This window comes from Ranitomeya variabilis, chromosome 3, assembly GCF_051348905.1.
Source record: "Ranitomeya variabilis isolate aRanVar5 chromosome 3, aRanVar5.hap1, whole genome shotgun sequence".
Classification (NCBI taxonomy): Eukaryota; Metazoa; Chordata; class Amphibia; order Anura; family Dendrobatidae; genus Ranitomeya; species Ranitomeya variabilis.
The window spans coordinates 206,533,902-206,605,990 of NC_135234.1; the positions used below are offsets into that span (position 1 = coordinate 206,533,902).

The 72,089-nt window shown below is 43.3% G+C and overlaps 1 protein-coding gene across 10 annotated transcripts; it reads left to right on the forward strand.

The window, feature by feature from the left end:
* Nucleotides 1–1,603: 1,603 nt before the first annotated feature.
* SOX13 (SRY-box transcription factor 13) lies at nucleotides 1,604–48,695 on the forward strand. 10 transcript variants are annotated; one of them, XM_077295037.1, is made up of 15 exons: nucleotides 1,604–1,885; nucleotides 20,800–20,872; nucleotides 28,933–29,056; nucleotides 32,342–32,432; nucleotides 33,804–33,890; nucleotides 34,378–34,550; nucleotides 34,642–34,710; nucleotides 34,809–34,914; nucleotides 35,889–35,953; nucleotides 36,045–36,207; nucleotides 37,128–37,234; nucleotides 37,708–37,804; nucleotides 41,299–41,439; nucleotides 42,361–42,577; nucleotides 47,409–48,695. In XM_077295037.1, the coding sequence occupies exons 2-15, from the start codon at nucleotides 20,811–20,813 to the stop codon at nucleotides 47,653–47,655; spliced, it is 1,749 nt and encodes a 582-aa protein (XP_077151152.1). In that variant the 5' UTR covers nucleotides 1,604–1,885; nucleotides 20,800–20,810; the 3' UTR covers nucleotides 47,656–48,695. The 10 variants fall into 10 exon arrangements, with proteins under 10 accessions (XP_077151152.1, XP_077151150.1, XP_077151155.1 ...); XM_077295035.1 differs by having other exon boundaries at nucleotides 1,627–1,885; nucleotides 41,287–41,439; XM_077295044.1 differs by having other exon boundaries at nucleotides 1,701–1,885; nucleotides 42,361–42,581.
* Nucleotides 48,696–72,089: the final 23,394 nt, after the last annotated feature.

Sequence of the window (72,089 nt, forward strand, 5' to 3'; positions counted from 1 at the left end):
ATGGACGTAAAATGCAGACATAGATGACACATGGACATAAATAACAGACACGGATGACACATGGATGTAAAAAATGGAGACAAGGATGACACATGGACGTAAAAAACAGAGACACAGATGACACATGGACGTAAAAAACGGAGACACGGATGGCACATGGACATAAAAAATGGAGACACGGATGACACATGGATGTAAATGACACGGATGACACATGGACGTAAAAAACAGTCAGATGACACATGGACGTAAAAAACGGAGACACAGATGACACATGGAAGTAAAAAACAGAGACACAGATGACACATGGATGTAAAAACAGAGACACAGATGACACATGGATGTAAAAACGGAGACACGGATGACACATGGACATAAAAAATGGAGACACGGATGACACATGGATGTAGAAACAGAGGCACGGATGACAAAACGGAGACACAGATGACACATGAATGTAAAAATGGAGACATGGATGACACATGGATGTAAAGAACGGAGACATGGATGACACATGGATGTAAAAAATGGAGACATGGAGGACACATGGATGTAAAGAACGGAGACACGGATGACACATAGATGTAAAAACAGACACAGATGACACATGGATGTAAAAACGGAGACACATGGACATAAAAAATGGAGACACAGATGACACATGGATGTAGAAACAGAGACACGGATGACAAAACGGAGACACAGATGACACATGAATGTAAAAATGGAGACATGGATGACACATGGAAGTAAAAACGGAGACACGGATGACACATGGATGTAAAGAATGGAGACATGGATGACACGTGTATGTAAAAATGGAGACATTGATGACACATGGATGTAAATAACAGACACGGATGACACATGGATGTAGAAACAGAGACACGGATGAAAAGTGAAAGAATATCAGAGAAAAATCATTGAGTTTTCTGGATGAAACGTGTCTGACTTCCCTTACGCTCGCCTGCAGACGTATAATACAGGGCACCCAGCTTTCCCCACAAATATAGTAAAGGACGAGCAGAAGAGAAGAAACACTATGGTGTGAGCCAACATTAGGCCATTATAGGAATAGGGGCCGACGGTTACTCCATGCTAATCCCAGCCTTCTTCTCCCAGGACCTTTGTGTTCCTCCTTAGCACAACAATCACCTCACACAAAGGTCACTGGTAATAAAAAAGATAAGCAGTGCTGACTCCACAATGGAGGGTTATTCGGGAGGCTCCGGCACCACGCGGGTTAATGCCATTTCCACAGTATAGGGGCCTCTCTCTCCCCCACTTCCCTTTGATGTGTCCCTCACGGGACAGGAATGTGCCCCCTCCCCCCCATTTCCTGCTGCTCCCAGTAATGGGGGTCTGTAAGCATCATATGGACACAGGAACAAAGGGCTTTTCTTCTGCTCCTGCTCACAAAGGGCCATTGTTCATTGTTTTCCTGCTGCTGCTCTGGGGCTTTTGTTAATTGTTCCGTGGACACACACCCAGACACATTCAGTCACACACGTGGATATACGTGGAGTGGGGTAATACTGCGCATAGAGCTGCACGGCGCTGCGGTATAGGAGCGCGCCACGTGATCCGCGCGACATAGTAAATAAGACACGCGTGGGCTCAGCCCCTGTCAGGAGAGAAGAACTCCGTCTGTGTGAGCGCGGCCGACTGCTGACTCCTCACACGCCCAGCAGGGGGCGGGCAGGAAGCGGCTATTGCATCCCTGGAGAGGCGCTCACACCCACTGGAGCCCGGAGGAGGCAGTGCACGGGCGGCGGCGGCGGCACCACACGGGCTATGACTCGGGCAGCGCTCATTCCGGGGACAGCAGCGGACGGACGCCTCACGGAGTAAGCAGCGGCGCAGGAAGGGTGGCCACGTCCAGGCAGTGAGTATGGGACATGCTCAGGACGTGTACTGCCTTCTTCCCATGTATTCTCCCTGGCACTGACATGTCAGGAATCCTGGCTGCACATACACTGACGCTCTTTTCTGTCACCACTGTCGCCTTCTTCATTTACATGGGACTGCCTAAAGCCAGAGAAGTTGCTGCTGTCACTGAGGAGACCGTTGTAGTGATGAGGGTAGTCGTATTTGTGGCAGACTGACAATGTTTACCTATGGCGACACGATAATTTGCATGAACGGCGCCACCTAGGCGCAAATAATTGGGATTTCCGAGGGGCCGCTAGGTTTACTGCCGCTGTCGCGCTGAGACTATACACGTCTCTCCGATTGTGGCCCAATCCTCACAATATTGTAATTATAATGGAATATTAGCCCACAGAGCATCATCGTGTATGAATAGCGGTCACCTATAAATCAGCCTGACGTTTAGTGTTCTTATTAAAGGGATTGTCCATCCGGAACAACCGGCGTGTGAACCCCAGCGGCTCGGCTATTGGAAGCCTTGGCCTGTAGCCACTATTGCTGGGGATGAGTCCGGTGGAGTCTTTTGGCCACTTTGTGCCCCTCTATCCTGCTCCGTCATATTGTCATCAGTGCCGGGTCCATTAAAGGTCGGACGCCAACTCACCCCCATTGACTATACTGGAGTCTAATAGAGGCTGCAAGATCTGTAAGCCTAGGTAATACTGATGGTTGCTTGGGGTCTTCTAGAGCAAGGGTCTCTACTCTGGCTAAGGCTACGTTCACATTTGCGTTGTGCGCCGCAGCGCACAACGCAAACAAAAACGCAGCAAAACGCATGCACAACGCTGCGTTTTGCGCCGCATGCGTCGTTTTTTTCATTGAATTTGGACGCAGCAAAAATGCAACTTGCTGCGTCCTCTGCGCCCTGACGCGGGCGCCGCAGCGACGCATGCGGCGCAAAACACAAGTGCGCCGCATGTCCATGCGCCCCCATGTTAAATATAGGGGCGCATGACGCATGCGGCGCCCGACGCTGCGGCGCTGGCCGCAAATGTGAACGTAGCCTAAGAGGGATTGGGGGTCCTGAACAGGTCTTCCCCATCTGTGTTGATCACAATATGGCATATGAGCAGGGGTTGTCCGGACGTTCTCTTTCTATGTCCTCCGATCTATGGTGGGAGCCAGTGGCCCCCATGGTCCTGCCCGTTATGGGACACTTGTGTGGTCAGATCCACATCCGATCACTATGATTAATGTTTACAGTATACTGACGCATCATGGCGGTGTTCTGGTTAGTAACACGTGACTGGTGTTTACTGTATATACCCGAGTGTAATAATTAGAAGTGCTGCCCATCCGTATAAGAATGCCATACCGGTTTGTATTATCGCATATATTGATTCTATGCACGCGGCTCATTCCGAAGCCGATGGCCACATACCTGCTTTATGTCCTCATAGGGAACATCATATATTTATACTTTCTTCACGTGCCGGCAATTGTCATCCGGAGTCATCTATAAAAGCAAAATCTCCATGAGGATTATAGATGTATTTACTGTATTTTATATGGTGCAGTGAGTCTATTGATCCCATCGGAGTTAATATTGATTTCCTATCCCAGACACATTCATGTTGAGTGATGTTATTGGGGTTTATTTACCCTAATACCAATGTCAGTTTTCTGAATTTGTGGGAATTTTCTACACAGTTTTGGGTGAATATTACAATTTGGAATTCTGCATGAAAATGCCCCCATTTGTTCACTCTATGATTATATGGCTGCTGCCACTTCACTGGGTAACGTGTCACTTACAGGGGTGATTCCACTGAGGAGTGGCCCTATTGTATGGGGGTCATACCGCGTGCGGACTCTCATGCTCAATGGGCAAACCTATGGCAGCATTCTGTATGCAGGTCGGCCTTGACACGGCCATGAACAGGGGGAATACAGACTGGACTGAACCCGACCAAAGTGAATATGTTGTCATCTCCAGTGCATTACTTTAATAAGACTTCTGGTAACTTTCTTTTCTACAACTTAATTTATTATTTCTGCAAAATAATGGTGATTTTTATTTTTAGGGGAGGTGGGGGGAGGCGATTTGAGACAGAATTTGGGTGTATTTTTCTTAGTACTAAAGAGCCCCCGATGATAAGAGGATACATGCTGGTGTTCCCTGAAACACCGTATTATTCAACATATTGTACCATTGTGCGCCATAATACATTATTTAATACTTTGACATTAGACTCAGTGCTGTGACATCAAAGGGCCGTGACAAAACTGCTGCAATATGGCCATGTATGCTTCAGCCCATTATGGCAGTGATGTACGCATACGACAGGATAGACTCGTTATACAGGGTTCCCCTCAATGGGGAAAATGTATAATATGCTGCACTTTTGTGAAACATGTCGCACACATTAATAAACCAGATGTATATAAAGGAATCTCTTGTCTATAGAAATCCTTGGTGAAGCGAGCTTTCTTTCTGAATGTATAATGAGTCTGGACGTGCGAGATTCAGTTCTTTCTGACGTGACAGATGTGGGAACCAGCTGCATCTACGGCTTTCTCTGTATACTGAGAGGTGAATGAAGACTTCTATAGAGTCTCCTAAGACCTTTCACCGCTGTTAGCAGCTGTCGGAGATGCTCACTGACAGATTATGGGCTGTGTTCTTCATTTGTGTCCTGATAGCAGGATGAGTAAAATGTATATTGTTCCCATATTGTTGCCATCTTTTCATGTATATCAGGGCTGGAAGAATATAGCTAATCCGTCTAGAAATATTCTACTAGCTCTGGAAATTAAACAAAAAAACAAAAATAAGCAATACGAACCTGTAATTCGGGCCAACATCAAAGCGCCAAGGACTCTATGCCCAATGCTACCGGGCTCATCACTTTGAGGTTCTTCACCAAAGACTGAAACAGACATTTTTTTTACAGTCATGTTAACAATGCTGAACCCAAGTGCTTGCGATTTTGTGGCCCCAAACCTGGTGACTGGTTCCCTTGTTCTAGATGGAAATGTGCCCACTGTAGAATAAAAAACATAGCTTTTAATTTTGCCTTACCAAAAACTCCTATCTACCCCAATGGAGAATGATTGACTATTCTTGCTTAATGGCTGACCAACCAACCAGTTTATTACTAGGGGTCCTGCTGTTTAGAGCCTTGTGGAATCAAAGGGACAATAACATTTCTTCTCCCCAGTGATGAAGTGCACCCTTCTATAAAACACATTATTGTCTGGCTATTTACTCCGCTGATTGTGGCTAGGTTGGAAAATCTGCATGTATTCGAATGCGGTTTGTCATAGTTGGGTTCTGTCAGTAACAGTGACCTATGGAAAGTCTTTCAATTCTTTCCTTTAAGAAACTGCAGCTGCTCCTTGTCAGCTGTCATCCCTGCCAAAGGGTTCACTGTGTATATCATAGAAGCAGAATAATATGGCTGTTATCCTGGGAGAGCAGCGACTTCAGAAGGGCTCTGAATCTGATGATATATTTTAGTTTATTCTGATATTTGGCAACAGTTACTGTATTGTCACATTAACTACAGATTAATTCCAACTGACAAAATCATATGGTCGACTTACATGAAGTCAGTTCTACAAGAATTTCTGTACTTTTTTTTTCTCAAACTGTATTTTTATTATGAGTTGCTGCAGTCAGGAAAATACACTTTTTTATTTATTTATTTTTATGGCCACCAGTTTTTATGTTTGTCATTGATGCTATGCATTTTTAATGTCAAAAGCTCTTCTACAAGTAGCAACCAGACCTGGCATATCATTGCTAGAGTTTTGTTTCAATGCTACATGAAATGTATCTAGAAAAATTGTAATATCCTTTACCCCAGTAGGTAAACTAGGTGTATTTTCCTGTAGAGGTAAAGGCCATGTTCACACATACCTGTCATGCATGTGTTTGATAGTTTTGCGTGTTACTTCGGCCCTTTGTTGTAGTTCTGTGTGCCTGGAACCTAAGTGATTGATTTTGGCAGGTGTTCTCCTATATATAATTCTTGTGCTTCATTCATGACCAGGAGACTGATTTCTATAACAGTTTTATTCTGGGATGAACTTGGCTCCAAATGGACTAATTGTGATGTATGGATCAAAAATGTTCGGAAAAGACAGCCGGTTTTACAAACCCATGGAAATGCATTAATGCTGTGTTTACAGGGGTCTGTTTAGGGACTCCTTCACACATCAATGATTTTTCTTGTATGCAAAAAATAAATAAATTAAATACTGTCAGTTTCATCAGTGTTTTTGATCAGAGTTTGGTTCATGTGTCCGTTTTTACTGTCTCACCAGGTTTCTCACATGGGGAAAAAAATAACAATGAATTTTTCTCTACCATCTCTTAAAAAACCAGTCTGCAAAAAAACTGACAGTATGCAGATGGCTTCTGAGTGCTAGCCATTTTTCTTATGGATGCATAGACTTCTGTCACTCTGATAAATATCGGACAATTTTCCATATTTTTATGTAGATCAATGGGTCCACGGAAAAGATTGGCTATGTGAGCTCCACCATAGACTATCATGGGTACGAGTGCTATCTGTGAGAAGCACAGCACTCATACGAGAACCCTACCTCTGTATTACTGTAACGGCACCATGTCCTTTATGATATCTCATCCACATGTTATAGAGACGATCTGTAGCATAAATTGATCCACGTGTCAAATTTGTCACTTGTAGTGTGTCGGTTTATGCTGCGTTTATACAACTTATATTCACCACTATCAAACATCTACACAAATTGGTTTTCTTGCACCTGGGACATTTCTACTGTGGACCGCCAGCATGGGAATCTGATTTGATTGCTTGAATGCTGCAGTTAAGAGTCATGATTTTGCATTGCAAGGTGTAAAATACTCCTTGACATCTGCATCATTAATTGACACGCTATGGGTTTCAAATCCACAGTGTTGGTCATCTTTCACTTTGAACATGACTTGCCGTGTAAGCATTCATCCTACATAACTCTGCTGCGTTTCATGTCTAGAAAGTTTGCTTCGTATATGCCCTGTGGATACATACCGTTAGTTTGGACTTTACCTTTACGGCATTTACTTTGCAGAAATTACGCAGCCCTTAGGGACAATGATGCTGATATACGGAGTGTATTTTCCATGTGTAAAATCTGCATATTCACTTCATGTGAACATAAACTTACTGTCCTACCTTAGCAACACATTTAGAAAAAAACCCTGGTTGTAAATGATTCTACGATTCTACACCAATGCTTTCATTGCTCCCTGGAATCTTTGCTGGGTATGGACCTGAACTTCTCAATCTCCTGAGGATGACGAGATAACGCTCTATGAATTTAAAGAAGGTTTATTCTGACCATAAGAGCCATTATCTTGAGTAGAGCAGAACGCCCCATTGTGGCAAGTGTATATTCTTATAGGAAAAAGGAACATAAAGATAGGACTATAGGTGGTCACTATTTAACAAGTCCAAATCAGACAAGTGGCACATCGCCAAATACAGAATAAAACAAGTGGTTACATGTTAGAGAACCGAATTTGCATTAAAAGGAATCTGTCACCAGGTTTTTGCTAATCTGAGATCAGCATAATCTAAAGATAGAGACCCTGATTTAAGTGACGTGTCACTTACTGGGCTTTGTAGTGCAGTTTGATAAAAAAAATCTAGCAGCTCTCTAATGTTAGGCTCTGTATAAACCCGCCCACACCACTGATTGGCAGCTTTCTGTTGACACTGTGCATAGGCAGAAAGCTGGAGGCAGGGTTATTACAGAGCTCCTGAATAAGGAGGACTAGATAGCCGTGGGTTTACTAGTCAACTCATAATAAAATCACTGTTTTTATTATCAAAACTACACTAAGCAGCCCAGTAAGTGACACATCGCTGGAGAGTTTTGGTCTCTACATTTTCCTGCTCTCTGATACTCAAACAAAGCATCATTAGGGGGCAGAAGCATCAGTCACTACCATAGCCTCTGTCCCCACTCTGAAACGGCATCATCTGTACTCTTGTTTCAGGGCTAGTCCCTGCACGATGTGCACAATGGAAACGCTCTCTGGCTCTGATCAGCAGTAAGAAGCCGGTAGGGGAAAGCATTGTCAGAATACCTGGCGTGCAGAGACTAGCTCTGGCCCCACAAGTGATGTCATTGGACCTTTAAGCCAGATATTCTGACCATGCATTCTCCTGCCGGCTCGTTACTGCCGATCTGAGTCAGCGAGAAGAGTGCGCTGTCATACATCACTCATGGACTAGCCCAGCTCCTGGAAACAAGTGCCGCTGATGACTCTGTTTTAGGGTGGGGGGGAAGCTGTGGCAGTGACCACAACCTCTGCCCCCCGATGACGCTTCGTTTACGAATCCCAACATACACTGGAATTCTCAAACAAAGCGCCATAAAAAAGGAGGTTAAAAAAAGGAGAAAAGTAGTTAGGGAAGTATAGGACATTTTTAATTCAAGTAAATTAGAAAATAGTTTAGATTATGACATCAAATAGAAAGGGCTTAAGGGTGAAAATTAATTTGGATTTCGGACCACCCCTTAAGGCAAATTGTTATTGGGGGAATGTTTATTCTCTGCACATTCAGCTGTGATAAACCATGGTCTCTACATAGTACGGTTAGGTCAGAACTGTGTTTCAAGCCAATTTTATTCATCAGACCATTCTTAGTGAGTGGGTAGAAGCAGCGGGGAGACTGCATCATTGCTGCTCTCTTTCTTACAAGGATCTGGACTGGCCATTGATTTTGCTATTGAAAATCAATGCCGTAGAGACACCATCCTCCTCCTGAGTGCTCAGTGCCAACTTCTGACATTACTGCAACATGCCTTCTACTTGTCGAAACAGACTCTGAAGTCCTAGTTATTGTCTGATCATCCGGATGTCGGACACATTGCTGTTCATCTTTAAACAATATATTGGATTTTTCAAGCTCTAAAACATATTTGTGTTAAGAAATAAAAGCCTTAATAAACACTGAACTTGTCTTCTGTGTGGCATGTGGACTATTAGCTGAGCCATATGTCACAGCTAATCAGCCTGAATACACCTCAGACAGTAAAGGGTGGGACTGATGTGCACATTCCCATTGTCCTTTTGTCACCTGCAGCTATAGGGTGTCAAAAGAATCCTTAACATGCAAAACAAAAAATCCCTTTTGTGTGCCTGCTGCTTTTGTTGTTTTTCAGAAGCTGTTGTAATACACAACAATAGTTTCAGGGGAAGAAAGGGTCTTTTGTGCAGTCCCTTCCTTTGTCACCTGCAGCAACTGAATGTCACAAGGACAATGAGATAATAGATGGTTCACCTTGCTTTGTATTTGTTCTGACCAGTCCCTTTCTATAAGGCCCTGGGCTAAATATAAGTAGGGCCCAGTGTTATTACACTATGCAAATAAATTAATTGTAACATTAAATTAGACCCACACAGTATTTGCAGTGGATCTGGATTTCCTTGCTCCTTTATCAGCAGCTGCTGTCAGTGTGGAGGTCTCCTTGCCTTGGTAGTTGCAGTATGCCAGATTAGCGTTAGGCGGCTAGCCCCACTGGGAATATGGCCAATTGTGTGAGCACACAGGATGGGGGCTAGAAACTGCTGAGTGGGTGACTACAGCTGAGGAAGCGATGCTGGCCATGTGGGGCACATTGACTAGCTGCAGGGTGCTGTAGTGCTGGTCTCTGTCAATCCTGCAAATGTAGATTACAATTTTAAGAGGGTGCTACTTTGGCAATGGTGGGGCCTTCCCCAGTTTCCCAATTTACCTTTGCAATGCCAGCCTTAAGTATTGACCCAAGAAGGGTTGACAGCAGAATTAGATGGCTAAGGTTCCTGGAACTGTTCTAGAATTGAATATGCCCACCACATCACCAATGATTCCTCTCCAGGCGTCAAATACTTTGCCACCCCATCACAGTTATCTTGTCACTTGGAGGGTATGCTATTAGTAGTACAGGTATATTTAATGTAAATGACTTTTTTCCCCCTTAATTTATACTGTGTGAACTTGGTGCAAAATCAGGTGTGTTTATAGTAAGAAAAACAAAACAAATGTGCCATTGAAAGTCTGCAAACAATTATTTGGGTAGTTCTGTAGATGAGGACAGTATATTTTAGACCAAGAATTGTCAGCTACAACAATTGCATGCATTTGCAGCCAAACATTTTTTGGTTCCTTTTCATTTACATAAAATAAAGGTCTCCTTGGTTACAGACTACAAATAAACTGTGTGTAGTCTGAGTCTGTGGTTAATTGGCGTTTTTCAGCTGACCCCTTTGCCTTGCTGACCTTGGAGACATTAGGAGATGGGCAGTTGGAAGGGAGTGACGGCGTTTTGATTCACAGGACTACACATAGAAAGTGTGATCTAAGCTCATGCAAAGCTGCTGCTTCTTAATGTAGTTCATTTTTGTCATTCTTGCAGCAATCAATAAAACGTTAGAAATGTGGTTATAGCCTGTAAAAGCCAAGCTGCTATCTTTCAGGACTCTTTCATACCTGAGATATTGTAGCGATCGTAAGGGTATTTTGTTTTTACAAAACTTTTTAGTAATTGCAATAAAGTGGTTTGCATCATCGTCCTCCACACAGAACAATGTGCTGTAAATAGAACTTGTGCTGCCGACCACCTTGGCAGCCTATGCACAGTGAACTAATGCAGATCATTCAGTGTAAATTAAACAGCTGCTGATCAGCATAAATACTACTAGTCAGAGACTGCGTAATGCTGCACATCCCACATCTGGGCTACCTTAACTATCCTATTTGGGGTCCCCCACCCACAAAAGAACCAGCTTAAAGGGACTCTGTCACCTGAATTTGGAGGGAACAATTTTCAGCCATAGGGGCGGGGTTTTCGGGTGTTTGATTCACCCTTTCCTTACCCGCTGGCTGCATGCTGGCTGCAATATTGGATTAAAGTTCATTCTCTGTCCTCCGTAGTACATGCCTGCACAAGGCAATCTTGCCTTACGCAGGCGTGTACTATGGAGGACAGAGAATGAACTTCAATCCAATATTGCAGCCAGCGGGTAAGGAAAGGGTGAATCAAACAACCGAAAACCCCGCCCCTATGGCTGAAAATTGTTCCCTCCAAATTCAGGTGACAGAGTCCCTTTAAAATGTGCTCCTGGTGGAGCCATATTGTTTAGGTCAGCAAACCGAGTGGACAGCATGCAATTTGAGTGGGGCCCAGGCGTGGTATTACCTGGCCTTGCTGATGGAAACAGAATTGTAAAAACATGATGGTTTTTTTTCAAATTAGCAAATTTGTCAATTGATTCATTTACATAAGATTTCTAGTTAGTAATATTGACCAACACATACAAACCTATATCAAAATTTACTTTTATATCCAATTTCTTTTTCTGGTCAAATGCACAATGATTTATGGAATCATTGAAATGAAATTTCAATCATATCATCAATCAAATCATATGAAATGGAATTTACAAGCTGTTTTCGTGTATGTTTGTTGATTTTTGTAGCTGAGACTGTAGACCAAAATGACTCAGGCAAGTAATAAATTAACAATAAGCCACAAAATCGATTAGGTGAAAGGTTTACAAATCATTCTCGCCTACCACCTTCTTTAGATTATCTGTACTTTAATCAGAATACAGTTTGAATTAGGCTCACTTCATATTATTTTAACATAAAAAGGATATAGCTAAAAATAATGGAAACTTTTAAGGTATTACGTGAAATCCAAATGTATGTCAAATTAACACGAAGGGTTTGCTTTAGAGAAATGTATATTCGATGTGTGCCCTGGATCTCATGTCCTCCTCCTAAACATGCACACTTTGCTCAGTTGAGCTTGCATGTTTATTCTCATACTAGATGGTGGCCTAATTCTAACGCATCGGGTATTCTAGAATATGTATGTAGTTTATTTATGAAGATTTTAGAATAATACAATGAACACACAGAATTCGGCTGGCCAGGCGCGACCAATTAGCGAAGCGTGGTTCAAATCCTGCACCAATTCGCGGCCGGAGTCCGCCTGTCGCTGATTGTTTGCGGCCGGCCACGTAGTATATAGCACAGCCACGTAGTATATAGCAGCCCACATAGTATATTGCACAGCCCACGTAGTATATTGCACAGCCCACGTAGTATATTGCACAGCCCACGTAGTATATAGCACAGCCATGTAGTATATAGCACAGCCCACACAGTATATAGCACAGCCCACGCAGCATATTACAGCCCACGTAGTATATAGCACAGCCCACGTAGTATATAGCACAGCCCACGTAGTATATAGCACAGCCCACGTAGTATATAGCACAGCCATGTAGTATATAGCACAGCCCACGTAGTATATTGCACAGCCATGTAGTATAACACAGCCCACGTAGTATATAGCACAGCCCACACAGTATATAGCACAGCCCACGCAGCATATTACAGCCAACGTAGTATATTGCACAGCCAATGTAGTATATTGCACAGCCACGTAATATATAGCACAGCCCACGCAGTGTATTAGCACAGCCACGTAGTATATAGCACAGCCATGTAGTATATAGCACAGCCCACACAGTATATAGCACAGCCCACGCAGCATATTACAGCCAACGTAGTATATTGCACAGCCACGTAATATATAGCACAGCCCACGCAGTATATAGCACAGCCCACGCAGTGTATTACACAGCCACGTAGTATACTACACAGCCCACGTATTATATTGCACAGCCAACGTAGTATATAACACTGCCCACGCAGTATATAACACAGGCCATGTAATATATAGCAATGTGGGTACCATATCCCTGTTAAAAAAAAAAAAAAAAGAATTAAAATAAAAAATAGTTGTATACTCACCCTCCGACGGCCCCCAGATCCATCCCAGGCCTTTCCCGCTCCTCAGGCGCCGCTCTGGTCCCAAGCGGCAATAACACGTGATGATGTAGCGGTCTCGCGAGACCGCTACGTCATCTCCGGTCATTGCCGCAATGCATTCTGGGGACCGGAGCGGCGCACGAGGAGCGGGAAAGGCCTGGGCTGGATCCGGGGGCCACCGGAGGGTGAGTAATATAATGATTTTTTTATTTTTTTTAAATTATTTTTAACATTAGATCTTTTTACTATTGATGCTGCATAGGCAGCATCAATAGTAAAAAGTTGGTCACGCAGAGGGTTAATGGCAGCGTTAACGGACTGACTTATGCCGCGGTGTAAGGCAGTCCGGTTAACGCTATGTGGATGCTGACTGGGGGGGGGGGAGTATGGAGCAGGCACTGACTGTAGGGGAGCATCCATTTCACGGCCGGACTGTGCCCGTCGCTGATTGGTCGCGGCCAGCTGGCCGCGACCAATCAGCGACGCGGGATTTCCGTGACAGACAGAAAGACGGAAGTGACCCTTAGACAACTATATAGTAGATTACGAGAGTGAGTTAAACTACTGCTAAACATCTTAGTGCTGTGATCCCCTAATCTTGTCATCATGAAATACACACAGTGCCACTTAACAGCATCTGATTGTTGGCAAATTAAAAATCGTCAGAATCGGAGCTATTTTCGATTTCAGTCATAGTTATGGTTTTCTCTCATGATGCATTGACTGTATTTCCAGTGTTTTTAAATAATGTAGATGTGGTGTTACTTTCTGTTTTTCTACAATACTGCACTGCAATATAAACGGCCAAGTAAAGTGTCAGTGAGGAGGCGTGTTACATTGTCCATCCACAATACGAATTGAGTGTTTGGCCAGCTGCTCAACACCCATTGGAAAGTCTTCATGTGATGGATCTCTTTATACACAGTGGGAGGTCGACAAATAGGTGATCTGTCTTAGGCTATGTCTCCACGGTACGGATGGCCGGCGGGATCGCCGCAGCGGCGAAGCCGCTCGGCGCTAAGCCCCGCCCCCTTTCTGGGACGCGATCATGCCGGATGTGTTAACTCTTCACATCCGGGATGATCGCTCTGTCCCATAGGGCCCTGTGATATGCCTTGCGGGGACGCTGCGTCCCCGCAAGGTGTACGGGCATGCTGCGATCTGAAAAGACGCGCAGCATGTCCGTAGTCGCAGGGCCGCCGCGTGCGGGTTTCCACGCATAGTGGAGACGGGATTTCATTAAATCCCCTCCACTATGCTGGAACATCTGGACGCTGCTTGTTTGATACTGCAGCGCTGCGCAGCGTCAAACAAGCAGCGTTTCCTGAACGTGGAAACATACCCTTATGATATCAGTAATACATCTCATCCACCATAGTCCTTTTGATAGGGTTGGAAACTTTTTTTCTTTATTCCAGGTTTGTTTTTTTGTTTATTTAACAAGAAATGTCATGTATGTGATTGAAAAATACTTTCTAGAAGACCAAGCCGGATTCAGGATTTGTGAGATCTTAACTGTAGTCAGTTTGTTGTACCCTGGTCCAATTTTGTTTGCGGGCACAGACTGTGTTGGAACCATATGGAATTAGAAGTTGAGGTGCCGAGAGATGAAAGAAGTTTGCAAGTTGTTGGATTGAAACCAAAACCTCACGCGTGGATGACCCTCAAAGGAGCAATCTCGTCTGCTGTGTAGATACAAAGCGGCCTAGTCTCCACAGGTCACAATGCGGGTAGAGTCTATGAGCAGTTATTATGTCGTTTTGCAGCTGCGTTACAAATGTGTGCTTCTGCTTGTTTTGCTCAGGCTAAACTTAAAATAATCCAGCCTGGAATTTATTACTATTGTTGCATAACTTTAGAACGTATACACAAGCTGCTTCAGGAGAACAAAGCAAAATAAATATCTGCACTAGCAGCAAACAGTTACAAAGATTGCAATATTTGCTTTAGTGTTGCTATTGGCAGTAATACATGCGCTGGACTGCAGTTTATGTAGAGGTGGGCCTGGTACTTTCTCCTTTTTGGTTATTCCGATGAAATTATTATGCTCTCTAACTGATCATTAATTTAAAGTTCAAACTTTTTGGCTCTCAAATAGTATATCCTTCTAATACAGTCCGATATCCGAACTAGGATATGCTCCCACAGAGTACTGTATGCAATATCCACCGTTGATATATAATTATTTGTGTGGCTGAAAGCTCTCTAGCCTGTATGGCTTCATGTAAATAGCATGTAAAATGGACAATCGTTTGCCGTTATAACTTGAAAGAACACAGTAATCCTTCTCATTGCCCTAAAAATAATAGCAAGGAATGCCGTTTCATTATCTTGCCCCACTTTATTTATTTATTTTTTTTTTAAGCACATACCGTAAGTCCAATTATTTACCTGTTTCTTACTCACATTAAGGCCATAAGGCCAGGGTCACACCACTGTGAAAAAATAAAATTCTCCATTCTGCCAGCCTGTGAAAAATCAAACTGCACTCAGATGCCAACCAAGTGCAGTTGCATTTGTGGGTTTTTTTGTTTGTTTTATTTCTGCCCCACGCACTCATTAGCTGGCATTGCCAGGTGCAATCTGAATATCAGATAGAAATTTTGCATGCTCCTATTTTTTTTTTTCCCTGTGACAGATTCTATCTGAGGCAAAAATAAGATATGTGCACGGCCCCATAAAATAACATATACATAACATAAAAACAAGTTTTTTCGATCCCAGTGCCATTTGACACCTTATTTTTAATGATGTTGATTGTTCATTCATAGAGTCTTTTGTAAATTCTCCCCATAATATTATCTGCATCCTCCTCGGTCATCTTTTAAAAGTTTAACATTCTAATTCTGATCGTTCTGTGCGCATGGAAGAGCGGATTGGCTTATCTAACAGCCTATGAAATGACTGCAGATCGGCTTCTAAGTAGCTAATTGGTGGTCGTTTAACAGCCGCAGGTCAGACAGTTCAAATGGGCTTTCGTTGTATGTTCTCAATTCTGAAAAACTCGCAGATAACATCGCGGGTTGGACAAATGCGCTTTAGAATAGGGTTAGAAAGCTGATAGAATTGCTGCTGAGCCCACTTCCTGCCCCCACATAGGTAGGGGCAGATGGATGGGATCATTGATGATAAGAATACATTTTCTAATACATTACTTGCGTGTCATATAAACAACTAGCTATGTGACCTACAGTTGCCTGGAGAGGAACAAATAAAGAACATTATTTGGATCAAGCTGTGTTATAAAGACAATAATTAAGTCCGCTACAAGGCATTGTAGGTAAGGAGCATTGTGCTGATAAATAAGCAAATTTGGGCTTGTTTTTTTTGTGTTAAGTTATGAGTTTTGCTTGATCTGTTACACCCTATTTTCATTGTAAATGATTGTTTTTCATATATAATGGCTTAGATCAGATTAGTTGATTATTATGTTATTTTTCTCAATTAATGGCTAAAATTAGAAGCGTTCTTGGTCATTGCTCTGCAAAGTTATTTCATTAACATTTACGGTACCCATCAATCAGCCTTCGGTATTCTACATAGCCAGATTATCATTTCCAGGACTCTGTTCTTCTTTACACTAAATGTAGTTCTTAATCATATTCGCAGTATGTTTGAGGTCTTTGTTCTGCTGCAGAATAAAGTTGAAGCCAATCAGATGCCTCCCTGTTGGTATTGCATGATGGATAAGTATCTGTGGTTCTCATCATTGAGGACACTATTAATCCTGCCCAAGTCAGCTTGCTGAAATGTAGCCCTAAACTTGCAAGGAACCTCCACCTGCTTTACCGTTGTCTACAGACACTCATTTTTGTACCGCTCTTCAGACCAAACTTCCTTCTTTTTTTCAGCCAAATATTACACATTTTAATCCATCAGTCCAGAGCACTTGCTGCCATTTTTCTCCACACCAGTGTCTTGGCTTTGTTTCCATGTTGAAAATATGGCTTTTTGCCCTCAATTCTTCTATGAAGTCTATTTCTGGCCAGACATCTCCAACAGTAGATGGGTCCCACTGGTTGCAGCCAGTTCTGAGCTGATGGCCTTCTGGCCACCTTCCAATTTCAAATGGAAAGAAGCATGAGGTGTCTTTTAATTTGCTGCAAAAAGTTTCCTTGGCTGACCACTGGTCCTAAAGTTGCCCATTTCTTGGTGCTTCTTCAAAAGAGCTTGATACCCCAGCCTTCTTTGAAAGATTTGCATGTGAGCGAATATGCTGATTCAGTATAACTTTGTTGTGTCTGGAGTCTTGCCGTACTGTATGTCTCCTGATCTGAAAAAGACCTCCACAGCGTCACCTAAAGGAGTTTGGCTGTTCCTCACCCAGTTTTAACCCCTTAATGACCGCCAATACATCTTTTTACTGACCTGATATCTAAGAGAATAGCCCTCCCCATACAGGTGACAATCCAGCAGCTGTCGGCTGTACACTATAGCTGACAACTTGCTGCATTAGCCGCGATCAGTGTTGGCACCGTCCATATCTGTTTAATCCCTTAGATGCTGCTCTCAAAAGTGACTACATCATATAAATGGTTAACAGAGTGTGGGGGGGGGCTTCCTATTTAACTTCATCGGAACTTGAGATCATGATTGTGTGGTCCTGATGTTTGTCATGGCAGTTCATGGACAAATGGCGGCTTTAGGGTCTCCCGGCTATTGCGGCCTGTTCAGAAGTTACCGACATTTAGGTGGTAGAAATACACTTTTTCATTTCTGTTATGCCACTTTACATTAATTTCTGAATATTACTTGAAGGGTTAATAAACTACCTGACTGCTGTTTTCAATATGTCCAAGTGTGCAGTTTTTAACATGGTATCCTTTTTGGGGGTTTCCAGAAAATAGGACCCTCAGTCATTTCAAACCAGGATAGGTCTGTAAAAAAATAAATATTGTAAATTTCCTAGAAAAATTACTTATTTTTAAACCTCCTAAAATGCTAACAAAATAAAATAACATTTTACAAATGGTACTGATGTAAAGCAGACATGTGGGAAATGTTACTTATTAATGTTTTTCTATGGTATGATGATCTGAATTAAAGGGATAATCATTCAAAATGTGAAAATTGCACATTTTTTAAATTTGTCAATGTTTTGATATTTTTATAAATAAACACAAAACATATCGACCTAAATTTACCATTATCATAAAGTATAATGTGTCACGAAAAAACAAAATAACTGGGATATGTCTAAGCATTCCAGAGTTATTACCACATAAAGTGACACTGGTCAGATTTTAAAAAATTTGGCCAGGTCACTTAAGGGGTTAAGCCTCCTACACAGCTGTTTCTGTTTATTTATTTATGTATTTATTTATTTTACTCCCTTATATAGCACCATTAATTGCACATCGCTTTACAAACCTGTAGACTGTGAGCCCTCTCGGGCAGGGTCCTCTCTCCTTCTGTACTTGTGTGTGCCTTGTTTTACTCCTGTTTATTGTACTTATCTATAATTGCCCCTTCCACTTGTAAAGCGCCATGGAATAAATGGTGCTATAAAAATGAATAATAATAATAATTGAAACTGTCCCCATTGAGGCTCATAATCTCATAAAATGTTTTCAACACCTGCTTCAAACTTTTGCACAGTGCTGTGTATAATATTAAAATATATCAACTGCATGTGGCCAATAGCCTACTGTAATGACTCAGCATCAATGAGGAAAATATGGCCACTTGTGTGGGGCTTAACTATTCTTAATCATGCCAGACATACTATTCCTTCAGTAAGTCAAGGGACATGAGGCAATGTTTCATGTGAGACTGTCAGGTGCCCCTTTTTGTATGTTAATTTGTGGAATGCCTGCTGATTACGGATTTCATCAGCCCCCTGCAATATACTAGTCTGCATCATTTGGGGGACAATTATTCAGTCTTAATTGAGCTAGGTAACAATGAGAGTAAAGCTATGATTATCTCCCCCCTCAATGTTGTGGGGCCCAGTGCCCTGAAATGGGAGCTTATGGACCTAAAAAGGGGCCTGATCGTGTGATACTACAGGACTTTAGCTTAGAGACCATGGTTTCAGCTGGCGGATTACAGAACTTCTCCACTGCCCAACACTGAGCCCATGAATTAGTTTAGATAACCCAGGTTGGGACAATCCGGTCCCTTGGCCAGATACCGCTCTGTGCTTGGTCAGCTTCCTAAGTTTCCTCTTGGTGTATGCCTGCCAAAAGCGAAGTGCTGCTGATTTGGGGTAGTTGGCCCTGGATGCCCTGATGTCGTGGAGGTTCTAATCCCTGGCGAGTCAGTGGGAGGGTGAAACTCTTGTCACTTGAACCATCTTGTGTACTTGTGAATGTAATATATGTTTTAACTGTTGGTGACCAAAGTCATACAGGAGTGCGGTACCTTCACCATGTGTTGTCTGAGTAGTGTTCTGCCCATGGGGAAGGAGTGCGGGCGTTCAGTGGGATGAGCCCCGACCCGTGCAGTCTTTCTAAAGACAACAAGGCTGGTGGATGAGAGCCCCCACTGACCCGTGTTACTACTAGTAACTACTAACTACTACTACTAACTACTACTACGGTCATTTGAAAATGTGTATAGGGTGGTGGGAGGAAAAGCAGGCCACTAAATGACTTTTGGAGGTTTATGGTCACCTTTTTTAGTGGTTCCATATAGCTTTCTCCTGTAGTGATAATTTGCTGTACTTTTAGCAATTTCTTTCAGGTTTTTCTCTCCTTGTCCTCAGAATACTGAGGAAATTAGTTCCAAGGCATTTGGTAGTTTGCCTCAGATTGTGTGATGCAGGTATTGTTTTGATGACCTTTGCCTTGTATTGATAACACTTGTCACCTGATAAAAATTACTTTCTGGCAATTTGGAAAGTATTTTTCCACCTGCATGTGCAGATTTTTCAGATTTGATGGAGTCTTGTACTGCAACATATGTTATTTAGTTGTATTTTGGAAATTGTTCACTTCTTGAATAAGCAAATACTTTGCTATTTCTGCACCTTAGTGCTAAGCTCAGTAGTGTTTGTGCACCTTAAGTACAAAGTTGTTAAATCAGCTAACCAAAATGGTTATTATGTAATCTTTTAGTAATTAAAATAAAATAACCCATATTATTGAGCACAACAAACAAATCTGTCTCCAGAATATGATGTGCTTTTAAGCCTAAAAAATATTGTACATTTTGGTTCAAAGCACTGAAGGCAGAAAACTCGCTGTATCAGTGAAGGTATGATCACACAGAGGTATGTTAGGTTTTTTTTTTAACATGGATTTTGAAACAAATTCTGCACTAAAATCCACTTTGGGGTATGCACATGGGTATTTGCTGTGTTTTTGCGCATTTTATCACAAAAATGAAGGCTTTCCTAGTAACAGCACAGTGAATGAGATCCCTGAAGTCATGCACATGTTGTTTACTTTTTCCTGGCAGATTTAAAGCCGCAATTCTTTAGACATTTTTTGCAGTGTCTTTCACCTATTCTAATGAATGGGGGAAAAACACATTAAAAATGCTGCAAAAAAAGTGTGTATTTTATTCTGTATTTTTTTTATTTTTTTTTTCGCCAAGACTTCAACATTTACAGCTGAAATATTTGCAGCAAATACTTAGCGCGTAGACATGCCCTTCATACCTTCAATTACGCTTCCTATTGACTTCAGTGAGAAAACTCTTCTATAGTGTACATGATGCTGTTATGTTTTTATGTTTTTAGTTTTTTCAGCTGGTAAATATTACATGTCTATTTTTGAAGCATTTCTGCCTAAACAAATAAAAATGTCTTAAATGTGGTCACTGAATCTGTAGCAACATAAAAAAGTTAATCTTACACATAAAAGGAGCCAAAAAATCTTACGGTAGTTAAAAAAAATCTATTGTTGTATGTTTTTTTGTTTTTTTTTTTTTTACTTTTTTGCTAGAAAAATTCCTGTCAAGCAAACATACAAACAAACACCGCTAGGTGTAATATTAATCTTTTTTTAACCACAACTGCTCAGAAGTAGGTTATTAAGGGACGTTTCATTGATTATCGAGGATATAATATAGGATGATGTTTTATTTTCTATATGTAACTTGTGTGTACATTTTTGTCTTTCAGTGCTTGCTTGAATGGATTCTTCTGCAGTGCAGGATGCATTGAAATGCTATTCTTTAAACCTACTACAGAAAAGGTAACTATACTATGCTGTACTGCAAGACCAGTCGCTATAATATGCTTGTTGAGTTTTACCCTAATAGGGCAAACACAGGTATACACTGCAGTACATCAGCCTGTCAAAATTAGTGGCCTTACATCACAACATGGGGTCTCAACTCAGGGACCCCCAGCATTTAGTTGTAATTTAGGAGGAACCCGACTGTAAATGATCATTTCCTCCTCATTTGCGGCGGAACAGCAAAAAAAGAAATAAAGCAATTCTCATTGTTACCAGTGAGATGTGTAATGTATCAGGTCCACCAGAGCAAGTGGCTCAGTTACCTGCTCTCCTTCCTGGCTGATAATTAGGGTCTTGTATTCCCCCTTTCTATTGATTCTGCTGTATTTTCTTCACTTTTTAGGGTATGTGCACAAAGTATTTTGGAGATCTGTGGACTTTTCCGCAGCGGATTTGAGAAATCTGCAGGTAAAAGGCACTGCGATTTACCGCAGATTTACCGCGGTTTTTATGCTGATTTTGTGCGGACTCCACCTGCGGTTTTACACCTGCGGATTGCTATTGTGGAGCAGGTGTAAACCGCAGTGGAATCCGCACAAAGAATTGACATGCTGCGGAATGTAAACCACAGCGTTTCCGCATTTTTTTTCCACAGCATGGCCACTGCGGATTGCGGTTTCCATAGGTCTACATTGTACTGTAAACGCATGGAAAGTTGCTGCGGATCCGCAGTAAAATCCGCAACGTGTGCACATAGCCTTAGAGTCCATGGTCAACTGCTCAGAACTAGCCACTGGGTGAGAATTGTTATGGTGAGCTCAGCCTAGCCATGCACATTCAGCTCAGCTGAGCGTGCAAGTGTTCTCAATAGGGAAAATCGTGAAAAGGCTACCAGACACTGGCGCTGGCTTATCTGCCATGAGAACAAAGCATCAGGCATGTTAAAATCCAACATATATGTTCCTTAATTTCGGTGACATCCGCTGTTGAGTGGAGTGCAGACTTCTTATGAAATCGTATTTATTAAATCTTCACTTGTGACCTGAACATTAATTCGTACATTATTATTATTATAATTTTAGGACATTTAGCTCCAGTTTTCTCATTTTACCCAACTTTCATGTCACAATCTTATATATTACTATTATGCTGAAAATATCTTCCATGGAGAATATACAAATAATTATATTTTAGGTAATAGAAGTATTAGGGTTTTTTTGTAGCTATTTGTGCTGCTCTTTATATGCTGTAAGCCATGCGCAGAGATTCACATGCAAAGTATGCACAGCACAAAGCATAAGGGCAGTCCGTGTCCGCACATAAAAACATGGGTGCTCTGAAGTGTCCCTTGTGGTTTCCCTTCCCTGGTGTTCAGAGGCCGAGTGTGAGGAATGTGGGAGAGGCTCTGTGCATGGAGTGAGGGTGGGGGAAGTCATTGTACTCTAACAATGCCATCCTTAGCTAAGGCAGAGTCCCCACAGCAACCTGCAGGGCAGGAACAGACCTGATTGCTAGGGGAAGGGAGGGCGAAATGGAGAGAATGAAGAAGGATAAGAGGAATAAGCAGATGAAACTATGAGGTAGCAGTGGTAACGTATGTGTATGTCAGCGACCGCTTAGAAAGATGTATTATTGGGTCTGTCATCGCTGACATGTAGGTGTGAGTCATGCATTGTAGGGACTGTGCTGTGAGCGGCTCAATGGTACATGTCTATGTGTGAGCATACAGGTTCCTGGCAGCGGAACATTATCACAATGCCCCATTGTGTTCTTGTCATACTTCCTTTGTTAGTTTGTCCGCTCATTGTTCGGCTTCCTCTGCCCCCTGCTGAGTGGCCTCTCCTTGCTTTGCCTCCACTGGGAAGCTTTGCACTCCCTCCAGTATGGGCTTCATGCAGAGGTGAGGGTGTTAATAAGGAGTAAAGGTTTGAGCCAAGAGAACAACCCCATCCCACTGTATGATTCCAGAGACGCAGTAACTGGCTATTTACTGTGCTTTTATTCTTCACCTTTTCTACTGTATGTCTGTTGCTTTTAGTAGTTTTAATACTAAGGCCTAGTAACAGAGGATATTTATTTTCCAGTTTTTCGATTTCCTCAATATCTGTATTTAGGATTTCATAATGTATCTAATTATGTTCTCGGCCTCTCTTTTTAGTGTGTGTTGTGTGTCTTGCTTTTCTTTCCTCGTCCATATTTTCCTCCTTTACAGCTAGTTATATGTTCCTCCCTTTCTTCAGCAGTTCCAGAAGCAGCACAATAAGCTCCGCACACAATGTGCACAATGACAAACGACAATGACTGAACTTTGAGCTATGAATTTACTTCCTTTGATTGAACTTTCTCCCTTGGCACACTACACCGGCTCAGGACTAGTTTGATCCATTGAGTAAAATTCTGTGTAATTTACCCAACTATGGATGAGAAACATGATGTTTTTTTCTTAAACCAAAGCATTAGTTAGATGCTACATTTTACATTAGGAATTGCTTTATTTTATTGCTTGCTCAGTTTTTGGGGAAGGGGAATTGGGAAAAAATTCAGTAATTCCTTAAAGCAGGGATGTGGAATTTTTTTTTCTGCCAATTGCCATTTTAATATTTATGCCACCATGTTTCTCTTTGGTGGGACGTGTGATGTAAGGGGGTATTGAAAATATTGCTACTCACAACTGCTTTTCCAGGTTTGCGGTGGTCTGAAGCGCAGTCAACCTTTTGATGTTAAGTTTTGTAAAGAACTCACAGCAATAGGTTGTTCTGAACACAGATGTGTATATTACGCAATAGGTTGTTCTGAACACAGATGTGTATATTACACTATAGGTCTCCTCACAGTGGGAAATTCATCACTGCTCATGTTACATTTATAGAACGCAATCAGTGGGAGGTCTCCAACATATGCATTATATAGAATAGATCATGCACATCACATAGGAGACACTGGGACTGGATAATGCACATCACATAGGAGACACTGGGACTGGATAATACACATCACATAGGAGACACTGGGACTGGATAATACACATCACATAGGAGACACTGGGACTGGATAATGCACATCACATAGGAGACACTGGGACTGGATAATGCACATCACATAGGAGACACTGGGACTGGATAATAGACATCACATAGGAGACACTGGGACTGGATAATACACATCACATAGGAGACACTGGGACTGGATAATACACATCACATAGGAGACACTGGGACTGGATAATACACATCACATAGGAGACACTGGGACTGGATAATACACATCACATAGGAGACACTGGGACTGGATAATACACATCACATAGGAGACACTGGGACTGGATAATACACATCACATAGGAGACACTGGGACTGGATAATACACATCACATAGGAGACACTGGGATTGGATAATAGACATCACATAGGAGACACTGGGACTGGATAATACACATCACATAGGAGACACTGGGACTGGATAATAGACATCACATAGGAGACACTGGGACTGGATAATACACATCACATAGGAGACACTGGGACTGGATAATACACATCACATAGGAGACACTGGGACTGGATAATACACATCACATAGGAGACACTGGGACTGGATAATAGACATCACATAGGAGACACTGGGACTGGATAATACACATCACATAGGAGACACTGGGACTGGATAATACACATCACATAGGAGACACTGGGACTGGATAATACACATCACATAGGAGACACTGGGACTGGATAATAGACATCACATAGGAGACACTGGGACTGGATAATAAACATCACATAGGAGACACTGGGACTGGATAATACACATCACATAGGAGACACTGGGACTTATGCTTTAACATCTCCTATATTATGTTATGCTTATCACATGGGAGATGCTGGGACTGAAGTATATATTTCACAATAGACAGTGGAGCTGGAGCGTGTACATCACAGGAGTCAGTTGGACTAAAGCATGTGCATAACAGGAATATCTGGGACTGGAGCACATGCATCACAGGAAACATTGGGGCTGCTGCTGTCTTCATCTGTGGGACGGGAGTACTCCACTCAAAAAAACCTCTAGACACTGACACTGGCTAGGACGTAATTCATCAATGCATGCAGCGTAGTATTCCTCAGTTGCAAGAAGTAATTAAAGGGTCGGCAATCCATGACCTCTGTCTCAAATACTGTGGTCCCCGGGAATCTACTCGGGGGTACAGAGAAAATGTCGTTGCGGGCCCCAAACAGCTCGCTGGCTGGAGGTTTCCCACCAGTGCCTTAAAGGAACTCTTCTCAACGTAGAATGACGGTTCAAACTAAATACAGGCAGGAATTGAAAACCTTGACACGTTATTAGCACTTCATATTTCATCTTTAATATCATCATGAATGACAAGTTTACATGTAGAAGGTGCACAGCAGGGTTTCTGTTCAGAAATTTTCAGTTTTCTGAAAGTATTATAAATAATTCTTGTCCAGAAGGAAGAAAACATTCTCTCTCGTGCAGCCTGTAGGAAGCTTTGTTCTACAGACTCCCTACTGGAAGGATCTCGCTTTCATGAAGCCGCTTTCTGAATGATAATAAAACCGCTTTTCCCCAGCCTAAGCAGCTTGACAGCAGCGAGGGACATTTTACAAGCTATGACATGAATGGGGAATTTCAAAATCAATAAAGATATAAGTTACTCCAGCTTTAACCTTAAATGCTTGTTTCAGGCTGTCTACACTGTTTTATGTTGAATTCAGACGCCCTATTAATACATTCTGTGTACAAAGATGCACAGACTGGCATAGTAGCATCAGCCTGTCAAGTTCAGGTCAGGAGACCCACTGACAATCCGTACATCATGGTGCATGCACGGACCATCTTATATAGGAGTCTGAATGAGATTTTAGGACTGGTGCCACTTTGACAGTTCATTATTTGGCTGGGTTTTGCCCATGATTTTGTAAATCATTCTATTTCTTTGCTAATGATTAATGTTGGATTTGGCATCTAGTACATTACTGTAAGCTATATTTCCTTCTTTAGAAAATGTTATCTATCTTTGGGTACAATTTTCGTGTATGTGTATTTGTTTATATAATATATTTTATATTATATTTTCAATATGTTAATAGTAGATACATTTTTTTATTTTTTTTTAAATCACTTTTGCAATTGCATTGTTTGGCTCTTACTGGCTCTTTGTTTCCTTGCACATTCAACTTTGATGCTATCTGTTGTAGTAAATCTGCTGGGAAACGCTTAGTAAAAAACAGATAAGAGTTGGGCCGGGGTCACACTAGAGAGAAATACGGATGAGGAAGAGGCACAAAAACAACGCATTGCACTCGGACCAGTGTTTCTCTATGGGGCAGCTTCCATCAGCCGTATATTTCTCGGCCGTATTTTACGGGCTGAGAAAATCGCAGCATGCTCCGATTGTCAGCGTATTCCTACAAAAATACGCCAATGAAAGTCTATGGGGGCGAGAAAAATACGGATTACACATGGACCATGCGTGTGACTTGCGAGAAATACGCTCCGGTGTTCTATAGAAAAAGCCGGTAATTCAGTGCGGTGTACAGTAAAATCACACCAGTTAGAATAGATAAAATAAATGTCTACACATAGCATAGGGATATATATAACAGACCAAAAGTTTGGACACACCTTCTCACTTAAAGATTTGTCTGTATTTTCATGACTATGAAAATTGTACATTCATACTGAAGGCATCAAAACTATGAATTAACACATGTGGAGTTATATACTTAACAAAAAAGTGTGAAACAACTGAAAATGTGTCTGCCACCTTTTTTCTTTGACTGTTTTGCACACTCTTGGCATTCTCTTGATGAGCTTCAAGAGGTAGTCACCGGAAATGGTTTTCACTTCACAGGTGTGCTCTGTCAGGTTTAATAAGTGGGATTGTTTGCCTTATAAATGGGGTTGGGACCATCGGTTGTGTTGTGCAGAAGTCTGGTGGATACACAGCTGATAGTCCTACTGAATAGACTGTTAGCTGCTTTTTTCTTGCCATAATCCAAATTCCAAGTAAAGAAAAACAAGTGGCCATCATTACTTTAAGAAATGAAGGTTAGTCAGTCCGAAAAATTGGGAAAACTTTGAAAGTGTCCCCAAGTGCAGTGGCAAAAACCATCAAGCGTTACAAAGAAACTGGCTGACATGAGGACCGCCCCAGGAAAGGAAGACCAAGAGTCACCTCTGCTTCTGAGGATAAGTTTATCCGAGTCACCAGCCTCAGAAATCGCAGGTTAACAGCAGCTCAGATTAGAGACCAGGTCAATGCCACACAGACTTCTAGCAGCAGACACATCTCTACAATACTGTTAAGAGGAGACTTTGTGCCGCAGGCCTTCATGGTAAAATAGCTGCTAGGAAACCACTGCTAAGGACAGGCAACAAGCAGAAGAGACTTATTTGGGCTAAAGAACACAAGGAATGGACATTAGACTAGTGGAAATCTGTGCTTTGGTCTGAGTCCAAATTTGAGATCTTTGGTTCCAACCACCGTGTCTTTGTGCGACGCAGAAAAGGTGAACAGATGGACTCTACATGCCTGGTTCCCACTGTGAAGCATGGAGGAGGAGGTGTGATGGTGTGGGGGTGCTTTGCTGGTGACACTGTTGGGGATTTATTAAAAATTGAAGGCATACTGAACCAGCATGGCTACCACAGCATCTTGTAGCGGCATGCTATTCCATCCGGTTTGCGTTTAGTTGGACCATCATTTATTTTTCAACAGGACAATGACCCCAAACACACCTCCAGGCTGTGTAAGGGCTATCTGACCAAGAAGGAGAGTGATGGTGCTACGCCAGATGACCTGGCCTCCACAGTCACCAGACCTGAACCCAATCGAGATGGTTTGGGGTGAGCTGGACCGCAGAATGAAGGCAAAAGGGCCAACAAGTGCTAAGCATATCTGGGAACTCCTTCAAGATTGTTGGAAGACCATTCCCGGTGACTACCTCTTGAAGCTCATCAAGAGAATGCCAAGAGTGTGCAAAGCAGTCATCAAAGCAAAAGGTGACTACTTGGAAGAACCTAGAATATAAGACATAATTTCAGTTGTTTCACGGTTTTTTGTTAAGTATATAACTCCACATGTGTTAATTCATAGTTTTGATGCCTTCAGTGTGAATGTACAATTTTCATAGTCCTGAAAATACAGAAAAATCTTTAAATGAGAAGGTGTGTCCAAAGTTATGGTCTGTACTATCTATCTGTCTGTCTCTATCTATCTAGCTATCTGTCTATCTAGCTATCTATCTATCATGCAATTTATTTATTTATCACAGAGCTAGATAGCTTAAAAGCCAGTAATTCAATTGCCGGATTTTGCTATCTCCTTATCAAACCCGACAGGATATGAGACATTTCATATCCGTTATATTTTTACATATTCCTCACTAATAATGTTAGTAGTGTGTGTGTGTGCGCAAAATTTGGGAGCTCTAGGTGATAAAATAAAGGGTTAGATCACGGAAAAAACTGTCTTGGGCTCCCGCGCAAATTTATCTGCCAGAGTGGGAAAGCCAGTGACTGAGGGCAGATATTAATAGCCTAGAGAGGGACCATGGTTATTGGCCCCCCGGTTAAAAACATCTGCCCCCAGCCACCCCAGAAAAGGTAAGATGTGCCTATTCTGGCACTTAGCCTCTCTCTTCCTACTCCCGTGTAGTGGTGGGATATGGGGTAATAAAGGGTTAATGTCACCTTCCTAATGTAAGGTGACATTAAGCCTGGTTAATAATGGAGAGATATCGATAAGACACCTATCCATTATTAATCCAATAGTAATAAAGGGTTACACATTATGAATAAAGTATTTTAATGAAATAAATAAACACACTGTCCCCGCTTTCAGACGTATATGTAATTAACAGGAAGAGCGCTGCAGCTTTAGCACACCGCCCCCCGGTAAACAGGAAGCCAGGAGTAGTTTCTCCTGAAGAAAAATTAGACAACTCTTTCAAATGAAGAAAAAAAAAATCCTGTAATTACACTATTCCTATTCTCATTATGCTCAATGTTTATAAAATAGGAAAACCCATAACCCTTTTGGAACTGTGTTTCAGTGTCGCTTCGAAGGTGTCCGTTTCTCCAGCAGAATCCTGCCCTAAGATGGAGGAGGATTCAAAAGACAATATTTTACAGCATGTGAATAATTTGGCTACTTTACAAACAGATTCGTCTCTTCAGGTGAGCCAGGTATTTTATTTTGGATAACACATCCATGGTCACACATGTCCAAATGGAGATATTCTAAGGGTACCGTCTCACATAACGATTTACCAACGATCAGGACCAGCGATACGACCTGGCCGTGATCGTTGGTAAGTGGTTGTGTGGTCGCTGGGGAGCTGTCACACAGACTGCTCTCCAGCGACCAACGATGCCGAGGTTCGCTGGTAACCAGGGTAAACATCGGGTTACTAAGCGCAGGGCCGCGCTTAGTAACCCGATGTTTACCCTGGTTACCAGCGTAAAAGTAAAAAAAAAAAAAACGTACATACTCACCATCTGATGTCCGTCAGGTCCCTTGCCGTCCGCTTCCTGCTCTGACTGAGTGCCGCCGTACAGTGAGAGCAGAGTGCAGCGGTGACGTCATCGCTGTGATCTGCTCTCACTTTCCGGCCGGCAGTCAGTCAGAGCGGGAAGCAGACTGCAAGGGACCTGACGGACATCAGATGGTGAGTATGTACGGTTTGTTTTTTTTTACTTTTACGCTGGTAACCACGGTAAACATCGGGTTAGTAAGCGCGGCCCTGCGCTTAGTAACCCGATGTTTACCCTGGTTACCAGCGAACGCATCGCTGGATCGGTGTCACACACAACGATCCAGCGATGACAGCGGGAGATCCAGCGACGAAAGAAAGTTTCAAACGATCTGCTACGACGTACAATTCTCAGCAGGGTCCCTGATCGCTGTTGCGTGTCAGACACTGCGAGATCGTAACTATATCGCTAGAACGTCACGAATCGTGCCGTCGTAGCGATAAAAATGCCACTGTGTGACGGTACCCTAAGCCCACATGTATTTTGGTGCAATTTGCAAGTCAGAAATCGCTCTGATTTCTTCCGCAGACAAGGATTTTTTTGGACAGAATCCAAAGAACTTAATAGTAGCATGCTGATTGCCTTTTGCCTGTTTTGCTTTGTGGGGTTTTCTTTCATGGAACTTCCTGTTGCATGTTAATGGCATTGTGTAAGCCCCGTTCACATGAGTCGGATAGAAATTGTCGTCCGATTTTATACGGATCTCTGTTTGGAATCCATGCCAAAATCCAAATGTCCAATCCATCTTGTTTGTACACTTGGGGTTAATTCACATTCCAGATGTCTTAGACATTATAAGCAGACCCGAGTATAAGCCGAGATCTCTAATTTTGCCACAAAAAAATGGAAAAATGTATTGACTCGAGTATAAGCCTAGGGTGGGAAATGCAGCAGCTACTGATAAATTTCAAAAATAAAAATAGATACCAATAAAAGTAAAATTGAGACATCAGCATGTTAAGTGTTTTTGAATATCCATATTGAATCAGGAGCCCCATATAATGCTCCATACAGTTCATGATGGGCCCCATAAGATGCAACATATTAAAATATGCCCCATATTATGCTGCACAAAAGGTTAATGATGGCCCCTTTAGCTGCTCCATAGAATATTATGCCTCATATAATGCTGAACAAAGGTTGATGGCCCCATAATATGCTCCATAGATTATGCCCCATATAATGCTGCACAAAGGTTGATGGCCCCATAAGATGCTCCATAGCATATTATGCCCCATATGCTGCTGCTGCTGCGATGAAAAAAAAAAAGACATACTCACCTCTCGTCGCTTAGACCCCCGGCACTTGCGATATTCACCTGTCCCCATTCCAGCGCTGTGCACCACTGTGTCTTCCGTCTCTGTGCAGTGACTGTTCAGGCAGAGGGCGCGCACTATACACGTCATCACGCCCTCTGACCTGAACGTCACAGCCAGAGGACGCGGAAGACGGAGTCTGGAGGTGGAACGGGGACAGGGGAATATCGCAATGCTCACACTCCCGGCGTGGTACCTGCTTCTCCGTCATCCCGGGCCGGCAGCTTGTTCCTGTGTTCAGTGGTCACTGGTACCGCTCAGTAAAGTAATGAATATGCGCTCTGCCCCTATGGAATTGGAATCACTTCCATATTCATTACTTTAATGAGCGGTACCATGTGACCGCTGAACACAGGAAGAGCTGCCGGCACTCGGAGACCATCGCATCGGAGAAGCAGGGACCACGCCGGAAGCAGGTGAGTATGATGTGACAGCCGCTGACCCCCTGGGAATGACTCGAGTATAATCCGAGAGGGGCACTTTCAGCCTAAAAAAATGGGCTGAAAATCTCGGCTTATACTCGAGTATATACGGTATTTATGTGATCAACCCCAATCATATGTATGATACTGATTTTAAGTCAGAGGAATTTTCGCAACGAATTTGCCACGTGTACAGTTTCCGTAGAAGGGAAACAAGAAATGGTTTCAAGTGTATATACACACAAACCTGGGATAGAAACTTTCCTCTCACTAGAGCAGTGATGGTACCAGATGTGTTATCATTTTTCATTAGTTTTAAAAAGTAGAAAAGCCTATCAGGAATCAAGACCAATGAAAGCTCATATCATAAATACGTAATAGTTTTATTATTATTAATACATATGATTACTAGCATTACCAGTGACTAAATTGTGATAAAGTGGATTGCAACCTACCTCCCCCCCCTTAATAAAAATAATAAAACTACAAAATGTTCACAATGGATATTAGAATTAAGTCTACCGTTGTATATATGGAAAATCTGTGTAACAATGGAAGTTTACCATGCTTTTTTTAATTGTGGTTTTGGTTAGTTTAATCAAAATGTGGTATGTTTTAAGTAGATAAAAATTGCCGTAAAGGCTTTAAACTTTTTTTTAATAACATAATTTTAAATTATTAAAAAAATTTTTTTATGATTTATTATTTCATAATAACTTAGTAAAATAAATTAAAATCATTATTGTTTTTTTATTATTAAAAGTGTATTTCTTTTAAAGGTTTTTTTAATTATTATTTGGGAATTGCTGGATACCTACATAGGAAATTCATGTTCACATCTTTGATAAATACAAATGATTTATATCATAAAGATAAATATATATATTTGTGTCAAGCAAATGTTATGAATCCGTGGTAGTGTAGGTTTGTATGTACACCTTTATTTTATATGTTGTTGTATTTCTAAATAATTTCAGGTTTCCCTTATGTAGTAGTGCCCCCTAGTGTGCTGAATGGAGCACTATGAAATATATACCGGTAGATTTATTTATTTTTTTTCTACAAGCCAATACTTTTTTATCTTTACAGATCAGTATGTTTGGCAGCTAGTTCTAAAACACAAACATAATATTTAAAAAGTGCTTGTAATTCCGTTAACTCATTGCTGGTATCACTTTTATTATACACAGGAAGCCTCGCATGTCTCTGATTATCGGAATATTGTATCTGTATCTAACGGACGGCAAGAAAGTCCTGAAGTGAGCAAAACCATGAATGATGGTAGGATTTGCAGCCCACACTTTTTTTTTTTTTTTTTTTTGGGGGGGGGGAGGGTTACCCAATAACACTTAAAAAGGTTGTCCAGGCTTGGCGTTCAAGTCTGCAGCTCCTATGAATCCTCAGATAAGGCATCTCGCTCTCTGGTGCTTTTTGTCTGGCGCTTTTAGTTTCGCACTCTGTCTCGCTCTTCCTTCTTTTGTCTTTAGCACTATTTAGACACTGTCAAGGCGGCATCTTTACACGCATGGCGGCAAAGCATCATTGGATTTCTAAAGGTCTCCGCTAACTTTCAAATTGGGAGAAGAGCAAGGTTGGTTATGTCCTGTCTACTGATACCTGCTGAAAAGGTAAGGAATGGGACCGGTGCGTGATCCTTGCCGATCAGTCACACATCTGGACAGGTATCAGTAGACATGATGTCCAGCCCCCTCCCTTCTCCCAATACAGCAGGTGATTGGTGCTTTTAAGACACTTCTCAAGGAAATGTATATGGTAAATAAATGCTCACCCCCTTTTACATGTTGGATGAGCTTATGACAAAGTTAATATTAGTACTAGAAGGCATTCTATAGTTCCTATTGTAGGGCTATGCGCTAACACTGGGCTCTTATGTTAGCTACAGGTGCCCTTATATTTTAGATGACCTTAGTTTTCTGAATTTGGATTTACTGTGCACAGAATATTGCAATATGTCCGGTCACTGAATTTTGTCTTTATTTATATCTGGATCCAAGAAGTATCGTTTCTCCTTGCGGAGAGTGACATGTTAAGCATGTCGAGATGAGGAGACTTAAAGCCACAATGGGAAATATGCAAATTGTCTCTTCAGAGAAGAAGAGGACTAGCACTGCTGAGGAGGGGAAGTACCCTGAAACAGTGTCTGCAAATTGAGATTCTGGGTTGGTTTTTATCCTAAGTCATGTGACAAGGCTCGTTAAAGGGTCGACATTTACTGTTAGGATTGCTACTTCCAATAGGTGGCACTAGAGTTCTAGCCCTCTTCCTCTCTGAAGAGACAATTTGCATATTTCCCAGAGGAGCATTACGGCTTTAAGTCTCCTCATCCCGACATGCTTAACGTCACTCTCCGCAAGGAGAAATTATACTTCTTGGATCCCGGTCAGACGCCTCTCACTCAGCCAAGCCAGATCTCCGCTTTGCACTGACGAGGGGCAGTACCCCGAAACACAGTGTCTGCAAATTGAGGTCTGGTTTGGTTTTTATCTTAAGTCATGTGACAAGGTTTGTTAAAGGGTCGACATTGACTGTTAGGATTGCTACTTCCAATAGGTGGCACTAGAGTTCTAGTCCTCTTGCTCTCTGAAGAGACAATTTGCGTCTTTATTTATATACTACCTTTCTCTTTTGCAGCAATGCCAGCCCTAGAAAAACTACTCAGTAGTGACTGGAAAAACACACTATTGGGAAATGGAACCCTGGACGGTAAAGATGTGAAAGGTATGTCCTCTAATATATTATGTGCTGCACAGTGGTTTCTGTGGCATATCCCACAGCCATCCTTTATTAAGGATGAGGGGAAAAAAACAGAGTATCCTCTTTTGTCTGTATCCCCACCATAGACATTAGTGTCCAGATTAGTGCTCTTGTTCCTACACCGTGGCTCTTAGTTCATATGCACTAATAGGATATGTGAGCAATGGTTATCTTCATGAGACAACTCTTTTAAAGGGAACAAGTTGCTCTGTTTGGGGACTCTGAACCAACGACACATCATTATGCTGTAGGATTGAGTGTTCCAAACATACCCCCATCAAGCAGGCCATTTTTAACTTTGAGTAATGAAAGGATGTATACATTTCCGAGATGACAGTGGGCACATTGTGCAGATGAGGCAATGCCCAGTCTTCCAGTCTAGCATATTTTGGGTTGGACAGTCGTATAAAATATGTTTTCCTTTTTCGGTTAATTCCTCTTGTGCTTTTAGGTACTCAGGAGAGCTTGGCGGAGAAAGAACTGCAGTTGTTGCTGATGATCCGTCAGCTTTCAGGACTGAGGGACCAGCTGCTTAATGCACACTCTGAACATCGGAACATGGCAGCTATGTTGTTAGAGAAACAGCAGCAGCAAATGGAGCTTGCAAGGCAACAACAGGAGCAGGTAGAAATGATTATTTCCGGCATTTGTGACTGCTATTGCCGTGTCTTTGTGGTGTTCATCATCTCTTCTCTTTCTTACTTCATCTGCATAGATCGCGAAACAGCAGCAGCAGCTCATCCAGCAGCAGCACAAAATTAACCTGCTACAGCAGCAGATCCAGGTAGTGATCGTTTTCAGCTTTTAACCTACTCCACAATTTAAACGTAGGAGAGATCTTAACCTTCTATTTTCTTTTTCTTTGTTTTGGGATCTATGCAGCAAGTAAACATGCCATATGTCATGATTCCAGCATTCCCCCCTGCTCAGGCGGTGCCTGCTGATCCCCAGATTTCACCTCTTCTGCAACCAATTCCTTGTAAGCCTGGTAAGTACGGGATGATCAATGAATGGAAGCAAACTACATTTTGAAATTTTTTAATAGAATGCAATCCGTGTCTCTCTCTTCTCTCCCTCTCTCCTTTGCGTTCACGACAACATCTACTTACCTTAGAATCATCTGATTGACACTGTATGCTGTTATTTAGTCTGTGATCTGCAAGGGATTCTTGTAGTTTTAATCCTTCTAGAACATATGATGCTCACATAGTATTTGTGCCCAGATGCATAACTTTACATTTCTGCATCAACCTCCTCAGCCAACTGGATGCCAATGCATTCAGTTTTTCCCTGTCCGTTTGTAACTTATGAAGATCCTCCACAGACTGTGCTATGATTGATTTCATTACACTGTTTATTCCCTTCTATATAAATAGCTTTAATTTTAGCGGACTCAGCACTGAACTTTGGAGTAAGGTACAACATTTACAATCGGAGACGGTTCAGTGTAACAGTCATTTACTGCATTTTTCTGAGTGCAGTCTTTGAACCAGTTTTCTGATCCAATTGCAAACCTTATTTTCTTATCATTAGACCTTAATTAATTAATCAATTAAGGGTCTATGTTGAACAGTGTCAAATATCTTTGCAAAGTCCAAAAGTGCTGTATCCACAGCTACTCCTCTGTCCATGTTTCTTCTCCCCTCTTCATAAAAACTCATTAGGTTGGATTGATAGCTTTTGTTCTTACAACTGTGTTGGTGTTCACTCATGTCATTTTCTACTACATACTTGGCATATAGTCCCTTACAAGCCCCTAGAACATTTTTCCCTCAATGGATGATAAACTCACTGGTCTATAATTACCCTGGAAAGACCTTGAGCCCTTTTTGAAAAATGGTCACGACATGTGTATTGGGAAGGAAAAGGGGATCAGGTGGAATAGTCAGCCGAACAAACGTGAGACATTTATGCGTTCTTTTACAATGAGTGTATGTTATATTGACTTTAATTTTATTTCAGTTGAATATCCAATGCAGCTGCTACATAATCCTACACCACCAAGAGCCTCTACTACTGGAAAACAGGTAAAGTATTGCAGTCAAAGGATGTGAATTGGTAAAGAAAAAATGTGAGCCCTAAAATGAGGCTCTAATGTTCCCTTTATCTTTTACTTAGGAACCATCTCAGCCTTTGAATCTGACAGCCAAACCCAAAGCTTCTGAGCAGTCTCCCTCATCAAGTAACTCTCCTACTCTGAAAATGTCACCAGCAACAAGTAATGGTTATGGAACTACCAGAGAGAATTCATCCAGCCCTACGAGATCCAATCTACCGCTTGGTATGTCTGAAAATTTTCCTCCCCTTTTCATTTAAATCTGGTGGCTATAAGGTGTTGTTACCTATTCATAGGTGAAATGACTCGATAATTTATTTTCTTCTAACCGGGATGAGAATTCTTCATGACCTTAAATCGTGAAAACATGATTGTTTTGGTTAACAAAGTGGTCTTGCTTTTTTTTTTTTTACACCAGTGATACATTAAAGGGAATCTGTCACCACAAAAATCGTATATGAGATAAGGCCACCGCCATCAGGGGCTCATCTACAGCATTCTGTAATGCTGTGGATAAGCCCCCAATGTATCCTGAAAGGTAAGAAAAACAAGTTAGATTATACTCACCCAGGGGCGGTCCCGCTGCGGTCTGGTCCGATGGGCGTTGCTGTCCGGGGCATCCCATCTTCATACAATGACGTCCTCTTGTCTGCCTGCCGCGGCTCAGGCACAGGCCTACTTTGCCCTCTTGAGGGCAGAGCAAAGTACTGCAGGCGCCGGGAAAGGTCAGAGAGGCCCGGCACCTGCGCACTGTAGTACTTTGCTCTGCCATCAGCGGGAACGCTCCTGGGTGGGTATAATATAACCTGTTTTTCTCATCTTTCAGGATACATCGGGGGCTTATCTACAGCATTACATAATGCTGTAGATGAGCCCCTGATGCTGGTGGCCTTATCTCATATATGATTTTTGGGGTGACAGATTCCCTTTAATCGTTTTCATGATGATTTTACACATTGTTCCTCCTCTCCATTTCTTAATTTCCTCCTATACCTTACTGCCAAGAACTTATTTTGTCTTACACAGTTCTTTACATTTAGATATCTTTTATACCTTCCCAGTCTGCTGATTTTCTTTTTTGGTACTTCAGTTTGTCAGTTGTGTTCATTCATCTTTTATATAGTGATTGATATTTGTCCCCTCAGGTTTCTTGGGTGAAGGAGATGCCATTACTAAAGCAATACAAGAAGCACGGCAGCTTCTTCATGGGCAGAACAAAACACCAGAGCAGCGTGATGGTCACAGTGTTAAGGTAGGGGTATAATAGGGGGAAATCTGTGACAAACAGCGAGGTCCAGGCATTGGCTGACAGGCTTAGTAATTAGAGGAAATAAGATTGATTTATAAGAAATTGATGACAATCTCTGAAAAGCATTAGTGATCTTTCATGTAAGGGTCTAAACATGTCAAGTGGTTTGTTTTTTTTCTCCAGGTCTTTTCTCTTTGCAAAGAAAATGTGCAATCTGTCCACTTAGTTATGTATTTATTGATCCATGTGTAGTAATTGAATTTGTGATCATGGTGTACCTTTAATTCGAAATGATAAATCATATGCTGTAGTCCTTTACATTCCCTGTTTTATTTCCAGCAACCCCAAAATTCAATGCTGAATCTCTTTTCCAGAATATACTTAGGAGTTGTTTCTGTAATATTCTTTACAAGTAGAGAACACAATACATATATTGTAACCAAAGTGTAATAAACTTCAGTATTTGTATGTCTCAGGAATTGTTTGAATCAATGCCTCAAAGGGAATTTCAGGAGGACCCTTCCCTGCAAGAAAGTGAAGAATCTTTACTGCGATGCAGCATGGATATTGATGGTACGTCCTACTATTGGTATTGGAGTATGTGCACACAGCATTTCGATGCTGGCGCAGCCATTGAGTTTTCGCAGGTAAAGATGCTTCAGGAAAATGCTGGTGGCATTTTCCTGAAGTAACTTCGCTGTTCTCACACTGGTGGCTTTCATTCTGTACTGTAAAGTTTAAGGATCGGGCAGCTTCCCAGCAGTAGCCACCCGAAGAATCAGTGTGTCACTTTTTTTTAACCGCTTCAGGATTTCCAAAGTGACATAAGCCGGAACATGTGCATAGCAATGTGGATGTGACATTGGTCCATTATGTTCATTTTTTGGAGCTCTTTTGTGCCCCTTTTTCAGGCGGATTCCAGTAACCCCTTTCTGACATCGGACGTACTATCCCGTCAAGGTGGGGTGGGCCCGTATGACCACCGACGGGATAGTACGTCCAGCGCGATCGGCCGCGTTCACGGGAGGAGCGCGGCCGATCGTGGCCGGGTGTCAGCTGACTATCGCAGCTGACATCCGGCACTATGTGCCAGGAGTGGTCACGGACCGCCCCCGGCACATTAACCCCCGGCACACTGCGATCAAACATGATCGCAGTGTTCCGGCGGTATAGGGAAGCATCGCGCAGGGAGGGGGCTCCCTGCGGGCTTCCCTGAGACCCCCGGAGCAACGCGATGCTCCGAGGGTCTCTTACCTCCTCCCTGCAGCAGGCCCGGATCCAAGATGGCCGCGGCATCCGGGTCCTGCAGGGAGGTGGCTTCACTGCGCCTGCTCAGAGCAGGCGCCGGGAAGCCTCCAGGAGCTGTGCACGTCAGATCGCCGATCTGACACCGTGCACAGCAAAGTGTCAGATTGGCGACCTTGCACTATAACATCATGCCCCCCACCCACCCCCCCGGGGCAATGTTCTAGTGTAAAAAAAAAAAATCCAAAAAAAATGCAAAAAAAAATATATTGTTCCTATCAATACATTTCATTATCTAAATAAAAAAAAAACAATAAAAGTACACATATTTAGTATCGCCGTGTCCGTAGCGACCCGACTATAAAACTGTCCCACTAGTTAACTCCTTCAGTGAACACCGTAAAAAAAAAAAAAAAAAAAACGAGGCAAAAAAACGCTTTATTATCATACCGCCAAATAAAAAGTGGAATAACACGCGATCAAAAAGACGGATATAAATAACCATGGTACCGCTGAAAACGTCATTTTGTCCCGCAAAAAATGAGCCGCCATACAGCATCATCAAAGAAAAAATAAAAAAGTTATAGTCCTCAGAATAAAGCGATGCAAAAATAATTATTTTTTCTATAAAATAGTTTTTATCGTATAAAAGCACCAAAACATTAAAAAATGATATAAATGAGGTATCGCTGTAATTGTACTGACCCGAAGAATAAAACTGCTTTATCCATTTTACCAAACACAGAACGGTATAAACGCCTCCCCCAAAAGAAATTGATGAATAAGCTGGTTTTTGGTCATTCTGCCTCACAAAAATCGGAATAAAAAGCGATCAAAAAATGTCATGTGCCCGAAAATGTTACAAATAAAAACGTCAACTCGTCCCGCAAAAAACAAGACCTCACATGACTCTGTGGACCAAAATATGGAAAAATTATAGCTCTCAAAATGTGGTAACGCAAAAAATATTTTTTGCAATAAAAAGCGTCTTTCAGTGTGTGACGGCTGCCAATCATAAAAATCCGCTAAAAAACCCGCTATAAAAGTAAATCAAATCCCCCTTCATCACCCCCTTAGTTAGCGAAAAATAAAAAAATTAAAAAAATGTATTTCCATTTTCCGGTTAGGGTTAGGGCTAGGGTTAGGTTTAGGGCTAGGGTTAGGGCTAGGGTTAAGGCTACAGTTAGGGTTGGGGCTAAAGTTAGGGTTAGGGTTTGGATTACATTTACGGTTGGGATTAGAGTTAGGGGTGTGGTTAGGGTTACCTTTGGGATTAGGGTTAGGGATGTGTTTGGATTAGGGTCCGAGCTCTCCCGTGCACCCAGTGGTTTACCCCCACATATGGGGTATCAGCGTACTCAGGACAAATTGTACAACAACTTTTGGGGTCCAATTTCTTCTCTTACCCTTGGGAAAATAAAAAATTGGGGGCGAAAAGATCATTTTTGTGAAAAAATATGATTTTTTATTTTTACTGCTCTGCATTATAAACTTCTGTGAATCACTTAATGGGTCAAAGTGCTCACCACACATCTAGATAAGTTCCTTAGGGGGTCTACTTTCCAAAATGGTGTCACTTGTGGGGGGTTTCAATGTTTAGGCACATCAGGGGCTCTCCAAACTCAACATGGCGTCCCATCTCAATTCCTGTCAATTTTGCATTGAAAAGTCAAACGGCGCTCCTTCCCTTCCGATCTCTACCACCGCCCAAACAGTGGTTTACCCCCACATATGAGGTATCAGCGTACTCAGGACAAATTGTACAACAACTTTTGGGGTCCATTTTCTCCTGTTACCCTTGGTAAAATAAAACAAATTGGAGCTGAAGTAAAACTTTTTTTGTGAAAAAAAAGTTAAATGTTCATTTTTATTTAAACATTCCAAAAATTCCTGTGAAACACCTGAAGGGTTAATAAACTTCTTGAATGTGGTTTTGAGCACCTTGAGGGGTGTAGTTTTTAGAATGGTGTCACACTTGGTTATTTTCTATCATATAGACCCCTCAAAATGACTTCAAATGAGATGTGGTCCCTAAAAAAAAATGGTGTTGTAAAAATGAGAAATTGCTGGTCAACTTTTAACCCTTATAACTCCCTAATAAAAAAAAAAATTTTGGTTCCAAAATTGTGCTGATGTAAAGTAGACATGTGGGAAATGTTACCTATTAAGTATTTTGTGTGACATATCTGTGTGATTTTATTGCATAAAAATTCAAAGTTGGAAAATTGCGAAATTTTTGCCAAATTTCGTTTTTTTTTCACAAATAAATGCAGGTAATATCAAATAAATTTTACCACTATCATGAAGTACAATATGTCACGAGAAAACAATGTCAGAATCACCGGGATCCGTTGAAGCGTTCCAGAGTTATAACCTCATAAAGGGACAGTGGTCAGAATTGTAAAAATTGGCCCTGTCATTAACGTGCAAACCACCCTTGGGGGTAAAGGGGTTAAGATACTGCTGCATTTGTGATTCCAATCAATGGTATGTGGAAATTTTTTGATCCAAAAAGCGAGTAGTAGAAGGGAGAGAATGAAGCTTTTCTTTTGTATCCATTCCGTTTGGCCCCAAAAACAACCACAAATACTATTCCTTCCTTTATGTTACAGTCCTAAAATGTCAAATGTTGAATTCTATCATATCTTGTTTTATAATACCTGGAGGTAATAGAGAAAATCTACCTTCTCTCGTTTTTTTTTTCTTGTATCTGCCTCCACATCTACTTTATTGAGAATTCAAATTATCAGACAGTTTTATGACTGAAATATTAATTGGGTAATGTATTTTTTGTGTGTGTATAATTATAGAATGTGTTCTAGGATCTCGACACTTCTCTGAGAGTCGTGGCAGCCACATAAAAAGGCCAATGAACGCTTTTATGGTATGGGCAAAGGATGAACGAAGAAAGATCCTGCAAGCCTTCCCAGATATGCACAATTCCAGCATCAGCAAAATTCTTGGTAAGATTATTTTTTTTTAGTACACGTTTTTAGTATACATTAGAGTATCAGGACTCTATAAGCAAATGCTATAACAATCGGTCAGGTGACCCCAGTACTTTGATAGACAGCGAAGCCTTTTGACTACAGTATCTGCCCTTGGTTCCTACAAATGTGGTCTACCACTAGATTATAAGGTGACTAGTGATGAGCGATAATGTCTTATCCGAGCATGCTCTGGTGTTATCCAAGTATCTTGGGCATGCTCGTATATTTTGTTTGTGTCCCTGTGGCTGCATGATTTACGATTGTTTTCTATGTCCAGGACCACAAAAAGACTGGCAGTCTGACATCAGAAATGTTGGATCCTATATTTCACTGATAATCAATTGTCCGGGGCCCCCACATGCATTAGTCGATCAATACCGTCGATAGCAGAGAGTTTGGCCGATATTAGTCTGTGTATGGGTGCTTAAGACTTGAGGATAATTCCTTGCACTTATAATAAAACATGAAGAGTAGGAAGATGGAGAAATAACATTTACAATGTTTAACAATTTAATTTGGCTATGTTGAAAAGTTGCAGAAAATTTGCACTGCGTATTTTCCCATAAATCGGCACATAACTTGCGTTCCTTGAGGAATTTAATGTGAATTTCATCTTTTGCGATGAAGATGAGGGCTGTATGAGCGCAGCTGAAGTCTGAGTCTCATCCTGGAATATACAGTAATTTGCAGAATTATGTCAGTGTCAAAAAAGACAGTCATTTATGCTTTAGTAAAGGTGCTCATTATGAAGACGCATGGTAGACAGTCCCTGTGGCTAAGGAAACCTGGCCTATGTGTAATGTCCATTGTGCAAATTCACCATGTGCATTCAGTACTGTGGTGTGATTCATACTTTTTTTTATTTTTATTTTTTATTTTTTTTTTTATATACAGGCTCTCGCTGGAAATCTATGAGTAATTCTGAGAAGCAACCATACTATGAAGAACAGGCACGGCTGAGCCGACAGCACTTGGAGAAGTATCCAGACTACAAATATAAGCCACGACCCAAACGTACTTGTATTGTAGAGGGAAAGAGACTGAGAGTAGGAGAATACAAAGCTCTAATGAAGAACAGAAGACAAGACTCGCGGCATGGATACGTTCTCCCGTAAGTATGTATATCAGGAAGAGCATTTTTTTTTTTTTCTCAAATATTTATACTGTTTTTTTGCCAATTAAATAATAATGAAACCTAGAAATATATTGTAAAACTATAAACTGGTCTTTTACATAGATGGCTTAGCCTGAAAAAAATTACCGTACTCCCAGTCATTAATTAATATCTGTTTTATGTGTAACCAGTCAAGAAAAATGGACTGTTCTGGGGGTTTTTTACACTGAAGCAAGTGGACTGTCTGAGCCTTTTTATTGACTCTCTTAACAATGTATCCGTAAAAAACAGGTGAAGCTAGGAAGGGGACAGAAGAACTGAAGTACAAGGAATGTATTCTTAGTTTTGTGTGCGTCAAACAGATTCTCATTGACATTAGTGGCTGAGTCTGATCCTGAAACTGGGTGGGAATAGGACATGTTCAGAATTTCTTGGTCAAGAGACACGGACCCATTTGTAAAACTGATGTGCTTATGGCTCAGTGTGCTGTCCGAGGGGAAAAAAATAAAATGGACAGGACTAGGACGTGTCACTGGCATGTGTGAATGTAGCCTAACTAAACACTGACATGTTACAGATCGCTTTCAGGGCAATGTCCGATTTATCACATCAAATCTTGGTAATTCTGAGCTTTATTTTTGGAATAATGTGGAAGTTGTCGTGTAAACTATACTGTATAGAGAGCGCACCTGTGTGGGCGCATTGCCCTATAAAATCTCTCATACAGGAGGAAGCCTTCTATAATTGAGACATTTAATTAAAATAAACACAAAAGGCTTTCCACATCTGTTGTACATGGTCTAATGCAGTCATTGCTGGGCAGCATATCTTTTGTGTCCTTTCTAATTAAATAACTGCAGGGTACAAAAGGGAGAGCCAAGTAGATGTTATTTCATTAAACAAGGCACAATAGAAGAACAGTTGCCTCTGAATTAGACTCTCACTTTGTTAATAGATTATCAGCCTATTTGTAGAGCTTGCAGTGCAGGTTTTATTATAGAGCTGCCCACTAGATAAGCCCAAGTACCAGCATTTATTGATCGTTCTAACAAGTTAGAGTTTTAGAAATATGTTTGTGGATTGCTAACACTCAATTATTATTATTTTTTTTTATTAATATCATTATTATATACTCCTGCTAATGTGTCAGCAGACATCTTGCCATGTTGTAATACCTGACAGTGCATTTTCATGTTCATTTCCATGTTTCATTTTCATGTTGGACCTGTTCATACGGCTTTTGAAACCTGTATTGTTTTAATGGGGGCCCCTTTGTGAATTGAGAGGTAATGCTCCTTCATGACCAAAACTCCATTCACTTCTATTGGAATGACAGAACAGATACTGTGGAGATGAATGGAGTGTGGTTGAGCATGTGCATTACAGCTCCAGTCATACAAACTTACAAAGGACTTTGGGCTACCCCTATTCTTGGACTGCATCACAGTCCAGGGGTGACAATGTTGTTGGGGCCCACTATCTTGGTACTCCTGTGGAGACCCGTTTTTGGCTGGTCTGCACGAGAAACCATGATTTTCACCATATACTGCATCTCTGTGGCATTTTAGTATATAGTATACGCGATAAGATGATTACTAGTTCAAGTTCCCCAAGACATATTTTGATAATATTTATTAAAAAAAATTAAAATTTGAATTAATCATCTTTGCCCCCATTAGCAATAAAATTAAATTAAAAGCCTGTGCTATTGTTATATAAAATAAATTGAACTAATTGTTAAACAATGTAAAGCGAGAAAAAATGTCTAAAACTGCAGATTTGGTTGCCACAGTTCCATTAAAAAATGAAATCTGATACCATCAAAATATTACATCCACAACAAAATGGAATATATAAAAAAGCGAGCTCGCCACCAAATGACACAAGTGCTCACACAGATCCAGCAGTGTAAAATTGAAAACATAGGTTTTGTAAAAGTGCGACACAAGCAAAATGTAACAATATATTTGTTCCTTATTTCTGCACTTTCCATATTCGTTTTTACCATAAAAAAAAACCTCAGAAGTTCGGTATCTTTATAATCGCACTTACCTGGAGAATCTTGATTATATATATATATATATATATATATATATATATATATATATATATATATATATATATATATATATATATATATATATATATATATATACAGTGCCTACAAGTAGTATTCAACCCCCTGCAGATTTAGCAGGTTTACACATTTGGAATTAACTTGGCATTGTGACATTTGGACTGTAGATCAGCCTGGAAGTGTTAAATGCACTGCAGCAAAAAAGAATGTTATTTCTTTGTTTATTTTTTTTTTAAATTGGGAAAAGTCTTTTCAGAGGGTCATTTAGTATTCAACCCCTCAACCCACCAGAATTCTGTTTGGTTCCCCTAAAGTATTAAGAAGTAGTTCAGGCACAAAGAACAATGAGCTTCACATGTTTGGATTAATTATCTCTTTTTCCAGCCTTTTCTGACTATTTAAGACCCTCCCCAAACTTGTGAACAGCACTCATACATGGTCAACATGGGAAAGACAAAGGAGCATTCCAAGGCCATCAGAGACAAGATCGTGGAGGGTCACAAGGCTGGCAAGGGGTACAAAACCCTTTCCAAGGAGTTGGGCCTACCTGTCTCCACTGTTGGGAGCATCATCCGGAAGTGGAAGGCTTATGGAACTACTGTTAGCCTTCCACGGCCTGGACAGCCTTTGAAAGTTTCCTCCCGTGCCGAGGCCAGGCTTGTCCGAAGAGTCAAGGCTAACCCAAGGACAACAAGGAAGGAGCTCCGGGAAGATCTCATGGCAGTGGGGACATTGGTTTCAGTCAATACCATAAGTAACGTACTCCACCGCAATGGTCTCCGTTCCAGACGAGCCCGTAAGGTACCTTTACTTTCAAAGCGTCATGTCAAGGCTCGTCTACAGTTTGCTCATGATCACTTGGAGGACTCTGAGACTGATTGGTTCAAGGTTCTCTGGTCTGATGAGACCAAGATCGAGATCTTTGGTGCCAACCACACACGTGACGTTTGGAGACTGGATGGCACTGCATACGACCCCAAGAATACCATCCCTACAGTCAAGCATGGTGGTGGCAGCATCATGCTGTGGGGCTGTTTCTCAGCCAAGGAGCCTGGCCATCTGGTCCGCATCCATGGGAAGATGGATAGCACGGCCTACCTGGAGATTTTGGCCAAGAACCTCCGCTCCTCCATCAAGGATCTTAAGATGGGTTGTCATTTCATCTTCCAACAAGACAACGACCCAAAGCACACAGCCAAGAAAACCAAGGCCTGGTTCAAGAGGCAAAAAATCAAGGTGTTGCAGTGGCCTAGTCAGTCTCCTGACCTTAACCCAATTGAAAACTTGTGGAAGGAGCTCAAGATTAAAGTCCACATGAGACACCCAAAGAACCTAGATAACTTGGAGAAGATCTGCATGGAGGAGTGGGCCAAGATAACTCCAGAGACCTGTGCCGGCCTGATCAGGTCTTAGAAAAGACGATTATTAGCTGTAATTGCAAACAAAGGTTATTCCACAAAATATTAAACCTAGGGGTTGAATAATAATTGACCCACACTTTTATGTTTAAAATTTATAAAAATTTAACTGAGCAACAAAACTTTTTGGTTTGTAAGATTTATGCATCTGTTAATAAATCCTGCTCTTGTTTGAAGTTTGAAGGCTCTAACTTATTTGCATCTTATTAAACCTGCTAAATCTGCAGGGGGTTGAATACTACTTGTAGGCACTGTATATATATATATATATATATATATATATATATATATATATATATATATATATATATATATACATATACACATACACATACACATACACATACACATACACATACACATACACACACACACACACACACACACACACACACACACACACACACACACACACACACACACGTCATTTATAACATACAATGAATACCTAAAAAACGATTGGAGAATTGGTTTTTTTTTCACATTTGCAAACTCACAAAAAAAAGAAAAAGGAAAACCGCCAAGTATAAAAGTAGTTAGAGAATCTGCCTGCAGGTTTTTGCTATATAATCTGACAGCAGCATGGCGTAGGAGCCAAGACCCTGATTCCAGTGATGTGTCACTTACTGCAGCAATGATAGTGACAGTTTTCTCTGCTGCAGTTCTAGCAGATCTCAGGTGTTCAGCTGTGTATAATTCTGCACACCACAGGTGGGGTTGGATTAGGATTAGTGATGAGCGAATATACTCGTTACTCGAGATTTCTCGAGCATGCTCGGGGGTCCTCCAGAGTATTTTTTTATAGTGCTCGGAGATTTAGTTTTCCTCACCTCAGCTGAATGATTTACATCTGTTAGCCAGCTTGAATACATGTGGGGATTCCGTAGCAACCAGGCAACCCCCACATGTACTTATGCTGGCTAACAGATGTAAATCATTCAACTGCGGCAAGAAAAACGAAATCTCCGAGCACTAAAAAATACTCGGAGTACCCCCGAGCATGCTCGAGAAATCTCTAATTAGGATTTATGTCATGTAGTGATAATCTGCTGATAAAACACTGATTGTATTGCAACAACAAAAGCTAAGCAAGTGACACATCCCTATAATCGTGGTCTCTGCTCCTATATTATGGAGCTTTCAGATTACAAAAACTTGGTGACAGATTACCAGGTGGTATATCAAAATAAAGTTGTTGTTTAGCACACCTTTTTGTGACCTTTACTGAGAGATAATTGGTTCAAGTGTTTAATATTATTGTTTCCAATCTTCCTCTAAATTCTTGTTTTCAGATGTCTTAATATTCACGACCATGAATTGATTTATTTTTCAGATCCCAAGGGTCCATGACAAGTCCTCCATCACCATCTGGTTTCCAACCCCAATCTCTGCCAGGACTGTCTCACCTGCCCACTTCTGATATGTACCCGCCCCAGGATGGCAACATGCCAGTAATCCTCAACAGCAGGAGTCTTCAGAATCAGGATCCGAGAGCGTCTATGCCACGTATGCGTGAACTGTGCAGCGACTCTGAAGACTCGATCAAGAGTGAAGGAGAGCTTGTAGTGATAACGGATTAGGCAACGACCTTACCCTGTACCCTGCTGTTCTGTACATAGAGATGACATCCCACGCGCCCCTTCCCAGTTTTTCAGAGGGATCGATGGAGAAACACGTCCATACTTTCCAGCTCTCAGTTGTTGCTGTCTCTTGTGCTCAGATAGGTTATATTCCTATGGATTGACATCAATATATTATCACATGGAGCTGGACTAAAATCCTCTGGAATGCTTTAGCACTTTTAGGATATACTGTACTCTTATTTACAAAGCAGCGCTGCATATTTTTAGTGGAGCGTTGGTGAAGTGAGGTGAAATTCTGTTGCTGTGCACTTCAAATCTGAATGAGTTTATGTAGATTATGTGTTTTTGTTATAATTTTTTGACACTTGCATTATGTGCAAATGAATTACCGTAAAAGACCAGTTCTCAGCTAGCAGTTTAGTAGTGTAAAAATGACCACCCCACTTGTATTTTCTAGAGTAGAAGTGAACGAGGGGATGGAGATATTCAACACGGCCCGAAAAGTTGCTTTCTATTGAGAATACAGAAGTGTGCTCTACTACTTCTCCTGAAGGCTAAAATCCAGTTGCTAGGTATTCCTTGTCATCTGCAAATGGTGATGACTTCAACAGTGGCTCTGTATGGCCAAGGAATTGGTGTCAAGACACTGGTACCACCTGCTTAAGTGATTGGATCCCTGATTAATTGCTAAAATTCAGTTTGTAACCATCATTGTTCTCTTTGGGTCCTTTCTTTGATAGGTGGTGTCACAACAGCGGTGTGCAATCATATTTACATCTCCATAGTGCCTTATTGAATGTACTGAAGGGATATAACCTAAGAGCCCATAATTCTCATACCTCATAAGAGACACAATATATCTATATATAAACGTATGTATATTTTTATACCTCTGTAAATATAGGTTATAGAGATGATGGATTTTTTTTATTTTGATAAAGAAACAGAAAATAACTTAAGTCTGAAATATTTCTCTAGTTCCCGGTTTACTGTACAGAATAAAAAAAATAAAGAAACCGTCTACATTTTGTGTGAAACCAGGCTCTGCCTTTTTACTTACATTTACAGTATATATGCATCAAGCAAGGGAAAGACTGCCCAACCAATGACGTGTATATATACACATCATGGCAATTGCCGCCAAGTGTTCAGCGAACACCACAGCTGACACCTAGCTCTTACTGCCAGGAGTGGTGCCTCCCGGAAGTTTAAACCCCTAAATCCTGCTATCGATATCGATAGCAGTATTTGGAAGGCAGCGAGAGGGAGGGAAGGAGCTTCCTTTCACCTTTTAACTGCGCCCCGCGACATCATAGCGAGGGCCTGATCGTTGCCATGTTGACCCAAGGTCGTCATGATGACCTTCAGGTCACGAGGCTATGGCAAGCAAGCTCTGCGCATGGTCTAAGGGGCTTGTGACCATGCAGCACAGACAGTTATAAAGCATTGCCATATTTTAGAACCGTGATCAGAGAAAGTCCCATAGAAGGACTAAAAAAAAAACATTAAAAAAATTTAAACATTATTTAACCCCTTTACCCCCCCCCCCCCCCCCCCCCCCCCACAGTGGTTTGCAGTTTAATGATCAGGCCAGTTTTTACAATTCTGCCCAATGAAATCTTATGCCCCTACATTAGAGAGATATTTCACCCAAAATAGTTAATAAATAACATTCCCCACATGTCTACTTTACATCAGCACAATTTTTTGAAACATTTTTTTTTTTTTGTTAGGGAAATTATAAGGGTTAAAAATTGACTGACTGGCGATTTCTCATTTTTTCCACAAAGATTTACAAAACCATTTTTTAGGAACCACCTCACAATTTGAAGTGACTTTGAGGGGTTTATATGATAGAATGGAGTAACTTTTGTGTATTTTCTCAAAACTGTACCCCTGAAGATGCTCAAAACCACATTCAAGAACTTTATTAAGCCTTCATGTGCTTCACATGAATGGAATGTGGGAAAAAATGAAGATTTATCTTTTTAAACAAATAAAATTACAGTACTTTAGAGCCAATTTTTTTTCAGAAGTGTAACAGAAAAAAATGGACCTCAAAATTTGTTGTGCAATTTCTCCTAAGCATGCTGATACTCCATATGTGGGGGGAAACTACTGTTTGGGCGCATGGCAGAGCTTGGAAGGGAACGAGTGCCATGTCATGTTCGAGAGCTCCTGATGTGCGTCAACAGTAAAAATCCCACGCAAGTGACACCAATTTGGAAACTAGACCCCTCAGGGAACTTATCTAGATGTATGTAGAGCACATTGAATCCTGAGGTAATTCACTATGCAAATTGCCTCTTCCGAGGTAATTCACAGAAGTTAATAACGTTGGGCCCGTGAAAATGAAAAAAATCACATTTCTCCATCGCCACATTGGAAAAAAAAAAAAAATGTTTTTTTTAGCCCCGAATTTTGCATTTTCATAAGTGTAACTGGTGAAATTGCACCATACAATTTGTTGTGCAATTTCTCCTGAGTACACCGATACCTCATGTTAGAGAAAACTACTGTTTGGGCACACGGCAGGGCTCTTAGCTCCCTTGCTGAGGTGCGCAGCTCTCCCCACAGCAGCAATTCCCGGGAGTCATGACATAAAATGTACCCAGTAAAACATTCATCTCAATCCACAAAAAAAGCAAGCCCCCACTCAGGTCCGTCATCTCTTAACAAATATAGGGTGCTTCCACGTTACTGTTAGCACAAGGGCTCTGGAAAAGCACTTTGGCTCCTCACTCTCCAAAAGAAATTTACCATTTTCTGAACTCCCAAATCCAAATGCCCCCCTCCCTTCTGAGCCCCACAGTGTGCCTAAACCACATTATTATAATAATTTTTTTATTTATATAGCGCCAACATATTCCGCAGCGCTTTACAACTTATAGAGGGGACTTGTACAGACAATAGACATTACAGCATAACAGAAATCACAGTTCAAAATAGATACCAGGAGGAATGAGGGCCCTGCTCGCAAGCTTACAAACTATGAGGAAAAGGGGAGACACGAGAGGTGGATGGTAACAATTGCTTTAGTTATTTGGACCAGCCATAGTGTAAGGCTCGGGTGTTCATGTAAAGCTGCATGAACCAGTTAACAGCCTAAGTATGTAGCAGTACAGACACAGAGGCTATTAACTGCATAAAGTGTATGAGAACACGATGCAAGGAACCTGATTATGTGTTGTTGTTTTTTTTTTCTATTTTTAATAGGCCACACAGGGATAGTTAGGTTAATGCGTTGAGGCGGTAGGCCAGTCTGAACAAATGCGTTTTTAGGGCATTCATGTTTGACATTTCTCTAGTGATGAGCACCTGGCTAATTTACGGGTGTATGTCTCCAGAAAAACGTGCTGAGCACTACAATAGCAGATTTGCTATTTTCACTCACAAATATCCACTGCTGCTTGTTTCCGGAGAACACCCATGGACTCAAATTATCACTACAACACCTGTAGCTAAATTCCCAAAGGGTTATAATTTCAAAAAATGGGGTCAGTTGACAGTGATATTCTGCTCTTCCAGCACTTAGGGGTCTGTCCCTTCCGGATCTTGCCGTATGGCTAAGCAGTACTGTACAACCACATATGGGATATTTCTACATTTTGGTGCCTTTTCTACCCATTTCACGTGAAAAGGAAAAATCTGGGTGATATAGGGGTATATATAATATAAATATATATATATATATATATATATATATATATATATATCTTTTTTGTCACTGCCCAATGGTATTACATTCTGTGACGCACCTGTGCTGTCAATATGATCACTGCACCCCTAGATGAATTAATTGAGAGGTATAGTATATAAAATGGGGTCACTTATGGGGGGGTTCTGCTGTTCTGGCACTTCAGGGTCTCTCCCAGTGGGTCATGGCACCCACAAACTGTAACCATAAAATTTGCACTATAATATGGTTCTCCTTCCCTTCTGAGCTTTGCACTGTGCCTCAAAAGTAATTCCCGATTACATTTAGGGTATTGGCGCACTCAGGAGAAGTTGCTCAATGTACTGTGAGGTCCAGGTTTTCCTATTTAGTTCTTATAAAAATTAAAAACTTGGGTCTTAAACAACATTTTATTGGTAAAATGTAATTATTCTTCACTGCTCAATGGTATAAAATTCAGTGAGGCATATGTGATATCAACATGCTCACTGCACCCATAGATGAATTAATTGAGATATATAGTTTGTAAAATATTGTTACTTTTGTGGGGTTCTGCTGTTCTGGCATCTCAGAGGCTCTGCCAGTGTGACATGACACCCTTAAACCATTCCAGCAAAATTTGAACTGCAGTATGGTACTCTTTCCCTTTCTAGCTTTGCACTGTGACTTAGAAGTAGTTTTCGACCACATATGGGGTATTGGAGTACTTAGGAGAAATTGCATAACAAATTGTACACTTCATTTATCCAATTGCTCCTTTTAAAAATTAAAAACTTGGGGCCAAGGCATAGTTTTAGTGGAAACATTTTTCCTTTTACTCAGCGAAAGGTTATACAATTCTGTGAATCACCTGAAGGATAAAATTGCTAACTACACCCCTAGAGGTGTAGTTCCCAAAATGTGGTCACTTGTTTGGGGTTTTCCCTCTTTAGGCACACCAGGGGCTCTTCAAACACAATATGACATCCGTTATCTGTTCCAGAGTTCAGACAATTTTGCACTTTAAAAGTCAAATTGCGCCCCTTCTGTTCCGAGTCCTGCCGTGCTTCCAAACAGTAGTTTTCCACCACACAGGACCTGGACAAACTATTTTGATGCCCTAGGCAGATGAAGCCAATGGCGCTCCCTCACCCAACGGCAAAGGAATGGCTTGGAGACTAAGGTAACGACAAAACACACGGCACTCAAGGATCCTGTGTGGTGCCCAAGTCAGGTTTCCAGCCCGTCAATCCAATAGTAATAAATCACTTGGCACTCAAATGGTTTCTTTCAGATGAAAAAAGTGACACACTTTTTTCATCTGAAAGAAACCATTTGAGTGCCAAGTGATTTATTACTATTGGAGACTAAGGTAACCGAATCCCTAATTCACCTCCCCTTTCAACGCAGGTGGGTTAGGTAGCAAACTCTGATGTGCATCTCCAGTAGAATTGTTACCTTTTTAACAAAAGTTAAAAAAGGTGGTGTACCTTATTCACCACAGTCCTCTATTCAGTATGGTCATATACTTTGCAGTACTCCCTTCACAGCCCCTCATTTCATGGCTAGAATGCTCATTCCCCTCATTGCATGGCCTCCCTGTACAGTCCCTCATTTTATTCACGCCTCTGCACAGCCACTTATTTTATCCCCCATCTGCAAAGCCCCTCATTTTATCCACGCCTCTGCACAGCCACTTATTTTATCCCCCCCTCCCCTCTGCAAAGCCCCTTATTTTATTACTACTCCTCTGCACAGCCCCTCAGGTGATTCCCCCCCATCAGCACAGCCCCTCAGTGTATTCCCTCCCATTAGCAAAGACCCTCCTTGCCTTATTTTATTCCCCTCCCCCATCTGCACTGCTCCTTTTATTCCCCCATTGTTATTATTATTATAGCCCCATTTATTCCATGGCGCTTTACATGTGAGGAGGGGTATACATAATAAAAAAACTAGTACACTAATCTTAAACAATACAAGTCACTGCTGGTACAGAAGGAGAGGACCCTGCCCGTGAGGGCTCACAATCCAAAAGGGATGGGTGAGGATACAATAGGTGTGGGTAGCGCTGGTCGTGCAGCGGTTTGGTCTTTACTGCAGGTTGTAGGCTTGTCGAAAGAGGTAGGTCTTCAGGTTCCTTTTGGAGGATTCCATGGTAGGCGAGAGTCTGATATGTTGTGGTAGAGAGTTCCAGAATAGGGGAACAGCCCCTCACCTCATTCATTGTATTCCACCTGCACAGTAACAATGTAGAGCCATAAAAATAAAAAAATCATATTTTCCAGGACGTCCCTCCTGACAACACCATGGAGGACGTCCTCCTCCTCCTTGCAGGGACAGGAAGCACACTAGAGGTTAAAAGGTCCCACCCCCATTCCCTCAGTGTTTTCCTGTCCCTGCATGGAGGGACACACGAGATGAGCTGCGCAAGCTTACTGGGCTCATATCCTTCCCCCTGTCAATAGGCCCAGGGCCGAAACTTCCCGGTAGGGAGTCACTCTGCCCCAAAGGCCAGGAGCAGGACGAGGCTTCTAGATGGAGCCGCTCCTCCTGGTGGGAGGCTCTTGGCTCAGGACGCCGGACAACCGCGGGGGATCCGGCGGGTGCTCCAGCGGCACTTCCGTGAGTAGGGTGCCGAGTTAGTGCTGCTACATCTGGCAGGAGATCGGGCGTTCTAGGTGGAATGCAGATTCACCCGAGACAGGAGGCCAGCAGTTTCCCGGGTCTCGGAGAGGAGCGCATCATTTACGGTTACGTCACTTCCGGTGAGCACTAAGGCAGGCAGAGCGTGCGCTCCAGCGGTGGAATGCATAGCAGCTTCTAGCAGCAGCATCCAGTGTTGTGCCACCGTGATTCTGACTGCAGCAGAGACATCTATGGAAGGAGTCATGCTGGAGGAAGGAGGGGTAAGTGCGCCTGTCGCAGACCACCCTCACCTTAGGGAGTAATAGGCTAAAAAGGACTTCCTATCTTATGTCATTTAGGATAGGAGAACCCCCCCACTGCTCCTCCGACTGCAGTAAAAAAAACCTGGCAAGGTTTCAAGGAAATCCACCAGATGCCCTGTGTGTCATGTGAAGCTCCCGGACTCCCATGGCAAAACTCTTTGTGCACCCTGTACATCTAAGGTCATGAAAGAAGAGCAGCCGTCATTGCTATCGGAGATGAGATCCATAATCCGTGAAGAGGTTCAGGCCTCCGTGTCCAGCCTTACACAACCACGGCCATCTAGCCCCATTCCAGGCCGCAAGCGAGCCAGGCGGGAGACAGATTGGAGGGAGCCGGAGTATAGTTCAGATGACCGGGCCGATCTAAGGGACCTTGTCTCTGAAGAAGAGAAAGAGCTTCAAGCAGAGAGCCATGACCAGGCTAGAAAATATCTTTTCCAGGCAGAAGATACAGACGAGCTTGTCCAGGCGGTGTGGAGTACCATGCAGATCGAAGAGACCCATAAGCCACAGTCCAGACAAGACCTGAGGTTCGGGGGGCTTGTGTCGCAAAGGCAGACTGTTTTTTCTATAAGGGTGTGTGTCCACGGTAAGTAAACGCTGCTTGTTTGACGCTGCAGCGTCAAACACGCAGCTTCCAGATGTTCCAGCATAGTGGAGAGGATTTTGTGAAATCCCGTGTCCACTATGCGTGGAAACCTGCACGCGGCAGGCCTGCGACTCCGGACATGCTGCGCGTCTTTTCAGATCGCAGCATGTCCGTGCTACCTGCGGCGACGCTGCGTCTCCGCAAGTAATATCACAGGGCCCTATGGCGAGGGGTGCGATGATCCCGGATGTGTACAGTACACATCCGGCATCATCGCGTCCCAGAAAGGGGGCGGGGCTTAGCGCCGAGCGGCTACGGCGATACCGCCGGCCATCCTGATCGTGGACACGCAGCCTAAGCGAACATATCCGAGCCATGGTACTAGAGGAGTGGAAGGACACTGAACGCCGGCTGGTACTGTCCCGTGACTTTAAGGGTCGCTTACCATTCGAAAGTCAAATTATGGGAAGAGATTCCTAAAGTAGATGTCCCAGTAGCAAAGGTCGCAAAACAGACTGCTATCCCTCTTTGAGGACTCGTCTAACCTATGGACAGAAAGGCGGACATTCTCTTATATTGGGCCTGGGAAACATCTGTGGCCCTAATTAGGACAAACATAGCTGCCTCTTCGGGTAGCCAGATCTATGTATCTATGGTTTTGTCAATTGGAAGAACATTTGTCCAATAAGACCCCTAGGACTGATATCCTAAGCTCCCTCCCCATCATGAAATCTGCTATTGCGTTCCTGTCTGACATGTTGGCTGAATCGGTTAGATTTTCAGCTAGGAACAGCTCTCTTTCTAATGCAGCCATTAGGGCTGTATGGTTAAGATCTTGGTCAGGGGATAATGCCTCTAATACCAATCTCTGTCCCATCCCATTTTTAGGGCTAAGAGTATTTGGGCCAGCTTTAGATAACATTCTGGAATCAGCCTCTGATAATAAGAAGGGGTTTCCCAAGGACAAACCCAAATGACCCCAGCCCTTTTGGAGAGGTTTCGTCTCCAGGAGACAGTATGACTTTAGAGGTCAGAGTAGGTCCAATAGAGGGTCCTACGGGGGCTCTCGCAGTCAGGGTGGGAAGAGCAGAAGTTTCTTCTTCAGCCCGACCTCCAGATCTAAAAGACAATGACGCCATTTGCATAGGGGGAAGACTCCATCACTTTGAAAAAATCTGGGCCCAAATCACACAAAATTAGTGGGTCCTCAGAACCATTATGGAGGGATACAGCATAGAGCTTTACTCCCGCCCCCCGAAAGATACATCTCCCCTACAGTAGTCTCGACAGACTCCGCTATACAGACTTACAGTACATGGTCAGTTCAGCAGTCATAATCCCGATTCCCCCGACAGAGTTGGGCAGAGGATACTACTCCTCCCTGTTCGCTATCACAAAGCCGTCAGGCAAGGCCCGCACTATTATAAATCTAAAACCTTTAAATGATTGGGTCACATACAAAAGGTTCCGAATGGAATCAATCCGGTCGCCAATTCATCTCATAGACAGAGACGCAGTATTGTGCACTCTCGATCTGAAGAGTGCCTACTATCAGGTCCCGCTGTATCCCTCATCACAAAAGCTGCTAAGGTTTGCGGTAAGACTGCCAACCCGGACCTGCCACTACCAGTTTCAGTGCCTCCCTTTTGGACTCGCTTCGGCCCCTCGTATCTTTAAGAAGCTTGTATCAGAGGTTGTAGCTTCTTGAGAAACCAGGGTGTCATAGTTATCCCATATCTGGACGACTTTCTCCTGGTGTCAAAATCGGAAGAGACACTGATAGAACACAGGAACCGGACGATATCACTAATGGAGTTTCTGGGCTGGACCATAAACTGGCAGAAGTCAGACTTGATACCAGAATACAGAAATATCTTCCTTGGAGTACGTCTAGACTCCAGACGCAGGATATCCCACTTACCAGAGGACAAGCAGCAAGCAATTTGCATACGAGTTATGAATTTGTTGAAACATCGAATTTCCAGAGCCGCTATGAAGGTGTTGGGGCTAATGACGGCATGTATACCATGTGTCAGATGGGCACAATCACACTCAAGACCTCCGCAGAGAAGGATACTGTCCATATGGGATCGCCATCAGTCCACACTGGAAAGACCCAAGAGTCTGTCAGGCCCAGTAAGGAGGTCTCTCCTCTGGTGGACTCAGCCAGAGAATCTGAAGGTGGGGTGCTATGGTCCACCTCCCCTTATGTAGTAGTTACCACGGATGCCAGCACATGGGGATGAGGAGCCCATCTGTTGTGAATTCTGCTTTTGGGTTCCCTCCGGTGGTTGTTGGTGGTAGTGCAGTTGTCCCTGGGTTGCAATCCTGCTCAGGTGTCCCTGCTGATTGCAGTTCTGACTGGGGTATTTAGGTGTGCAGGATTTATTAGTCCTTGCCAGTTGTCCATTGTTTCTTGGAGGTTTTGCATCTCTGTCTGGTTCCTCCTGCCCTGTTGCCAAATCAGCAGAGATAAGTGTCTGGTTTTTGTTTCTTCAGCACACATGCTGTGTGCTTTACAATTCAGTGCTATTCATTGTTTTTTCTTGTCCAGCTTAGACTGTGTTAGGATTTTTTCAGTCAAGTTGGATTCTCAGGAGATGCAGATATACATTCCATGTCTTTAGTTAGATGGTGAAATTTTTGTATTATCTGCTGTGGATATTTTTAGGGTTTTAATACTGACCGCTTAGTATTCTGTCCTATCCTTTCCTATTTAGCTAGAGTGGCCTCTTTTGCTAAATCCTGTTTTCTGCCTGCGTGTGTCTTTCCTCTAATACTCACAGTCAGTATTTGTGGGGGGCTGCCTATCCTTTGGGGTTCTGCTCTGAGGCAAGATAGAATTCCCATTTCCATCTATAGGGGTATTTAGTCCTCCGGCTGTGTCGAGGTGTCTAGGATGTGTTAGGTACACCCCACGGCTACTTCTAGTTGCGGTGTCAGTTTAGGGTTTGCGGTCAGTACAGGTTCCACCTACTCCAGAGAAAGTCTCATGCTGCTCCAAGGTCACCGGATCATAACACCCATCTACACAGGAGAATCCTTCAAGGCAGGTGGCCGGAAGACATCAGAGACAGGTTCTCCAACTTCAGAGAACTATATGCCGTTTGGGAGGCCCTAAGATGAAATCGATCCACGCTCTCAAATCATCACATCAGGATATTGTCCGACAATGTGACAATAGTCTCGTTCCTGAAACACCACGGAGGTCCAAGACACCATCCACTGCAAGACCTGGCAGAGAAAATATTCAACTGGGCAGAGGATACGGTCTTATCCATAACGGCAGTGCACCTGGAAGGGTCGCAGAATGTGGTAGCAGATTATTTGAGCAGACAGCGGGTCTGCCCAACCAAGTGGGAGCTGAACCAGGATATCTTCCAGGAGCTATGTCGGCATTGGGGAACCCCCAAGACAGACCTATTCACAAACAGAAGAAACTCGAAGGTCTCAAAATTCTACTCTCTGAACCCCTTGGACGTTCCGGAGGGGATGGATGCCCTGAGCCAAAAGTGGGTAGAACCCCTCTCATATGCATTTCCACCCTTGGTGCTCATCCCAACAGTGCTGCGGAAGATCCAGGAAGATCGGGCAAGAGTTATCATAGTCATCCCATACTGGCCAAAGAGGAGCTGGTTGACTGCTGGGTACCTTGGCGATCGAGAACCCAATCAAACTCCCCCTTTGGGAGGATGTCATCCACCAGGGACTGATTCACCACCCAAACCCAGGGAAACTCCACCTCTCAACCTGGATCCTGAAAGGGACATCCTAAGGGCATATGTGGGGGTAAACCACTGTTTGGGTGCATGGCAGAGCTTGGAAGGGAAGGAGCACCATTTGACTTTTTCAACGCAAAATTGGCTGGATTTGAGATTGGACACCATGTCTCCTTTGGTGAGCCCCTGATGTGCCTAAACAGTGGAAACCCCACAAGTGACACCATTTTGGAAAGTAGACCACCTAAGGAATCTATCTAGATGTGTTGTGTGCACTTTGAACCCCCAATTGTTTCACTAAAGTTTATAATGTAGAGCTGTGAAAATTAAATAATATTTTTTTTCCACAAAAATGATTTTAGCGCCCAATTTTGTATTTTCCCAAGGGTATCTGGAGAAATTGGACCACAAAAGTTGTTGTGCAATTTGTCCTGAGTACCCTGATACCTCATATGTGGGAGAAAATTACTGTTTGGGCACATGGGGGGGGGGGCTCAGAAGGAAAGAAGTGGCGTTTTGGAATGCAGACTTTGATGGAATGGTCTGCGGGTTCACGTTGCATTTGCAGAGCCCCTGACAGGGGCGGACACAAACAGCAATGGGCCCCTGTGCAGGAAATTCGTCTGGGGCCCCCCTCATGCATGTACACTGTATATAAAATACCTATAATAACATATGTGTATACACAGCAGAAAATACACACACTAGCCCTATATTCATAGCAGTATACACACACACTAGCCCTATATACACACACAGCAGTATACAAACACACACTAGCCCTATATACACACACACAGCAGTATACATAGACACACTAGCCCTATATACAAACACACAGCAGTATACACACAGCAGTATACACAGACACACTGGCCCTATATACACATACACAGCAGTATACACACAGCAGTACACACACACTCTAGCCCTATATACACATACAGCAGTATACACACACTAGCCCTATATACACACACACACACACACACACACACACACACACACACACACACACACAGCAGTATACACACTAGCCCTATATACACACACAGCAGTACACACACACTAGCCCTATATACACATACAGCAGTATACACACAGCCTTACAGTATGTATGTAGTTTATGAAGTTTTCAGAATAATGCAATTTATACACAGGATTCAGCCGGCTGGCCGTGATTAATTAGCAAAGCGTGGTTCAAATTCTGTGTTAATTCGCAGGCGGACTACGCCTGTCGCTGATTGTTCATGGCCGGGCGTGACCAATCAGTGAAGCCAGGTCCGGCTCCAGGTTTTTGAGGGCCCCGGGCAAAAGAAGTCTCAGTGGGCCCCCCCTCTTTAACACATACCACGATTCATGATGCACAGATACAGCAGAGAAATATAGCACAGCCAAGTAGTGTATAACACAGCCCACGTAGTATATAGCACAGCCCACATAGCATATAACACAGCCCATGTAATATATTGCCCAGCCACGTAGTATATTGCCCAGCCATGTAGTATATTGCACAGACACGTAGTATATTGCCCAGCCACGTACTTATTGCCCAGCCACGTATTATATTGCCCAGCCACGTACTATATTGCCCAGCCACATAGTATATGGCCCAGCCACGTAGTATATAGCACAGACACATAGTATATTGCCCAGCCACGTAGTATATTGCCCAGCCACATAGTATATTGCACAGCCACTTAGTATATAGCACAGCCACGTAGTACATAGCACAGACACATAGTATATTGCCAAGCCACATAGTATATAGCACAGCCACGTAGTATATAGCACAGACACGTAGTATATTGCCAAGCCACGTAGTATATTGCACAGCCACGTAATATATTGCACAGCCACTTAGTATGTAGCACAGCCACATTGTATATAGCACAGCCACGTAGTATATAGCACAGAGACGTAGTATATAACACTGCCCATGCAGTATATAACACAGGCCACGTAGTATAGAGCACTGCAATGTAGTATATTGCCCAGCCACGTAATATATACCACAGCCACGTAGTATATAGCACAGAGATGTAGTATATAACACAGCTCACGCAGTATCTAACACAGCCCACGCAGTATATAGCACAGCCCACGTAGTATACAGCAGTGTGGGCACCATATCTCTGTTAAAAAATAATAAAAATAAAAAATAGTTATATACTCACCCTCCGTCGGCCCCCCGGATCCAGCCGAGGCGTTTACTGATGCTCCTCGCGACGCTTCGGTCCCAAGAGGGTATTGCGGTCTCGCGAGATGATGGCATAGTGGTCTTGCGAGACTGCTACGTCATCATCTCGCGAGACCGTAATGCATGGACCGGTCACCGGAGCATCGCGAGGAGCCGGAAAGGCCTCGGCTGGAACCGGGGGCCCACGGAAGGTGAGTATATAATGATTTTTTTTTTTTTTTTAATTATTTTTAGCATTAGATCTTTTTACTATTGATGACACATAAGCAGCATCAATAGTAAAAAGTTGGTCACACAGGGTTAATAGCAGCGTTAACGGAGTGTGTTACACCGCGGCATAACGCGGTCCGCTAACACTGCCATTAACCCTGTGTGAGCGCTGACTGGAGGGGAGTATCGAGTGGGCACTGACGACAGGAGAGTAGGGAGCAGCCATTTCGCAGCCGGACAGTGCCCGTCACTGATTGGTCGTGGCCGCTTTGCCGTGACCAATCAGCGGCTTGGGATTTCCGTTACAGACAGAAAGACAGAAAGACGGAAGTGACCCATAGACAATTATATAGTAGACTAGCTGTACTACCCGGCTTCGCCCGGGGTAATAACTGCTGTTAGCAAAATAGAATGTGTTAACAAAAATTTATTCTGCACAAAAAAAACACAAAACAAATAGATAGAAATGTAATTATTAAAAGGCAAAAACTAAGCTAATAGAAGCATTTTACAACATATATTTCAACACCAGAGATATTCCACACAGATTTAACTAAATTGGCCAAGTAATGTGAAGTAATCTTCTACTACTTATTCGAGAGCCTTTTGATAAACGACATTCTTAGTTTTTCCTTCAGGTGCAAAGACAAACAGATTTTTGGCCGTTCCAACTCTTGAACAGGCCACATAAAGTTGACCATGAGAAAAGCATGGAGATTGTAAATCTAAGCTAGCTGAAGAGCCCGGCGTTGCCTGGGCATAGTAAATATCTGTGGTTAGTTATAGCACCTCACTTCTCTTATTTTCCCATCACGCCTCTCATTTTCCCCATCACATCTTTCATTTTCCCCCTCACATCTCTCATTTTCTCCCTCACACCTCTCATTTTCCCCCTCACTCCTCTTATTTTCCCCCTCACTCCTCTCATTCCCCCCTAACACTTGTCATTTCGACCTCACATCTGTCATTTTCCGATCACTCCACTATTTTCCCTCACTCCTCTCATTTTGCACTCACACCTTTTCATTTTCACCTCACACCTCTCATTTTCACCTCAGTATATACATGTTTGTCATCTCCCTTATATATAGTATACACCTGTATGTCATCTCCTGTATATAGTATATACCTGTATGTCATCTCCCCTGTATAAAGTATATACCTGCTGTGTGTCATCTCCCCTGTATATAGTATATACCTGTATGTCATCTCCTCCTATATATAGTATATACCTGTATGTAATCTCCTACTGTATATAGTATATACCTGTGTGTCATCTCACCTATATATAGTATATATCTGTGTGTCATCTCCTCCTGTATATAGTATATACCTGTATGCCATCTCCTCCTATACATAGCATATACCTGTATGTCATCTCCTCCTGTATATACTATATACCTGTAGGTAATCTGCTCCTGTATATAGTATATATCTGTGTGTCATCTCCTCCTGTATATAGTATATACCTGTGTGTCATCTCCTCCTGTAAATAGTATATACCTGTGTGTCATCTCCTCCTCTATATAGTATATACCTGTGTGTCATCCTCCTGTATATAGTATATATCTGTGTGTCATCTCCTCCTGCATATAGTATATACCTGTGTGTCATCTCCCCTGTAAATAGTATATACCTGTGTGTCATCTCCTCCTGTATATAGTATACAGTATATCTGTATGTCATCTCCTCCTGTATTAGACCTCGTTCACACGTTATTTGGTCAGTATTTTTACCTCAGTATTTGTAAGCTAAATTGGCAGCCTGATAAATCCCCAGCCAACAGTAAGCCCACCCCCTGGCAGTATATATTAGCTCACACATACACATAATAGACTGGTCATGTGACTGACAGCTGCCGGATTCCTATATGGTACATTTGTTGCTCTTGTAGTTTGTCAGCTTATTAATCAGATTTTTATTTTTGAAGGATAATACCAGACTTGTGTGTGTTTTAGGGCGAGTTTCGTGTGTCAAGTTGTGTGTGTTGAGTTGCGTGTGGCGACATGCATGTAGCGACTTTTGTGAGATGAGTTTTGTGTGGCGACATGCGTGTAGCAACTTTTTGTGTGTCGAGTTGCATGTGACAGGTTAGTGTAGCAAGTTGTGTGCAGCAAGTTTTGCGCATGGCGTGTTTTGCGCGTGGCGAGTTTTATGTGTGCTGCCTTTTGAGTATGTGCAAGTTTTGTGTGAGGCAACTTTTGCATGTGTTGCAACTTTTGTGCATGTGGCAATTTTTCCGCTTGTGGCGAGTTTTCCATGAGGTGAGTTTTGCACGTGTGGCGAGTTTTGCATGTGGAGAGTTTTGCGCGTGGCGAGTTTTGAGCGGCGACTTTTGTGTTTCAACTTTTATGTGGCGAGGTTGGTGTATGTGTGGTGAAATGTGCGCTGAGGGTGGTATATGTGTTCGAGCACGTGGTAGTGTGTGGCGCATTTTGTGTGTGTGTTCATATCCCCGTGGTGGTGTGGTGATTATCCCATGTCGGGGCCCCACCTTAGCAACTGTACAGTATATACTCTTTGGCGCCATCGCTCTCATTCTTTAAGTCCCCCTTGTTCACATCTGGCAGCTGTTAATTTGCCTCCAACACTTTTCCTTTCATTTTTTCCCCATTATGTAGATAGGGGCAAAATTGTTTGGTGAATTGGAAAGCGCGGGGTTAAAATTTCACCTCACAACATAGCTTTGACGCTCTCAGGGTCCAGACGTGTGACTGTGCAAAATTTTGTGCTTGTAGCTGCGACGACGCCTCCAACACTTTTCCTTTCACTTTTTCCCCATTATGTAGATAGGGGCAAAATTGTTTGGTGAATTGGAAAGCGCGGGGTTAAAATTTTACCTCACAACATAGCTTTGACGCTCTCGGGGTCCAGACGTGTGACTGTGCAAAATTTTGTGCGTGTAGCTGCGACGCCTCCAACACTTTTCCTTTCACTTTTTCCCCATTATGTAGATAGGGGCAAAATTGTTTGGTGAATTGGAAAGCGCGGGGTTAAAATTTCACCTCACAACATAGCCTATGACGCTCTCGGGGTCCAGACGTGTGACTGTGCAAAATTTTGTGGCTGTAGCTGCGACGGTTCAGATGCCAATCCCGGACATACATACACACATACATACACACATTCAGCTTTATATATTAGACGAGCTGTACTACCCGGCTTCGCCCGGGTTAATGACTGCTGTTAGCAAAATAGAATGTGTTAACAAAAATTTATTCTACACACAAAAACCACAAAACAAATAGATAGAAATGTAATTATTAAAAGGCAAAAACTAAGCTAATAGAAGAATTTCACAACATATATTAGCTTTGTTATACTGAGAATGTCTTTGTTGCCTATATTAACCAATCAGAGCTCAGGTTAATTAACTGTAGCAAAATAGAAGCTGAGCTGTGATTGGTTGCTATTGGCAGCCTGATAAATCCCCAGCCAACAGGAAGCCCTCCCCCCTGGCAGTATATATTAGCTCACACATACACATAATAGACAGGTCATGTGACTGACAGCTGCCGTATTTCCTATATGGTACATTTGTTGCTCTTGTAGTTTGTCTGCTTATTAATCAGATTTTTATTTTTGAAGGACAATACCAGACTTGTGTGTGTTTTAGGGCGAGTTTCATGTGTCAAGTTGTGTGTGTTGAGTTGCGTGTGGCGACATGCATGTAGCGACTTTTGTGAGATGAGTTTTGTGTTGCGACATGCGTGTAGCAACATTTTGTGTGTTGAGTTGCATGTGACAGGTTAGTGTAGGAAGTTGTGTGCAGCAAGATTTGTGCATGGCGAGTTTTGCGCGTGGCAAGTTTTATGTGTGGTGCGTTTTGAGTATGTGCAAGTTTTGTGTGAGGCAACTTTTGCATGTGGTGCAACTTTTGTACATGTGGCAATTTTTCTGTGTGTGCAAGTTTTGCATGAGGTGAGTTTTCCATGAGGTGAGTTTTGCACGTGTGGCGAGTTTTGCGTGAGCCTAGTTTTGCATATGGCGAGTTTTGCATGTAGCGAGTTTTGCGCGTTGCGAGTTTTGAGTGGTGACTAGTGTTGAGCATTCCGATACCGCAAGTATCGGGTATCGGCCGATACTTGCGGTATCGGAATTCCGATACCGGGATTCCGATACTTGCCGCGTATCGGATACCGGAATCGGAAGTTCTAAGATTCAAAAAGCAGAAATTCAGCCAATGAGATTGATTCCAAGTGTGGGCACATCCTGTTTAGCATGGAGGGCATGAAACTACTGGCAAGGCTGTGATTGGCTGGTGTAATGATGTCATGATGCAGTTTAAAAGTCGCTGGCGCCATTTTGCGATCACTCTGCTGTGAATTCAGTTAGTGACAGGACGCTGTTTGCTGACTGAGGGACAGTTTAGAGATAGCGATTTGCTTCTTTGTGCTTTCCAAAGGCTAATTTAGCAACCGCTGTGTTCACCTACTATTCACCTTGCTTTTGCCTTGTAGCGCTGTTTTCACAGCGATCTGCAGGGTCTGTGTGTGTGTGTGTGTGAGTGCAGCCCAGTCTCCAGTCTGAGTGCAGCCACATAGGCCATCCATAGTTGGTTGTATTCAGTTCAGGGAGGGTGGTTCATTGCCTCATACTGTTCCTTTTTTTTTTTTTTTTCCCAAGTAGTGTAGTCTGCTGCTAATTTATTCAAAAAAATCCTATTAGTGTCTTTCCACCCGTCTCCAGCTAATTTGTGGAAAAACACTACATAGGATAAAGTAGAGGAGGGTTTTTGGGCCTTGCAGCGCCGTTTACGGCTGTCTGCACGGTCTCCGTGTGACTGCAGCTCGCCCTGTAATCTGTGAGCAGCTGTAGCCTGGTTGTCTCCAGCTCAGGGTTTTTCACTGCGTCATACCGCCAAATCAATTTTCTTTTTTTTCAAAGTAGTGTAGTCTGCTGCTAATTAATTTAAAAAAATCCTATTAGTGTCTTTCCACCCGTCTCCAGCTAATTTGTGGAAAAACACTACATAGGATAAAGTAGAGGAGGGTTTTTGGGCCTTGCAGCGCCGTTTACGGCTGTCTGCACGGTCTCCGTGTGACTGCAGCTCGCCCTGTAATCTGTGAGCAGCTGTAGCCTGGTTGTCTCCAGCTCAGGGTTTTTCACTGCGTCATACCGCCAAATCAATTTTCTTTTTTTTCAAAGTAGTGTAGTCTGCTGCTAATTAATTTAAAAAAATCCTATTAGTGTCTTTCCACCCGTCTCCAGCTAATTTGTGGAAAAACACTACATAGGATAAAGTAGAGGAGGGTTTTTGGGCCTTGCAGCGCCGTTTACGGCTGTCTGCACGGTCTCCGTGTGACTGCAGCTCGCCCTGTAATCTGTGAGCAGCTATAGCCTGGTTGTCTCCAGCTCAGGGTTTTTCACTGCGTCATACCGCCAAATCAATTTTCTTTTTTTTCAAAGTAGTGTAGTCTGCTGCTAATTAATTTAAAAAAATCCTATTAGTGTCTTTCCACCCGTCTCCAGCTAATTTGTGGAAAAACACTACATAGGATAAAGTAGAGGAGGGTTTTTGGGCCTTGCAGCGCCGTTTACGGCTGTCTGCACGGTCTCCGTGTGACTGCAGCTCGCCCTGTAATCTGTGAGCAGCTATAGCCTGGTTGTCTCCAGCTCAGGGTTTTTCACTGCGTCATACCGCCAAATCAATTTTCTTTTTTTTCAAAATAGTGTAGTCTGCTGCTAATTTATTCAAAAAAATCCTATTAGTGTCTTTCCACCCGTCTCCAGCTAATTTGTGGAAAAACACTACATAGGATAAAGTAGAGGAGGGTTTTTGGGCCTTGTAGCGCCGTTTACGTCTGTCTGCACGGTCTCCGTGTGACTGCAGCTCTATCTGTTGTCAGTTCAGCCCCCAAAAAATAAATAAATAATAAAGTTCACCAAACACACCAGTTACACCACTTTACATTTCTGTAGGCCACATTAGCTCATATTTGTGTCTAGTCCACACTTTAGATAATTAGTGCTTCTTATACCTGTTAGGAGGAGTTGCTCAGGAATAAGCACACAAAGCCGTTAGTACTTTTCTGCTTATCTTTATCAGTCAACCAAGATGAAGAAGGCAGTGAGTAAGGCACGGGGGCGTGGGAGCCGTCGCGGAGCAGGGAGGGGACGTGGGGATTCTGTGCCTGCTGCGGGCACCGGTGACTCATCAGCACCCACTTTCACCAGGCAACAGTCGTTCATGCGAAGCTTTGTGTCCGAGCGCCGTACACCGCTGCTGCGTGAAGAACAAATTGAAGCTGTTGTCGGATGGATGGCAGCTAATGCATCAACTTCCATTAGTGCCACATCCTCTCAGACACAGAGCACTGGAGAGCAGCCATCTGTCTCTTCACCACCTGCCAAATTGCCCAGGCAGACAGAGAGCCCAGGACAGGAGCCGTCTCTACTTCTGTTCTCTGAATCTCTTGGCTTGGAAACAGGGGGCCAGCCAAGCAGCATTGGAGAAATGGAAGAAGAGGCAGGGTGCAGTGATGCCCAACAGCTTTTTCTGTCTTCCTCTGAAGAGGCGGGTGGGCCAGTGGCTCCGGTCACCACATCGCAGGCCGCATCAGCTGATGATGACACTCAGGTGCCACTTACTGGTGCGTGCTCTGCTGCTGAGACTACCCAGGAGGAGCAGTTGGGGGCAGAGGGTAGTGTAGATGATGAGGTCCTCGACCCATCTTGGCGTGAGGGACAGGAAGGTGGTGGGAGCAGCTCTGAGGAAGAGATTCCCCGTACGGCCCAAAGAGGGAGAGGGAGGGGGAAGACTGCGGATCCTGCAGCCTCCGCTTTGGCACCCGTTAGGAGCATGTCTCTTCCAAAAGCCAAAAAGGGCGCTCCCAAGACTTGCAGTGCCTGGTCCTTTTTTGACACAGTTGCAGATGACATTTGCTATGTCAGATGCAACGTGTGTCATCAAAAAGTCAAAAGAGGTCGAAATGTCAGCAACCTCAATACCTCCAACATGTGGAAACATGTGCGCAACAGGCACCCGGCGGAGTTAGAAAAACACACTGAAGAGGTAGGCCAACCAACAGCGGCAGCTACCACCTCTTCAGCTCGTGTTGCCTCTTCCTCTACCTCACACGCAGCTGGTTCGGCGTCCTCCCAGGATCGCCGTGGAAGAACCTCTGCCCCTGTTGTCCAGAGACCCGCTGTAATTCCACCCGCAGCGCCACTTTCCCAGTCATCTACACACTCCCAGCCCAGTCTACAGCCATCGGTAGTACAGGCATGGGAGAAAAGGCGGCCTTTCTCGTCAAACCACCCACGAGCACAGGCTCTGACTGCAGGCATTGCCAAACTTCTGTCACTGGAAATGCTGTCATTCAGGCTGGTGGAGACTGACAGCTTCCGTGACTTCATGTCATTGGCAGTCCCACAGTACAAAGTGCCCAGCCGCTTTTACTTCAGCAGGCAAGCCGTCCCTGCCCTGCAGAAGCATGTGGAGGGACACATAAAACACGCGCTACTGAACGCCGTCAGTAGCAAGGTCCACCTCACCACCGATACGTGGACCAGTCAACATGGACAGGGGCGATACCTTTCCCTCACTGCCCATTGGGTTAATGTCGTTGAGCCGGGTACAGACCGTGCGAGTGGCGCAGGACGTGTCCTGCCCACTCCAAGGATTGCAGGAATCCATTCTGTACGCATTGACTCCTCCTCTTACACCAGTTCCTCAGAATCATCGCTGCAGGAGCCGTCACAGTCCACCTCCACATGGACCCGTGATGAACGTGTACCTGTTACGACCGACATGAGCACAGCCGTGGCCAAACGTCAACAGGCCGTCTTGAAATTAATTTTCTTGGGGAATCGTAGCCACACAGCGCAGGAGCTCTGGAATGCCATCAAGCAGGAGAGCGATGTGTGGTTTGTGCCAGCGAATCTCCAGCCAGGCATGGTAGTGTGTGATAATGGCCGAAATCTGGTGGCAGCTCTGGGCCTCGGCAACCTCACTCACATCCCATGTCTGGCACATGTGCTCAATTTGGTCGTGCAGAGCTTTTTGAGGGACTATCCGGATCTTGATGCACTGCTGCACAAGGTCCGCCTAGAGTGTGCTCACTTGCGGCGTTCCAGCACGGCAAAAGCGCGCATTGCGGCTCTGCAGCGCCGACACCGCCTGCCGGAACATCGCATCATATGTGACCTACCTACCAGGTGGAATTCCACGTTACATATGTTGGAGCGGTTGTGTGAGCAGCAGCAAGCTGTAATGGAGTACCAGCTGCTTCAGGCGCAAAAAAGTCGCAGTCAGCGCCGTACAGACTTCACAACCACAGAGTGGGCCACTATGAATGACGTCTGCCAGGTTTTGCGTCCCTTTGATTATTCCACGCGGATGGCGAGTGCAGATGATGCACTAGTCAGCATGACTGTCCCCCTTATCTGCCTGCTTGAAAAATCACTGCAAGCGCTAAGGGATGATGTTGTGGAAGAGGTGGAGGATGAGGATTCACCATTTCCATCATCTTCTGGACAGTCAGCGCCACGTGGTTCCTCACAAACGCGTAGGCAGGGGACCGTTTGTGAGGAGGATGAGGAGGAGTCAATGGAGGAGGAAGACATCCGTCCAGAGGAGGGAGTTACACAATTGTCCAGTACTCAGTGTGTACAGCGAGGGTGGGGTGATGACGAGCGGGCAGAGATCACGCCTCCAGCAGGGGACAGCGTTTCTTGGGCAGTTGGCAGTCTGCAGCACATGGTGGATTACATGCTGCAGTGCCTGAGAAACGACCGCCGCATCGCCCACATTCTCAACATGTCTGATTATTGGGTGTTCACCCTCCTCGATCCTCGCTACCGGGACAACGTAGAAAGCCTCATCACACCGTTGAACCGGGAGCGAAAAATGCGGGAGTACCAAGACACACTGGTCAATTCCATCATCTTCTCCATTCCAACTGAGAGAAGTGCTGCTAGTGCATTCCAAAGCAGCTCAGTGCGTCCAGGCCGTGGTGGAGGCTCTGCACAAAGAGGGAGCAGAAGCAGTGCCTCTGCCCAAGGCAAGACCAGTATGGCCGAACTGTGGCACAGTTTTCTGTGCCCGCCACAAAAGTCTACACCATCACAGACGGCTCCAGTCAGCAGGAGGCAACGGTTCCGTCAGATGGTGACAGACTACATGTCTTGCCCTCTTGCTGTACTCCCAGACGGCTCTTCCCCTTTCAAGTTTTGGGTCTCAAAGCTGGATACATGGCCAGAGCTAAGCCAGTATGCATTGGAGGTGCTGTCTTGCCCTGCGGCCAGTGTATTATCGGAACGTGTCTTTAGTGCTGCAGGTGGTGTACTAACTGACCGTCGCATGCGACTATCCTCCGATAACGTTGACCGGCTTACTTTCCTGAAAATGAACAAGGCCTGGATCTCGCCGGAATTTGCCACTCCTCCTCCTGATTGAATAATTAGGTCACTGTATACGTTATCCAGGTCTCCTGTTGTGTTCATCTTTCTACCACCTGAACTTAAATTCCTGGGCTCCAACACCGCCAGTTGAGGCTCAGACGTGCCGTCTGCACAGTCAAAACATACGACCCAGTGTTATTGGGTTTCAGTAATGTCAGCTGATCCCCAGCTGTGTAGCCGGCAATGTGTCATGCGACCGCCACGCTGACACAACAACTGAAATGTAAGGGAATCTGTCCCCCCCCCCCCAAGGCGTTTGTTACTGAAAGAGCCACCTTGTGCAGCAGTAATGCTGCCCAAGGAAAAGGTAGCTATTTTTGTTTAGCTCCTTGCACACGCAGAACTTAACACTTATAAAATGTGTCCACTGATACCGTAAAACCGTCCCGGAGGTGGGACTTTACTTCGTAATGTGACGCAGCCCAGCCGTCATTCCTACCCCCCCGGCGCCGCGCACCGGCTCCTCAGCGTTGTTTTATTCCGTCCTGGAGCCTGCGCTGTTATGTTATCCCGTGGCCAGGCACACTTAGCGCTGCCCGTCTTCTGGCATCATTTGGTGTCTGGATGGCTGCGCCTGTGCGGCCGCGCTGGCAGAGAGCCCGCCTCGCAGTGTCTTCTGATTTAATCCCACTGGGGGCCTGGGATCCATGGACATGCGCAGTGCATATCTGAACCTCCACCTCTCACTCATTTCCCTATGGCTTCTTCAGACTGTTCGGTGTCAGCTGGTCCCTAACAGCATGCCACGGCCGTGACACCGCACAGTCTGAAGAAGCCATAGGGAGATGAGTGAGAGGTGGAGGTTCAGATATGCACTGCGCATGTCCATGGATCCCAGGCCCCCAGTGGGATTAAATCAGAAGACACTGCGAGGCGGGCTCTCTGCCAGCGCGGCCGCACAGGCGCAGCCATCCAGACACCAAATGATGCCAGAAGACGGGCAGCGCTAAGTGTGCCTGGCCACGGGATAACATAACAGCGCAGGCTCCTTGACGGAATAAAACAACGCTGAGGAGCCGGTGCGCGGCGCCGGGGGGGTAGGAATGACGGCTGGGCTGCGTCACATTACGAAGGAAAGTCCCACCTCCGGGACGGTTTTACGGTTGCAGGGGACACATTTTATAAGTGTTTAGTTCTGTGTTTGCAAGGAGCATGATGAAAAGAGCCACCTTTTCCTTTTGCATCTTTTGTGCTGCACAAGCTGGCTCTTTCAGCTACAAACGCCTTGGGGGGGGGTTAAAGGTTCCCTTTCGACTTTCTCAGGCTTCGGCCTACATTGTGTTCCTCTGCTTTTCCACCTGTCCCTGGGCTCCAACACCGCCAGTTGCCGTCCAGAAGTGCTGTACGCACAGTCAACAGTCCCTCCTCTGTTATTGGGGTTCAGTAACGTCAGCTGTTCCCCTGCTGTGTGTGTGGCAATCCCTCCTACCTCCTCCAACCTCCTCCTCCTCCACCCGTCCCTGGGCTCCAACACCGCCAGTTGCCGTCCAGAAGTGCTGTACGCACAGTCAACAGTCCCTCCTCTGTTATTGGGGTTCAGTAACGTCAGCTGTTCCCCTGCTGTGTGTGTGGCAATCCCTCCTACCTCCTCCTACCTCCTCCAACCTCCTCCTCCTCCACCTGCCCCTGGGCTCCAACACCGCCAGTTGCCGTCCAGAAGTGCTGTACGCACAGTCAACAGTCCCTCCTCTGTTATTGGGGTTCA

Excerpts from the sequence above, each read along its gene's own strand:
- SOX13 (XM_077295035.1), top strand. The coding sequence starts at position 20,811 with ATGGATTCTTCTGCAGTGCAGGATGCATTGAAATGCTATTCTTTAAAC. Across the intron at positions 29,057-32,341 it reads AAACAGATTCGTCTCTTCAG|GAAGCCTCGCATGTCTCTGA; the intron begins GTGAGCCAGGTA and ends TATTATACACAG. Across the intron at positions 34,711-34,808 it reads TGCTACAGCAGCAGATCCAG|CAAGTAAACATGCCATATGT; the intron begins GTAGTGATCGTT and ends GGATCTATGCAG.